Raw genomic sequence first — 72,089 nt, forward strand, 5'->3', positions numbered from 1 at the left:
TATAGCATGGTACATATCACAACTAAATTGACAATCCAACAAAATAACATTAAGAGTTAACTAGGACGAGACCTGTAAGCAAATTATGCAGAGAGAAAAAGACAGACTAGGTGTTCGACCAAACATATGATGGAGGAGAGGTACCGACTCATGTTTCCATCAATTACAACTGAAGTGAGCAACAAGATATATTTCTCCTGCAGCTGTAAATAAACTAGCTTCTTTGATTGTTACCCCAGAAAAAGGACAATACACTGGGCCTAGCTAGCAAAGACGTTAACGGCAATATATGGGGACACTACAGTGTGCTGTTGTTAGCAACTTGGGCACCCGATGTGCAGTGCTAACCATACATTATTTTGATATCCAAACAAAATCAAGAGTCAAGCATTGAGTTTAGAATGCAATATGACATGAAAATTTCAATTCAAGAGCAGTTTAAATTAGAGTCGACAGTATTTTGTCTATACTTCTTTGAGTAACTTCATAGGAAGTGGGCTTCTAACTCCATTTGCCCTGCTTAGCGACTCTTAAAACACATCAATAGCAAGTACTTATAAACCATGCATGTATTTATAAAATTTGTCAGAGACAATAAGTAATAACAAATGCTGCAATATTTATCAGAAGTGACATGCTATTACTTGGAGAAAAACTAATATAGCCATATAGGTCTAGGGTTGACAACATAATGTTGAAAGGACTAGCTCAAGACAAAGAAATTGACAAACAATGAGGCTGAAATTGAGACATTGCAGACCACATTTCCCAAAAGTCATTCCCGAGATTGGATTAATTTCCAGGTTTCTTATTATGGATACTCTAACTAAAATGCATACTCTAACTAAACTTTCCAAGTCCACGAGCGCTCGCTACTGAATAGAGTGAGTATCCAATCTCTACGATCACCCCAATATCTAGTTGTACTCAGCTATGCTATGTTGATCAAAAAGCCTTTCAAGTCCCTGCAACAACAATGAAGGTGTACTACTATGTTAGAACTTAAATTAGCAGTAATACATTACAACTTATTGCATGAAATTCAAACAAATAAAATATCCTCATTCCCAGATTCATACTTCAAAAATAAATAAATAAATTATATAAAAAAAATCCAGAATAATAACAAAATTATTGCCCACAATGGTTCATTAGAATGTGATGGTGACTTAAGTCTTCAAGTAAAGCTTAGCAACAGCCAAACATATAACAAAAGCACTTCTGCACCAAACGTTGAGCTTAGAAATGCAGCATATCTTAAACGTACATATAAGAAGTGTAAGATTAAAAAGGTGAAGTGCATTGTCTTGTTTCAACATCTTCTATGACTATTGACTTTGTGACCAGGAAAGCAGAGGGCCAAATATTTTGTAAAAACCACATATAAAATCTTGACAAACAAGGTTGGAGAATGCATCGACTGATAATACAACCAACGTTATTCAAATCTATGACAAACAATGCTCCTCTAAGAAACCAATATCCATTGTAAAGATATAATAACAAATAAGTGTCAAATGAAAATACACTAAAAAGTTAAAAGAAAAAAAATAAAACTCAACAGAAGAAAAGACATTGGTCCAACTAAGGTGTCAATCCAAACTCCTCACCTTAGAAACAAAATCAACACAAAAGAAAATAGCATAGAATGCGTCTTATTTCACATGGTAATGATCTCCCCAAGAAAATATCAACTAAGCAGAATAACTACTTGTTGCTATCATTCAATTATAATATGGAAGTTTAAAATTCATTTGGTAGACACATTTATCTGACCAAACACCACTTTGTTTACTTAAATTCAAGATAGAAAAGATCATATCAAAAGATCGCACAATTGTCAAATCCCCTTTTGCATGGTTCATTACAGAGGAATTAAGGAAGCCAGTAATATAGGATGCTGACAATCAATTGTCTTCATAATTAACAAGGTCATTATGTCCTCATACAAAGGTTATGATAGTGGAACAGGCACCAGCAACATATACCATCACTACTACAAATATGACATTTAATGACAATATTTAGATGACATTTGCTCAAAAACGTCATTAAATACCTTTTCTATGACGTTTTCTAATAGAAACGTCATGGATCAAAATTTCGTCTCAAGTTTATGACGTTTTCGAAATGTCATTGTAAGTCTTACTATTTGATAACGTTTTTAAACTGTCATCACTCTTATGACGTTTTTCAAACGTCATTAAAAAAGTTTTCATGACGTTTGGTAAGTGTCATGAATGAGAATAGACCATGACGTTCTGAAAACATCATTAAAAAAGCTTTCATGACGTTTGGTAAGTGTCATGAATGAGAATAGGCCATGACTCATTAAAAAAGGTTTTCATGACGTTTGGTAAATGTCATGAATGAGAATAGGCCATGGCATTCTGTAAACGTCATGAAAAATGTTTTCATGACGTTTGGTAAGTGTCATGAATGAGAATAGGCCATGGCGTTCTGTAAACGTCATGACAAACGTTTTCATGACGTTTGGTAAGTGTCATGAATGAGAATAGGCCATGGCGTTCTGAAAACATCATTACAAAAGTTTTCATGACGTTTGGTAAGTGTCATGAATGAGAATAGGCCATGACGTTCTGAAAACGTCATTAAAAATATTTTCATGGCGTTTGGTAAGTGTCATGAATGACAATAGATATTTAGGATCTATCCCTGATAAAGTGAAGAAATATATGTAAAATCTTATTAAAAAAATTAAAAAATAGAAAAAACTCAGTAATTCTCTAGATGTAAATCTGTGTGAATAGAGATCTCCTCAAGGGAAATCTATGTGAGGAGAAATCCCCTCAAGGAGAATCCAGGTGAGGCGAAATATCTTCAAGGTGATGCTGTGTGAGAAATAATTCTCTAAATGCAAATCTGTGTAAGGAGAGATCTCCTCAAAACGAATATAGGTGAGGGAAAATCTCCTCAAAGCGAATTTGGGTAAAGAGTATTCCCTTCGAAGGAATCCGAGTGAGGAGTGGAGTCCAAGTGAGGGCAGAAATTCCCTGAAGACGAATCTAGACAAGGAGATTCATGATGAAGCAATTTCAAAAAGTAACATATTCACTTCATCTTTCTCAGGAATAATGAAGCTAATGTGTAGTCTGTGACTCCGGATAGTGTGACTCTACATTTACCTATAAAGGTAATTTTGAACATATCACCCAAAATGAAGACCACAGAACTAGAATAGCTGGTCATGGTGCTGACCACGGAACTAGAATAGCTAGTCATGATGCTCAAGAGAAGACCCGATATGGGAAGAGAACTAGAGGTGCAACTGATGATCAAAGTACCACATCCAATGTTTATTCATTGTCTTAAGTTTTTACTCTATCAGTTTAAGCACAGAGCGCAGTGAGACCTCAAATGAATCTCATGAAAGCAACAATTAATTTGACCACGACGCTTATGAATATAATGAATATGAAGAAGTACATGATCAGTCATGCAGTTGGATATAAGTCATAAAACCGAAAGTCCAAATTTTCATTTCGCGTCTTAGCCCAAATATTTTCATTTATATGTATATCCTTTTATTATTATTATTTTTAAGAATAGAAAGAGTGAAAGACACCTACCTTAGTCAGAAAAACAAAAAAAATTCTTCTACCCGCAAGAGTTCGCTCTACTGAATCTCTCCCTCACTCTATGAAGTCGCTCTGTTCCTTCTATCCATCGTCGCCTTCATCGCTTCTCTCATTGTAGTCAGGTAAGAACCCTAATTTTCAGATTGGGAATTGAATTGTCTGTATCAATTGGGTTTTCTCTCTTGCCTCTCTAGAGAGAGAAAGTAGATCTAAAATCAATTCCTCTGCCGCTCCCCCTTCTCCGAATTCCCGATCTGATTCAGCAGAGCGAAGCCCAGGTGTTGACAGCGAAGTCTCCTTCACTATAACCTATGACGCTGTGTTGATGACATTATCCGCTTCCCTCCAGTAAGTGTACCTCCACTTAGTTGTCTTGGGCATTCTCATATTTCACAATTCTCACTAAAGCTCAACCTTTTCTAGGTTTATGGAGTAATACAAGCGAGTGGTACAATGAGACTACAACTTTGAACAATGGGAATTCGGTTGAGTTCGATGGGTACATGAGGGTAGAAGTGGATACTGATGTTCTTTACAGGGCAAAGACGAGAGTGGAAACGTTCTATAATTTGACAAAGGATTGCAAGGATGGAGTCTTTACATGCTGACCAGGTTTTTTTCCATTGTTTGATTCACTTCTGAAATGATGCTATTCAGCTTGTTTGATTCACTTCTGAAATGATGCTGACCAGGTTTTTTTTCCATTGTCAGGCTTCTTGTTGTTTTCGCTTATTTCATCATTATATTGATGGTTGGCTATTCCAGTTGGTCACGGTAAGCCTATATGTTGTACTATATATAGATTCAACTCATTTTGAGTCACCTACACATCAATATTATTTCTTACAACTTCTTAGCTGTTTGTGCAATGCTCACATCTATTTCACATGTGAGCAAGATAAGCAGAAAATATTTGAAAGTGAGGTTGAGGTCCTTGAGCATATACATTTACATTTACCTGGAACCCACAGAAATTAGTTGTGCGAATGACACTTTTGAAAATTTTGCACAAGAGATGCCTAACATAGCGTTATAATGCTCTGTTTCTCTTCAACACATGTTGTATCACTTGAGTCATTATTGGCTACCAGTCCTAGTTTTGCAAAAGGCTTGAAGGGGTCATCATACATATACATACATATATATATATATATATATATATATATATATATATATGTACTCTACTTATACTCTAGTTTGCAGAATGCTTAAGGGGCATTTTACCAGTCTGTTGATGGCTTTATAATGATGCCACTGTCGTTGGAGAGGAATATACTCTAGTGATAGAATCATTATATTGTTTTGAGCCTCTGGGTAAATTTAACTATAGAAACTTTGTTCATCTATTACTCTAATGCATAAGGGCTTGGGTCTATATACCTATTGGCAATTGATTTGATAATAGGAAGATAGCCTTGGAAATCCTTTAGGAGATCTGGAAACAATCTTCCTTTATATTTATTTATTTATTTTTAGTTTTTTGTTTTAAAGCATATAGAAATGACATCTTCAGACAATTAGTTCATCTCCATTTTCAATTTTTCATGGCTATTTTATTTATATTTTTAATAGCAATGCGTTCATGTTCGTTTTCATGTCTAGTACTACTTTCTTATATTTCTTCTGCTTTGTGTGTAAGACGAAGCATATTCTATTATGTGGTTTCGATTTGAAGCAGCTGATTCTTATTCTTATTATTAATATATTTTTTACTTTATTGCATAGGTCTGGAGTTAAGATCAAGTCTTCAAACACGGTAACTTCACTAACCATGATTTTTATTTTCAGTTTTTTACTTTCGGTTTAGTAATTATACTGTCAGAAGTTGATTAGGATACATGAGTAGAAGAGGTGGTCAATGTGTACTCATTTTGCCTGTTGGTTCTTTGGCAGGTATTGGAAACACGGAGAGGGTTGGCCTTTTGCACAGTTTTTCCAACTTTTCATTTTAGTTTTGATACTCTTTGGATGTAGTTGATATGAATAATAACATTTACTGAATATATTGAGGTTGTAGTGAAAATATTGATTCTCAATTAGCTTGTTATTCGATCTTACATATCAATATTGTTTTTATGGTGATATGTATCTGTAACAAGAAAAAGAAAATTCTAATTTTAATTCAGATTTTTTTTTTTGAAACAATTAAAAAATTTAATGGCATTTGATAAATGTCATAAAAAAAGTTGCATGACGTTTAGTAAACGTCATTGAATATCTTTCCATGACGTTTAGTAAACGTCATTGAAATATGTTCTATGACGTTTTCTAACTATCATGAAAAACTTTCTATGACGTTTTCTAACTGTCATTGAAATACTTTCTATGACGTTTTCTAACTGTCATGAACATACTTTCTATGACGTTTTCGAATTGTCATCGATTCATGCCACATAAGACGGCACCAGTAGAGACGACGTTCTGCATGACGTTTGAAAAACGTCATAAAATGTTTTTTATGACGTTTGAAAAATGTCATTGAATGTTTTTGTGTAGTAGTGCATTAAGAAAGTTATTAAAGGTAAGTTCTTCATTTAATAAGGTGTGTTAACTTACCTCCTGAAACATCTAAAGTAACTGCTACAGCTCACTCATCTCATACATCCTTGAGCCTGTGCGCCGATACCCCATACGCAAACTGAACATTTTAACCCTTTTACTAATGAAACAGTTGACAACACATGTGCAAGCAAAAGTGGAGGTTAAAACTATTGCAGCAATAGCTAAGACATCTTTCTTATGTGAGCGGGAGGGATGTGAGGCAGGAGAAAGCGGCACAGCTATAGCTGTATCTCCTAGAGGGATGTAGCAGTTATCCCCAGTCAAAGCCACTCGCTCAGGATAATACCAGTTTATAGTTTGCACAAGATCTTTCCTAAACGTGATATCTGCTTTCACATGTCTGAGCATGTCTCTCCCCACAATATCATCATTGTACCTGACATTCATATAAAACACGGGTTTGGATTATCACAAGTTGATGAATATTACCAGATTGATGAATACAATAACCACCAAAGTGAGATACCAAACAAAGAAAATAAATACCCGAGATTTATGTTCTAATTGTTGAATATATTTGTAAAATTTTGATTACTTCTTCTTTGTATTTGAACAAAATATAATCGAAACCACAACTTGTTGATTTGATTAATTTGCAGTAGCAAATGAAGCATGAACATATCAACTTAACCCAACAAACTTGTGTACTTGAGTTTCACTTCCCTTATACAGGGTACAAGATTAACCTACAAAATATCTAAGATGAAAACATATTAAACTAGATTAAAAGTACTTTAGATACAAAATATCTAGCTTAATTTGAGTGGAGCAAACAATAATACAAGTTGCTGTAAAATATCTTTCACTGCAGCTAAGACTTTCACAGCAGCATGTTTTGAGACAACGAACATACTCAACCTTTGCGAACAGACTTAGTTATTCTGCGAACTATTATTTGCGAACACTACTTCTCAGCGAACTCGCTTCTTACTTTTCCCCGCAGTGACGTGATCCTCGCGAACGCACTTTTAGCAAACATTCGATATGAACTTACTTCGCGAACTTTTCGCTGAGGTGACTTTATCTCGCGAACGCACTGATCTCGCGAACGCACTTTAGTGAACATTCGCGGATGAAGTAGAAAAACATTAATTCTATCACTAATCCATGCACGCCAATGACACCATTGACAACTGGATGTTTAATCATCAAGTTCCAATTTTTGAGATCTGCAGACCCATGATTCGTAACTGATATCTGATGATATATGAGCTGTTGTTAGGATTAAAAAAAAAAAAAAAAACAGAACAACAATTCTGAATGGCTAGGTATCATATGGAACACTCTAAAACATAAAGGCAAAAGCCTTCCAAATCTCCAGTTATGTATCATCACCTAAACCTGCCATTCGAACATTGAATTTTTCAGCACATTCCACGTAATCAATAGTTCACAAGAATTTTGACAAATAATCCCTGCTATATATTTTAGAACTCTTAGGTCCTCTACTGCAACAGGGAAGAGAACATCAACATGTTAGTTGAGGAGTACAAAGGAATCCACCAAAGGAAACATAAAAAATTGGTACAAAGGAATCCACCTTTCGCACTTGGGAAGTACTTGTCCTTTGCTGCTGAAAGCTGCTATGACAATACCACATCGTGGCAGTTTTGGAAGGACTTCAGGTACATAAACACACACAATATTCCATGACCCTAAAAGACCAAACATTTACTTTAGATTTATTTATTTTAAATAGCTCGTAAATAGGAATTTATAAAACTTTGTTTCTTTCAAAAAAAAAAAAAAAAAAACTTTGTGAGAACCCGTCCCAAAAAGTATAATTGAAAATACTAACATCATTGGCACAAATTTCTTTTTGAAATAAAATTAAACAATTAGAAATCTTGCTGTCCCAAGAAAAGAAAACAAAGGTACTACGAACTTACAACAACTAGTACACAATAGAAACCAACATTTGGTACAGAAATTATATTGGTTCTTACAAAAGAACAACGAAAGTAAAGAAAGGAAATACTCTATCGCTAAGCACACAGTCCCAACCCTTTTAACCCAAAACTTTCTTAAGAGCAAGTCCACCGGTTTGTTTTTGACCGGTCACCAGCTAGATTTGGTGAGGTGGTGACCAGCCAAACACCAAAACTTGCTTCCACCGGGCCTTCCTTGACCAGTCAATATCTGGCCTTTCTTGACTGAGTCGAAGAAAAAGGGCAAAGCCCTGACTAAAATTATGACAAGTCGAAGGAGACGCCAGCTCAGCCCAAAGCCGGACGTGGCCGACGTCAGCGATAAACAAGCAGAGAGAGACGCGGTTGACTCGTTTGTCGCCTAGCGACAAGAATTGGGCGGAAGAGAGGAGGCGTTTGTCACTGGAGGACGATTTGCTTCTCCTGGAGTTGCTTCGATCTCGGCCTGGGGGCAGCGTCTGGGAGGGATGACGCCACGGAGCGGCCGGACGAGGTGAGGCGACCTCGGGGGAGCTGGGTCCATGGACGGAGGACACTGGAGGAGGGCCAGGTAGGGGGGGGGGGGGCGAGAGAGAAAGAGAGCCTGAGGGAGGAAATGAAAAAAAGAAAAATTTTCGTCCTTTGAAACAAAACAGAATTTTTGTTGTTGTTGCTATTTATAGAAAATTTTCATATTTTAAAAATTCATAATAAATTCATACGAACTCCGAATATTACGTTCCATATATGCACGAGATCGTATCGACGAGCTTTACAACTTTCATGAAGGAAGTTTTTTCAAATTCAGAACGTATAAAAAGTCAATTTTCACGACCCCATAAATAACGTTTGTTTCGAAAATAAAAATCAATTAGAAGCCGAATTTCTCATACAACAACTGAATAACGTTGTATTGTACTTATTCTTAGTTTTTCATTTATGTAAGAAAAATTGATGAACAGTGAAAAATGAACAGTCTTGACCGGTCAAGAAAAAAGCTGGTGCTAACCCATGTCCAGTGGCAGTGAACAGTAACTTGACTGGTCGACGCCTTGACTTTTCGACCTTGACATTTCTTGACTACAGTGGCAGTGAACATTTCTTGAGTTCACCTGTAGTCAATAAATGTCAAGGTCGAAAAGTCAAGGCGTCGACCAGTCAAGTTACTGTTCACTGCCACTGGACATGGGTTAGCACCCTTTTTTTTTCTTGACCGGTCAAGACTATTCATTATTTTATTTTTCATTGTTCATTATTTTTTTACAGTTTTATTTCATTATTTATTGTGTAACTATGAAATATAATTTTTGGGTGAGATGTAAAATAAATGGAGGGTGTTTATAGAGAAATATTTAGAATTTTTAACAATATTTTCTCTTACCGTTTTGTTACAGTTACAACCCTATATATACATATAATTGCACCACCGTTGGATCTGAACATTAATTGAAAACAACGGCCCAGATTAAGGCCATGACGTCTCACTCTCTCTTTAATTGGCCGCTGACGTCACCCATGTGGCCTGATGGGCTGAGCTGGCTTGCTTCTTCGCCTGGGCAAGCAGTATGTCAAGGCCATGACATTTTTCTTGGCCTGGGTCAAAAAAGACCATCTTTTGTCCAGTCAAAAAGGGACTGGTGGAAGGTGCTTTTTCAATATACCCGGTCAACACATCATCAAAATGACTTTTTTGCCCAGTTAAGCATACTGCTGCACTTGCTTTAATGGTTTGTATTTTCATAGGGCAATGTGATTGTCAACAGCCATAACTGCTTCTCACATTCCACACGGGAGTTATTAGACACAAAACCACACAATTTATATCAATCATGTCAAATGCACCCTGCACCTAATGATTTCCTCAAAAGCACCATTGTGGCAGTCATTCCCTCACAACAATGCACATGAAAATCATTAAGTTTGAGTCTCTTATAATTAGGTTATTGCGAAGCATCACTTCAGCATAAGTACTACACAAAGTCACAAACAATGCTAAACAATATTTATATGCAAACAAAACCAAAATCTGGAAAATTATACATTATGAATCTATTAACATAAAAGCAGTATAAAGTAATTCAATAGACTAACAAATTCTAAGCGATATAGAACTTAGAACAAGATTCTGATTCATGCCGAAACCATAAACCCTATGTGAATTCTCACGTTCAAAATGTGATAATTAGTTTAGCTCGTAGAATTATTAAAAAAATTATAAGATCTTTCGAGGTAAGGATGGAGATCTGGGCCCCCTTTACTTTTGTTCTCTAGGGTTATGGTTTTATTGGATAGATATTTTGATCCAGTAGGTAAATTTCGCTTTCCATTTTTTGTAGCTGAAAAAAATTTAAAACTTCAAAATTCTTGTAATTAGCCAAGTGGTGAGGGTGCTTCAAATTTGGGTTGAAATTAGAATAGACTAGCGAAATGGCCCGCACGATGCTGCAGGTTTTTTCGCTTCCTAAATTTTATACGTACTAAATTGATCAAGAAGAAAGACATGTCAGTCTTCGAACAATTTTTAAAGGGTCAAAATTGATTTTTATTTTAGCACCCTAGATATGCAGCTTTGCTGAAGAGAGTAGAGTATGAATTATCAAGAATACTAACAGTAAATAAGGCACTTTTAAAGTTTTGAGAATCTCGATTTTTAAACTTGGAAGGTATCTTGAACATGGAGTAGAGCTTTATAAAACATGTCTTTGCTTGTGAGGAGCAATCCTTGAGTGGCAAGTCATCCCTCATAGCAAACAAGAATCGAAGCACCTCTTGGTTGTCCACTGGAATTTCCTAAAAGACATTCAACAGATTCCCGATATAGCTTAATCTCTGCAAGTTTTGTCAAAAGTATCATAGTACCTGCCAAGTATAGTCCCATTGTTAGATCATAATTCATATATATATATATATATATATATATATATATATATATAGATTTTATCCAGAGCGGAACTCCACTTTGAAATTAACATGTGAAGTTCGAGTTTTGGGTCACTTTTCGGTCGCATATCCACATCTCGACCGTTCAGTTTTTAGGTACTATTGTATAGATCATCTCTACAAATTTTCAGTCAAATTGATGATCGTTAAGGTATCTAACTCGCTTAAACCAATGGATGGACTGAATCTGTCAACCTGAATCGTACTAGCTTTAAGGCAATTATCAATGCCTTAATGATAATCATTTTGGCTGAAAATTTGCAGAGACGATCCATACACTAGTACCTAAAAATTGAACGGTCGAGATATGTATATGCGACCGAAAAGTGACCCAAAACTCGAACTTCACACATTAATTTTCAAAGCGGAGCTCCGCTCTGGATAGAATCTGTATATATATATATATATATATATATATATATATATTTGTGCCATAAATCATGGAAATTACTTGTTTTAAAAATCCAATTTAGTGTTGACTAATCTAATTCCATGTTTTGTAGAAAATCTTAACAATCGGAGAAAAAGTGAAATTCCGACGAATTTTCCATGCACCACCACTTTTGGAGGCACAAGTACTTTGTGAAGCAATCACAGAAAATTAGGAGTTTAAATGGAGCAATGAAGTCATGGACCATGAAGTACTGATGCAAAGGACTAAGTTTGCTCACTTCTTTGGCCGGAAATTACAAGGGAAGTTCATGGAAATTGTTATGCAAAATAGTTGCTCCTTCTCGCATTCTCCCAACTTCATATTTACTTTAAGAATAGCACAGGCAAAATGCGTTCACGATTAGCTTTTTTTATACCCCACCCCTCCCCGCTCTTGGTGGGGTTTGAACACATGACCTCTTAAATGGGAAGTCATTGTCTTACCACCTCACTAAACACATGCACCCATGATTTCACGATCAGTATTCGTACCATAAACTAGAATTAAACAATAGTTTGCATTTGTGTTTTACATGAGAATTATATTCACTTCTAGCTCATTTGAAGGAATATACACGTTATCTTTTTAAGAAATAGGTCGGCTCAATCAAACCCTACTCGAAAATGCTTGAGTCAATCAGCCGTAAAGCGTCTAGCTGCTGAAAAAAAAAAAAAAAAAAAAAAAAAATTCACCTCTCTCGAGCCATTTTAGTAAAATCGGGGGGGGGGGGGGGGGGGGTTTTGCTCATCCTACACATCCTCTTCAAGACTTCAAAAACCCCTTCGCTTGTTACTCCTCTCTCTCTCCCGTTCACAAAATCACAACCCATCTTTCTTAGCCAACAATGAAACCTTCCAACCTCCTAAACCCTCAGACCCTTAAACCCCAAAATCTCAGACCCATTTTCCTCACAAGTCACAACCCAATCCCCATCTCTCTCTTTACTCACCCAACCCAACACAATCCCCATCGGCGTTGTTTTGGACTTGCTGGTGAGTGCTTGCCGTGAATTGAAGAGGGCTGGTGACGCTTTTGTGAGTGCGTTAAATTGATGACGAGTGACAATGTTATGCCTAGGACTAAGACTTGTAATGAATTGTTGAGTTTGTTTTTGAAATTGAATCGAACCGAGAGGGCTTGGGTTTTGTATGCTGTCCAGTGTTTGTATTTTTAACATCATGATTGATTAATGTGTTGTGTAAAGAAGGCAAGCTGAACAAGGCAAAGTAGTTTCTTGGGTTTATGGAGATTTTGGGGATTAAGCCTACTGTTGTTACCTATAATACTATCATTCATGGGCTTTGTCTGAGAGGCAGAGTTGGAGGGGCTCAGATGATTTTTGGTGCTATGAGAGGTAGGGGAGTTCAGCCGGATTCTTACACATATGGATTGCTTATTGGTGGGATGTGTAAGGAAAGAAGACTTGATGAAGCGTCTGGTTTTTTTGATAAAATGCTGGAAATTGGGCTGCTTCCATGTGCTGTTACTTGTTTCACATTGATTGATGGTTATTGCAATAAGGGTGATCTGGACAGGGCTTTCGGTTATAGAGATGAGATGGTGAACAAGGGAAACTTATACATCGCTTATTTATGTTTTTGAGTAAAAGGAAGAGAATGAATGACGCAGATGACTTGTTTGAAAAGTTACCGTGTAAGGGTGTTCTGCCGGATCTTGTGATGTTCAATACCTTGATTGATGGTCATTTGTAATTCACTTTTCAAAATTTGGATGCAGTGGTTATTTATACGCGTTTATAATTCGCTTTTCTTTGCTTCTGTTTCTAATAGTTGGATCTAAAGAGAAATGAGATGAGGTGCATATATGGGAAAACAGTATGCTTTGAGAGGCAATCAAACTTCTAAGTTGGTGAGCAATTTAATTTTTTCAGATTTTAGTATTAATGTTGTTCTATGTTTCCTTCTGTTTCCAGCTTCAATTTTAGATCTGCTGTTGCTACTCCTTCCATTTTGAATTCTTGCTCATTTTGAACCTCTTCGATTTTCAATTAATTCACTGAGGTATCTACAGCAAGATTGTTGTTTTGCTTATGGATGTTTGTTTTAGTATTTCATTTCTGTTAAATTCAAGGTTAGAAGATCGTTGGAATATTGACAATTGTCAACTCCTTAATCTTTATTGTTTTGTGAATCTGTATGCCTTACTATATCAATGCTGCTTTTTATTTCAAAATCACCATCTGCCATAGAGACAATCCTTTAGATCTGTATGAATTCAATAGGAATTCGTCTTTGAAAAGAACATTCCCAAGATTAATGTTCTGCATTTTGAGAATGTCATTCATGTTGCTTATTTCTTCAATACGTCCTATTTCATATTGTTTGACCTCTGATATCAAAACTAACGCTTTTATCTGAACATAACAGTTTAACCATAACAGAAGTTTCACCATAACAGTCTGAACATAACAGAGTCAACTATATAAATAACTATGTTATGTTATAATGCTCTTTTGTCTGAATTGGATGTTAGTTTTGGTATCAGAGGTCAAAATTAACATCTAACTTTCAGGGTGACATCAAAATTGCATCAAACTAGAATTCTGATGTTCACATTGTGTGAACACCAAATGAATCAAATATTTATGTATGTCTGACCTCTGATATCAAAACTAAATCTCCTTTATCTGTCTAAAAATCAATTCACCTAAAATTAATTTTCCATAATTTGCAGTCGTTGTAAAACCTCAGGCACTGCAATAGAAAAGAGAAGAAGGCGAATCAGTTTCATCTCCAATTTCACAGGTGAAACTTCAATCTTTTACTCTCTGCCTTTTCTCATCTAAGTATATTGCTTGCTTTCTAAAATCATCAAGTAATTGGTCCTGTGCTCATTGGATTGATAGGCCACAAATGTGACCATTTTTGCAATGCTTTGTATATATAAATACTATAGTTGTGATGGTCATTTACTCCACAGGATTATGGTACGAATCTTCTGATATTGACATTGATAATTGTGGGAGATGTGTGGGTTCTTTACTAGATGAATGTTTTGAAATTAATGCGTTGCCATTTGTTTTTTTTTTTTTTTTCCTTTTTCTGCAGAACAATCCTCATTGAACAAAATCAGGAGTAGGTTTCCTTCATCTGCATATACATGATTACCTCCTATGTTTAACATACAGAGTTTCTTGAACTAAGTGGGCACTAATTACAGATTTACAGTTATCATGATTTGACTGTAAAAACTCAAGAGGAAGCTAATGAAGTCAGGATCAGTAAAATGCCAAATGGTCTTCATAATTGTTGTATTCATAATTGAAAAAAAAAAATATATATATATATATATTTTTGGGTATTCTTAGGTTGTTTACTGTAGTATCATCATATTTGTTTGCTGCAGTTTATTTTCAACAATCCTATGAGTACTTTACGGGCCTGAAAAATCTTTGCTGAAATCGTATTTTTGTTTCATGTCATTATCTAATTCAATGGTTGAAGGAAATGAATTCCAATCTCGCATCTTTAATTACTGATAAAACTAGATTGCCTAAAATTTTTGCTTCTATATTCATAGGATCCCTACAATCTTTCTGAACATTTCATCTTTTCCGCAAATTTTCCTATATGAATGATATAAATTGCTTTGCTTTTCTTTTGTCTTTGGAGCAAACACACCTTTATAGCTTATGACTTCATAATTAATTAAATGACATTTTCAGGTTATTAATAGCCTTATTCCAGGTCTTCAGAATGCTTTCTTGATTGTACTGGTAAGAGCTCTTGGCTGCCTATTGTATCTATATAAGCACCTATTCTAATAGCATGTGTGTGTTTGTGCCTGTAGTATATGTTGTGCTTTCCTTTACTTGACAGAGATTTCCTATCCTTCAATCAAGATTTTGAGTTGCTAACTATTTTTGTATCAATATCCTAGCTTCTGGAGAGAGCACTTGAAGAATGTGGTGATGATTTGGATTCAGCTATCAGAAGTTTGAATGAGCTACGCTTAAGTTCTGCTGCAAATAAATCTGGTGCAGCATCAGAAGCAAGTCGGCAACCCCATGCACAAGGTATGAATAGTTTCTTTTCTTGACATCTTGAACTTCAGCCTCACTGATGGAAATAACCATATTGCTTCTATGTGTCTTTGGTTGTAGTACAATGTTTCCTGTAAGTGCAACTTTCATAAAGAGAGTTAATTTGTTGTCTCGGTTATGTAACATTTGTTACATCTTGCACAAAGAACCAGTGCGATTTTCTTTTGATAGTGGGTCTACAAGATTGTGCTCATCTTGATATATGTTACCGGGATCACTAATGTATACACTTTGAATTTCATTCAGCTTTTTTGTTTTATAGTAAAAAAAAAAAAAAACTTTTTTTTTCTTCTTCTTCTTACTCGCTTACCTTGCTTTGCGTTAGCTGATTGTTCATGTATATGGGGCCTATTAGTTCTAAATTCAACATGGTCTTATTAAGTTTTTAAGGGACAATCTGTTTCCTCAAACTAGCATGACAGATTAAAATGTAAAATCTACATCCTTAATTTTGAAACTTGCGACTATCAGTATCTACATCTTCTTTCAATTGACATCTATAGTTATTTGATATGGAACTTCTTATGCTGTACTGAGATTCGGTGTATCAGCGAGACATTCTGTCTTTGTGAAGGGCAGTGATATTGGCGTACATGTAGTTATTGTTTTATTGTACTAAGCAGTTGCATAGGTTTTTTTTTTTGTCCAGGACCAGTTTTTTTTACCCTCTTCTATTTTGTTGGTATATAGTATAAGTTTGCTGTTGCTCCTTTACGTTTGTGTCTGGGAAGTGTTGTGAATTGCTTTGTGGTATAGAAATGATATGATAACTCATGAAAGCTGTATGATTCCAAAGCAACTTTTCAACTGTCTAAAAATATGAAGTTGGTTTTAAATTTGGGAAAACTACAAACTTAATTTCTTCTGCCATGAAATCATAGTAGAGATTGGAAGTTATTATGAAATGGAATTTTTATTTTTCCGCTGTGTTTACTTTGCAATTGAAGGGATTGCTGACATTTTATATTATGCAGGGCAAGCACTACCCTGGAACTCTGTTGATTGCTCTTGCTGGAAGGGTTGTCTTTTTGAAGCATCTTTCTTCTGGCTTGCTTTTGGTCACTGTTTAGTTGAGTTTTTCTTAACTGAGAGAGAGATTGTTTTTACTTTTCGTTACCAAGTAGTGCCTTTTGATCAATGTACATGTAGTTTGTTATGTTTAGTGTGTTTGTGCTGCAGATTTTAGAATATGTAAAACGATGTGTAATGTATTTAATATTTGTAAATGCAGTATTTCTAAGCTAAACCATATTGACAAGCAGCATCGCGCGGGCCTTATTACCTAGTTATACTTGAGTTTTGATATGATTGGAATTGATGAAAATAAGGCCATCTCCATAAAGACAGTAATGTTGCCAAGTTACTTACAGCTGGAGAATCTGTCATTTTCTGTAGTAAATGTGTTTTTGCTATCTAGTTGTAGTTCAATAACTTTTATAGATCTTGGTACATGCTTTAGAGCAGGCATATTCAGTCACTTGTTTCCTTTCAGTTCTAACTCTAACAACACATAACTACTTCAAAACGAATATGGACTGGATTAATCACTTGTTTCCTTATTACTGTAACGAATGGAATACAATGCACCCACACAACATCCCCATACATGTAACCCTCATCAAACAGTATTTCATTGATGTAAACCAAATAACCGACCTTAAAAGTACACGATTGAATACAGAGAGCCAACCCTTTGTTTTCCCAATTGGAGTTTTGAGGAATTTCAATGCAAAACTCATGCCTTATATTATTCACATCCCAACTCTGACGGCAGGTGAACCAGTTTGGAACTGGAGCTCTTGCTGGAAATTCTACTTGGAATTCTTCAGATTACGCACAAGAGCCGTCAATTTCTCTGCCTCTCCCATCAATTTTTTGGTTCCCGCTTACTGTGTCTCTTCTTGGGCACATGAAATAGTCGCTTGTCAACTTCAACCTCTGATACTACTCCACGAGCCAGATTGTCGCAGAGTCTCCAGCAGGCAACCAAAGAGATTCAGAGTTTCCAAAGATTTCATGTTGATCCTCTTTTGAAACATCTGCAGCTTTTCACAACCGAGGAGTTTCAAAATGACGAGCTTATCGATCAACTTCACCTAGATCATTACAATCAGACAACTCCAAATACTCTAAGCTTGTTAATCCAGACAAGTCGGGAATTCTTGTTAGACCATTACAGAACCACAATTTGATAGATTTCAAATATCGCAGATTCTGTTTGGGAGAAAGAGAATATGTTAAAATGATCGATGAGTTAAAATATGTGTAAAAAGTGATCGAATTCTTTCAAATACTTTCAATCCCTCGTTCACTAGTGCAGTGCAGGGCCCACCCATATGCAATATACCAATTAAGTTTCCTCGGATTAAGGCAACTCTCCATCCAGTCAAGGACCCTCAACTGGTTGGGAAGATAATCCACGTCCTCTCCACAAAGCTTCTCGATCATAATCGACTTTAAAAATTTGAAGATTTTTCAAATTTGTGAAGCTTCCGCCGTTCAACCATATCTCGAATGATAATCTCTTACCACAATGCCTTTAATTCTAGGAGCTATAACCATTTATCAAATTTTAGCCTAAAAATTGCCCATTTACTCCACTAAGAGCAACTCCAACAGCTTCCCTATAATTTTTGTATTATAGGGAAGCAAAATTCAAAGCTTTAGCTATTTTTTCTTCTCCAACTCCAACAGATTCCCTATTTTGCAGCAATCTCTAAAATCTCCATAATTCTTCCTTAAATTTTAGAGATTGCTGTAAATTTAGGGAATTTCGTTTTCTCTCTCTTCATTATCTCTAAAATAGGGATGATTATAGGAAATCTGTTGGAGCAAAAGAGGCTCATTATTCCCTAAAATATAGTAAAATCAAAATATGGGGAAGCTGTTGGAGTTGCTCTAAGAGTTTTTTATTCTCATTTACCCAATCTAACATCTATTGACAGTATTGCCCTCATTAACTCCCCTCATACTCTCTCTCTCTCTCTCTCTCTCTCTCTCTCTCTCTCTCTCTCTCTCTCTCTCTCCATCGTCGCTGAAATCCGACTCCAGACCAGAACTCGACACCGCCAGGTTACCGGACTACAACCCAGACTGCCGGAAAACCAGTTTCTGCTCCACTCCGGCACGATCCTACAGATGCTCGACCTAGACCGCGACGAGCCAGACCTGCATCTCGTCGCTGATCTGTACAGACCACAGGCCACTGGTCGAGCCAAACACCGGTGTCTTCATCCCCAGAGCAATCGCCGGTGTCTTCCTCCCCAGAACAATCGCCGGTGTCTTATTCCCCGGTCGATCCGAGAGCAATCGTTGGTGTCTTCGTCCCCGGTCGATCCGATTTGGTGCCCAGAGCACTTTTTTTTTTTTGGTATACTGGGAGCTCCAAGAATGGGGAAGGAAAAATAAAAAGTGAACGTGTACAATTGAACATATAAAGTGATCAATTGTGTCTGTAGTGTATTCATTTTGGTTTTGGGAGTTTATGCAATTAACTTGAGGGCAATAATATGATTATTGGAGGGCAATAATATGATTATTGGGTATTATTAGGGGCAATAAATTCAGACGCCGGAATCGGGTCGCAGGAGTCCGTCACCGGAGTTCGCGGCCGGCCATTGGTCACTGGAATCCGGCAAGGTCTCTGATGACTTCTCTCTCTAAGTGATAAATAAGGAGAGGGCAAAATTGTCCAAAAAAAAAAATGAATAAAAAAAAAACTGAATTAGGTATTAGGGAAATGATCTCTTAGAGTGTTTGGGTAAGTGGACAATCTCTTAGAGTGTTTGGGTAAGTGGGGTTAATAATTAACCCTAAAATTGGGTAAATGATCATTTTCCCTTAATTCTATCTGTTCCCTAGTATGAATAGCAATCCCCTCAAATTGATCAATTTCTTCTCATAATAAATATTTGCATTAAATTCTAAAATTTTTCAAGAAATTTTTTTTTTTTTTAAATGGGGCTGGTGCGGCTGCCCTCAAACCTTGATTAATGAAATTGCAGAATACAAGGGGGGGGGGACGTAGAACCTGAACCCCATATTATAATAAGCATAAAGAGAACATCATGAAATAATACCAGAACTCTCCACAAAATTTATGTATTATAACAAGCACCAATTAGCAAAGAGTGCACGAATGACTACTCCATTTGCTTTGACATAGCAGTGACATACAGGAAAGATAACTCTATAATGAATAAGCTATTGTAAAACATAAAGTGAGAGAGTTTGAGAGAAGAGAGAGATGACGTAGAGAATGGGATGTGTGTGTTATTCTTTTCACCATGAGGAGCCTTATATAGTACTACATAGTGTACACAAAAAGATAATGCTAAATTACATTTCAATCATTCCTATAATTACAACCTGTCAATCACTAATCAGTAGTGATTGGCAAAGATTACTCAACAACTATTTCCATGGTTATCCACAAATATTTACAACACTCCCCCTTGGATATTCCATGTCAATAGTGTTGCCTAGGATGTGCGCTTCTAAGTTGCCTCGTCAAAAACCTTGTCAAGTAATAAAAACCTTTTGGGCAAAAAAAACAACCTTGGTGGAAGGAGAAAAAGAGCACAACGCACGTGAGTGTGGAGTAGTCGTATTAGAACTTCGGAGATGGATGAAGTCTTCTCATCAGGATCATAAATAGGTAGTATGTTTACGAGAGGGATGCATTAGAGTTGTTGCACCAAAACCTTACCAGTAAACCCAGTGGGAGAAACCCGTGGTCGAAGGGAAAAGGTGAGCAAATGCGTATATGTTGAATCAAAACATCTTCAGGGTGCAATAAGTGGGGTGACCATGCCAAAGATGTGCCTCGTTAAAACCTTGCCAGATAACAAAACCCAGTGGAACAAAATAACTCTGGACAAAGGACAAAAAAAGTACACGATGGTCAAATGGGTATGCTTTAGGATACTCCGCCTGAAAATTACATGTTAAGTAATTCAGATAGTTTATGGAGACCAACACCTTGGATATGCTTTTGGAATGTAGACTTTGGCAGTGACTTGGTGAAGAGCTATGCATGATTGTCTTCAGATCAAATATGTTTAACTTTAATCTTCTGATGCTCTTGTTGTTACTGATTGAAGGGGAACTTTAGTGTAATCTGTTTGGTGTTGTATCTTTTGATGAAACACATGTTTATCTGCTCGATGTAAGCAATATTATCCTTATAGATAATGGTCGGTTCATCATTGGTGGAATGCAGTCCACATGTGCTTCGAACATGCTTTTGTGGTGGCTCTCAACCATATACATTCACGTACTACTTCGTGAAGGGCTAGAATCTCAGCATGATTCGAAGAGGTAGCAACAAAGGTCTGTTTCGTAGTCCTCCAAGAAATTGTAGTATTCCCAATGGTAAAGACATAACCAGTTTGGGCGCCTTGTGCGGGTCTGATAGATAGTCTGTATCAGCATATCTAATAAGGCGATCATCATTATGAGGATCAAGGGGGTTTGATCCATTCTTTGATGCATAGGGATAGAAGAAGCCCATGTTCGCCGTACCTCTAAGGTAGCGAAAAATCTCTTTTATGCCATTCCAATGGCGGCGTGTTGGCGCAGAGTTATATCTAGCTAACAAGTTCATATCAAATGAGATGTCCTGTCTAGGGCATTGAGCCAAGTACAATAATGCATCTATTGCACTTAGATATGGGACTTCTGGCACCAATATCTTTGTTATCATCTGCAGGACGATACGGTTCTCTCTAGACTTCAGACGACCCTGGGTGTGCTTGCTTTTATCCTCATTAAAGCGTCTTAACATCTTCTGGATGTAATTTAGTTGATGGACCAAAATTTCATCTGCACTGTGCTTGGGCTCCAGGTCGAGACAATAATTTGTTCTCCCAAGGCCTTTCATCTCAAATTCCAACTTCAGGTGCTTTGCGGTTTCCTTGATCTCTTCAGAAGTATCAATCAAATTCATGTCATTGACATAGACCGCCACGATCCTAAACTGGGAACTTGTTTCCTTAATAAACAAGCATGGACATAGTTTATTATTCACATATCCCATCCCGATCAAATATTCACTTAGACGGTTATACCACCTCAGTATAGATTGTTTCAATCCATAAAGTGAACGCCTAAACACTAATGGAGAGCGTGTTCCATGGTCTAGAACAATTTGCATTAGGTATCATATGGTCTAGAACTATTTGCATTAGGTATCATAAGTCCTTCAAGAACTTTCCTTTCATGTATATCTCTGTATTATCCCCATAGAGATAAGCTGCGACCACATTCATAAGCTGCATATTCAGTTTTTCAGAAACTACCAAACTGAAAAGGCAGCGGAGTGTTATGACGTCCATTACGGGAGAGTACGTCTCCTCGTAATCAACCACAGGGCGTTGAGAAAATTCTTGCGCCACTAGACGAGTCTTGTGTATCACAATCTCGTTTTTCTCATTACGCTTCCTTACAAATACCCATTTAAATTCTACGGGTTTAACATGGGGAGGTGTAAGAACAACAGGTCCAAACACCATTCCCTTTGTTAAGGAATCTAAGTTGACCTGGATTGTTTATTTCCTTTTTGGCCAGTCGTCTCTTTATTGATATTGATCAACAAAGCAAGGTTTGAGGTCATCGTTTATTATAGTTTTGGTGGCCACGGCAAATACTAATATATCATCGATGATAATCTCATTCCTATTCCAAATCGCACTAAATTTACCGGGGTTTCTCTATTCTTGAGAGTAGGTTCAAATGTTGGAGCGTCCCCCAACATCGTCTCTTCTAGGACATACCCATAATCCGGATTTATCTCATGAGATGAATCAGTTTGTGATTGCGATGTCGAAATGATTCGTTTGTGTCAAGTTTACCCTTTTCTGGGGATAAAATTTTTTCGAACTTAATGGTCTACCTCTCTTCTGGGTAGGCACATATGACTGGTTAGCAACCATGGTCGTACCTCGTCCATCTTAACGAGGCCCACGTGGCAACCATGCACCTCTACCAGGTACACGAGGCTCAAGCCCTCAACCTACCTCACCAGGTAAAGGAGGCTCAAGCCCTCCCTACCCTACAGGGTAAAGGAGGCTCAAACCCTTATTCTTCCCCACCGGGAACACGAAACTCAAGCCCTCATTCTGCCCCACCGAGTAAAGGAGGCTTAAGCCCTCAAGAGGCTCAAGCCCTCATTCTACCCCACCGGGTAAATAAGGCTCAAGCCCTCATTCTACCCAATTGGGTACATAATACTATAGCCTAGCTACCTACAGTGATGGCTAATTTAAACACCCAATCCAAATATTTCTTCATCGGAAACTTGGAGGACTCTATAGGGGCACAGTAGCCTATGAAACCTATGTGCCAGTCAACTTATTCATGTCCCCACCCAAGAAACATCTTGAATGGGAACTTGGGGATTAGTACATATATACTAGCAAATACCTCTCGACTGTCACTCAGTTTCATACTACCGCTAAACCCTCCAGGATCACCCCAAGTGCCAGATCATGCGCCATGACCGGTGCCCAGTAAGGCGGTGATCGCAATGGGTGGCAGCTTAGGTGGTACAGATCTTAGCCCAGCTTAGCAGGGCTAACCAAAGTTCATACCAGAACCCGACATCAATCTGGGAACTATGGATTCACGTCCCACATCGAAGAAATAGGAGAATCCTTCCCCTTGCTCAACACATATAAACCAAGCTCAACCACCTTGAAGAGGGTAACAACTTCTGATCCTTTATTGTTACTCTGTCAAATTACATACATAGCCTTACTCAAGCATCGGAGATGCATAAACCAACTAGCTCGGTTTATACCTCTAACGTTGTGTATTTCCTTTGACAGGTTCCCGAAATCAGCTTCATATCCACCAGCGGGTACTGCATTCTGCCTGGCTACCTCAGAGAAGCCAACAGAAACAACTAGCACATTATCCTTTGTTGGAAGACTGACTCTAACATTTTTTTTTTCTCTAACCATATTCAAATCTCTATTCCAACGTTGACCCATCTCCAGTCTCAACTCTTGGGAACAAAGTATGTGATGCAAGGATCTCATATATGCCGTATTCCTAGATCATATACTGCTCAATCCAAAAAACCCACATTATGTAATCACTGTAAGAACTTTCACAAATTAAATTTTTGATTCTAGTTTCCTAATCTGATCATTCCATGAGTCTCAATGGCACTAGCACACAATATTACTTCTAAAATAAAACTGATGACAGTACACACCTCATTCAAGATTTCATGCTTGTATGACATCTGAAGCCATTTCTATCAACCATTATGCAGCTTTTAGTATTTCCGTATTCAGTTAAAATGAAACATTCCATATATAGAATCCCAAACCTCCTCCCTCAGGTAGACATAATATAATGAAGAAAGAACAAATTGAAATGTAAATCAACCATGTGTAATAATATCTATGACTACACAAAGCATCCACTCGATTGAAACATTGTGCAATCTAAAGTAGGGCTGGGATCGGTCCTATTTTGGCAATTTTTCATTGGAACCGAGACCGAACTGATTAGTATATTTTCGGTTCGGGTTTGCATTTTTTCATCTTAGGAACCGAGATGGGACCGAACCGAGCACATATGGTTCGGTTCTATGTTTTTTCAGTTCCTGTTTCAAAACTGACCTGATTAACAAAAGTTACAGAAATTCTACTTCCGGGTTGTTTCTTGCAATAACGATTTCATTGCAAGCAAAGGATGGCTCATATTGTTTAGAATTAGAAGCAGCAGGCTGGTTGAACCCAGATTGTCTGGCACCAGATGTTTGGGGCATGATGGAAAAGAATGAGCCTGCATAGAATACTCAATATAGAATTTGCATGTCAAAATCCACGATTGAATTGTATGAGTCTGCTCTCTTTCATCCTACATTAAATTTGAGAATCATCAACGGTTACAATACCTTGAGAACAATCATCAACGGTTATAATACTCAGAAGCCGCCGCAAAGCATCAATTTGGAGGCAGGAAACACCAAACTGGCAAAGCAAACAAGGCATTCAGACTCCTAGACCACCACAAATGAAGTTTATAATAAAGAATCAAAGATCACAAACCTGCAAAGCTAATAGGGTAGATGGTGATCAATTTCTACGAGCACCAAGTGATCGACTCAACACCTGATCTCTTCTACCTCTTCCCACTCTGCGGCTCCTTGGACAGCTCAAAGCTCGCTCCTTTCATCCTTGTACCGAGTTTGGGAATGTTTGGGTATTCAAATTGAAATCGAAATCAAAATGGCGATCTCAACGAGAATGGGAATTTGGGAATGAAAAAGAAATGTTTGGGTATTCAAATCAAACTCAAAATCAAAATGGGCAAATGGTGATCTCAACGAGAGTGGGAATGGTTTGAATCGATTAATTAAATTTTGGGGAAGAGGTGAAGAAGTGAACAAGTCGTGAGAGGAGGCGTGTTTGGGTTTTGACCTGTTTAGGCGTTTAGTACTTTAGGCCCTTAGAGTTTTAGTTGATTTAGACAACGTGTCGATTAATGGATATTCGGTTCTAAGGGATGACAGACACCAAACACCGGGACCGAACCGATACCATCTTCCTCGGGTTGGTTTCTATATGGAACCGAAAGTCTCTGATCAAGAACAGATTGGAACCGCATCGAACCGATCATTTCGGGTTGGTTCCTCGGGTTTTCGGTTCAAAAATCCCAGCCCTAATCTAATATGCAAAGAATAGTCAAATAACTAAATAACTGAAACAGAAGCATCCACTCGATTGAAACATTCAATATGTACCCTTAATATTGAACAAGCACTGCTTAGAGCCTCCTCAATAAACCTTTCCCCCAATAGACATTTCGGTTGTTGGAATGAGAACTAATCTCCCTAAAATTAGATAAATAAAATTTTAATTAAGGAAAAAAAACGAAGAGATTACAGCAATTCAAAGCATTTATTGCCCCCTAATAATTTTTTTTTCTTTCATTCGGGCCCCCATTTTACGCAAAAAAAAAAGAAAATTGATTTGGGCACTCACGTCTTCTATTTCAGCTGTTGGAGATCCGGGACCGGAGATTCACATCTGAATCAGCACTTGCATCAAAATCTCATCCGAATACCGCCTTAGGAGATAGAAAATCTTGATGAAACAGACTTGGAATCACCAGGAATTATAGAAGTTCGGCTATGAGAACTCCCAGAAGCAAGGTGGGTGATTGATCACACACCACCGTGATCAATCCTACCTTTTGCAATCAAGATTATTTAATTAATGTATAATAGCACTGTGTTAGTTGATTCAGAAAGAACCCAATTAATTGGCTTCACCCTTGGTCTCGGCACCAGGCTTGAAACATTAAAATTTTCATGAGGAACCCTAGAAATTCAATCATGAACAGATATGCAAAAAAATTGCGAGGTGAGGAGGAGACCTGGTATTGAATTGGGAGAGGAGAGTAGTGGAAGAGTCAACGAGGATGAGAGCGGAGATCGTGAAGATGGACAGAGCGAGGTTGTGGGGGAGGAGAGAGAGTGGGAGAAAGAAGAGGACACGGCCAACGAACAGCGCCACGACGGCAGAAACTAAGCCATGGCCAGTAGCGGCGGAAATTGAATCGGAGATGACATCGTAAAGGTGGTGGTGGTTTTTTGCGAGAATTGGAATCGTCTGGTTTAACTGAAGCTAGCGCCGGTGACTACCAGAGAGAGAGAGTGAGTTTAGAGAGAGGGAGAGAAAGTCTAAAGTGGCAGATTAAGTAATTTCATAATTAAGTTGAGTTCAAAACTGTCTTTTTGCTTTTAAATGGGTAAGTGGGAATAAAAATATGTTGGTGGTGTAAGTGGAAATACCTTACCTCAATTTTGTGCATTAGGTCAAGACCCCTTTTTAAAATAGGGAAAATGATCATTTACTCGACTCAGAAATCCTGGGCCGTATTCAAGCTTATGGGCTTTCTGGACTTCAAATATATAGTTTGGGCTTCTGTCCATTACTTTAATTATAGATTGTAGACTCCAAATAATGCACAGTGCACTGACCTCAATCAAATCATGCCAAGCTTTAGTAAAATGGCTAGCAGTGTTCATGACCATAGGTTAGGTTAGATAATGAGATTAGGGTTAATAGCTTCTCTCTCTATGTGACAAAGGGGGAGAGGGCAAAATAGTCAAAAAAAACTTAATTTGGTATTAGGGAACAAAATCAAATATCTTATGGGTAATGGAGAAATCCATAAGTTTGATGGGGGAAGGGGACTAATTTCCCTAAAATTAGAGTATTTGGGCATTTCCCCTTAATTTAAAGAATTGAGATTAAAAAAAATAAAAACCTAGAGAACGCGCTCCAAACCTAGAGGACGCCATCTCCTGCTGTTGTCCCTGTCCGGCTGCGCCCTGGCGCTGGTGATGCCGGCACACATCGTGTGCGGCCGGACGGGTGTTCTGTTTGATGGGTAGGTCTCGATCTCGAGAGCAAGGTTCAGGAGAAGGGGGCTCTTTCCTTCATTTTTGGTCGACGGGCGTGGCTGTTTCGTGGCGGTGGGCAGGGATCGGAGCGGGATCGGACGTGGAATGGGTCGGAGCGGCTTTTGGTGGCTGTCGGTGGTCGGCAAGATGGGCGAGATGGGTAGCTGGAGGAGATCGAAGGCTGGTTCAGATCGGCGATTTGGTGGATTTTTTGACGGCGACTCTTGAGGCCGGATGCAGCGCTTTCATTTTCTGTTTGATACCAGGCGGGGATCGTGGTGATGTGGACCTCCGGTGGTCGGATGACAGAGGTGAGGCGACTGTGGCCCGACGCTAGTGGAGGGGATGCAGGACTGGTGGTGCGGTGCGGCAGCAGATGCTTTGGGCCGGGAGGGTTGGAATCGGCCCATTTGCTGGCTTGGTATCTTGGGCTGGGAATCTACCTTTGGGGCCTTGCTGGTGGGCTGCTATTTTTAGTTTTTTAATTTATAGTTGTTTGTTAGTTTGTTTATCAGTTATAATAAGATCATACTATAGTTTGGTAGGAAAGAATGGGCTTAGTGCCGGTTTATGCACCTTGTGTGCCTTGTCTGCTCTAGGTAGGTGGCGAGTTCCTTGCCTTGGCAAATGGTCGCAACCTTCTAGTGGCAGTAATGTGTCTGCTCTAGGTAGGCGGCAAGTTCCTTGCTTGGTCAAATGGTCGCTGCCTCCTAGTGGCAGGGTGAAACTCAGTGTCACCGGATGTATTATCTAGTGGCAACATGATGGGAAAGCTGTGCGTATGGAAATTATGCTATGTTGTAATCGAGTTGCAGATCGAGTTATCTTTCCGTTGTGTCAAAGCAAATAGAGTCGTTAGTAGAGCGCTCTTTGCTAGTTGGTGACTAGTTGAATACAGTTGTTTAGTAGAGACTCATGATAGTATTTCAGGATGTTCTCTGGATGTGTATTGTAATAAGGGGTTTTGGCTCAATATCCCCCCTTGTATTCGACAGTTTTATTAATTAAGGCTTGAGGGCAGCCGCACCGTCCTTTCTTCCAAAAAAAAAAAAAAAGAATTGAGATTAAAACACTTAAACAGGGTTTATTGAAACTGATGAGCGCATTTTATAGCTGCTCCTTTTCCTACGTACAAACAATTATGCAATATTCACAAAAAAATAATAATAATAATAATTATGCAACACATGCTTCTAAAGAAAATCATGAGACATGAACAAATTTGACGTGGAACATATTCTTCTCGAGGGTGCCGGTATATCAGCTGCCTTGAATCCGTGCCACACATTTTATATAGTAGAAATCATCTTTTCTTTTCTTTTTTGGTTACAAACGGGGCATAAAAGACCCAAACAGAAAAGCTTGGTTTTGGTTTTGGTTTTGGTTTTGGTTTTGGTTTTGATCTTGATAGTATCGAGGAGAACCCAGACGTGCCCCTTGGTTTTGGTTAATGCCGTTGAGGAGGACCCAGACGTGCCTCTTGGTTTGGGTTAATGCCGTTGTCATGCTTTTCTACAGTGATCATAATGAACTAGTCTTAGACTTGAAGTTTGATCAAAAAATTCTGCGTTCCATTGATCAACAAAAACAAATGTTTGCTTGCAAAAGCAATGTTGGAGCTAAAAGTAGTCTTTCTGGTGCATGGTAATTTCTACCAAATATAAATCAGCGTTACAGTTTCTCTTTCCTTTACAATGAGAACAAGAAAAGCTTTACAATTCGTCATAATTAATCTGAAATTAATAACAGAAGATCAAATACTGAATTGTTATCTCCCGGAAGAAGATGATTCCCGAACTGCACAGGCAACCAATTGCGCCCACTGCTTTAACCTCATCTTCACCACCTCCGCATCATCCCCTCCTGAAAACAAACACAAATAAATCAATGAATCAAAGACCCTTGAGAGTTCGGATCCAGGAAACAAAAAAATAAATCAATCTTGTTAACCAACCTGTTGATACGCTTTTACCAAACCGCTGCTTGTTTAAAGCATGGTAAGACTCCAATGCAGGTAAGGTGCGGCAGAGTTTGGGGTCGATTTCTGGCGAATCAAACCCGAACCCCAGCTCAATGCAGGCTTTCAGTTCCTCCAAGTCATCGTCTGAAATGCTTTTGCTGCGGTTGAGACTCCGCGTACCCCAATTGCTCTTCTGACGCTGCCATGTCTCCTCAAGGAGTATGTCCGGCGACCAGGAGTTCTGCTTGTAGAGAGGTCGAGGCGGTGGTGCGTGAGGGTCTGCCATGAACTCGCCACTATTGTACGCAGCTTCGTCGATTTCCTAGTAATATTAGGGGGAGTGGATTTGGGGGGAAACGTTGTTATAGATAATAGGTTAGTTGGTTGCCACCTCAGAGCAGAATTATTTTATTCTAGTAAACTATCTGTAAAACAAAAACTAGTAGGATTCTGGTTCTCTTTTCCTTTTCTCATGATGTCAAAGTGAAGCAATGTGACTGGAAACAAGCTGGCAATTGCGAATGAGTCACAATTGAGGTGGAAGCCAAATCATCAACAGCTAATGCTGCTTGTTGCTGGCTTCCCTTCACATCTAAGCATCAATTGGTTGCAGTTGGAGCCTCTTGTACATTTTCTTTTTTGGTCCAAACCTCTGTATATTTGACCATGCCACAACTGTTCTATTTGATTCTCATTTTCACCAATAATCCCCACAAGAGCAAGTTCCATCCTTGAAATGGTGGAAACGGTTTGAATCCCTCACAATGATCTCCCTCTCCGTAATTACTGATATGAGTTTTGTCACATTGTGGCAATCACCGCAAACCCTCAGGTTCTTGAAGATCCGAATGGGAGTTTTAGGAGGCGTGCTAATGATTCCAAAAGCAATCGCCAATCTCTCACTATGACTCATGAGGATATGCTCTTTCTCGTCATCCTCGACGTCCTGCAACACAAAGCTGAAGTCCGGAACATAACCAAGGCTCTTCATTTTCTCAGTTAGTTCCCTCAACTTCTGGTATATCTGTTCGCATAATGGATGCGTTTGGTTTCCAGTATAAAAGACATCAACTTTATTGTTAATTTGTATTGAGCTCCACCCGGGAGTCTTCCTCAGTCTGCGGTTTCTAGCCATAGATCTCACTTTATCCACACCTTCCCATTTCCCAGTTGTTGCGTATATATTTGACAACAAAACATAGTAGCCCACATTCTCCGAATCAACTTCAAACAAGCGTTCTGAAGCAATTTTCCCCAATTCAGCATTCCCATGTATTCTACAAGCACCAAGTAGTGCCCCCCAAACAGAAGCATCAGGCTGTACAGGCATAGTCTTAATAAAACTATATGCCTTGTCTAAATGCCCAGCTCTGCCAAGTAAATCTACCATGCAGCCGTAGTGCTTTAAACCAGGCTTGATTCCATACTCTTTCTGCATCATATGAAAGTACAATTCACCCTCATTGACCAAACCTGAATGACTACAAGCTGCCATTAGAGATACAAAGGTTACATGATCTGGCTTGACCCCCTCATCTATCATATCTTTGAATAGCTTCACAGCTTTCCCACCATGCCCATGAACTCCAAGACAGGAAATCATGGCATTCCAAGTGACTGAACTCATTCTGGGCACTTGGTAGAATAATGAAAATGCATCATCTAGTCTCCCACATTTTCCATACATGTCAATCAAGCAGGTACCCACAAATACATCCAAGTAGAGACAGTTCTTGATCACCCGCCCATGAATTCTCATCCCTTGTTGCAAGGCCCCTAAATGGGTATATGCTGGTAGAATGCTAACCCAACTTCCTTGGTTTGGAATTATTCCTTTGCACTCCTGCATCATACAGTACACTTCATTCGCCTCACTTGCAAGACCATTTTGAGTGTAACCTGTGATCAAAGTATTCCATGAAACCACATCCTTGACAGGAAGTCCTTCAAAAACAGTACGTGCGGAATCTATAGCACCCAACTTTGCATACATGTCCACAACTGCATTTCCAATAACAACATCTTCCTTGAACCAATCTCTCCTCAAAATGAATCCATGAACAGACCTACTCATTTCAGCATCATTTAATTGAGCTATAATGGAAGCCAAACTCACTAGTGTTAACCAATCAGGCTTAACTCTGGATAGTTGCATCCTGTTGAAGAATCCAAGTGCAGTCATCGGCTCATCATTCTGCTCATTTGCAGTAATTATTGAGTTCCATGACACCAAATCTCTTACCTGCATTTCATAAAAAACCCTGTGTGCATGTCCCAAGCAACCAAATTTAGCATACATGTTAATCAAGGCATTGCATACGAACAGATCAAACTCTAGTCCATGCTTTATGACATACAAATGAATCAGCATCCCACTTAAGGAATCATCTGATTGTGCACAAGCAGTCAGTAGACTTGCAACAGTTACAGGATCCATCTTTACACCCTCCGATCTCATTTCAATCAAGACATCTAATGCATCTGCTGCATTCCCATTCTGACAAAACCCAGAAATCATTGCATTCCAACAACCCATATCCCGGAATGGCATCTCATCAAACAATTTATGAGCAACGCTAATAAATCCAAACCGTGAATACATATGGATCAAGGAAGCAGCCACAAAGACATCCCATTCCAAACCCAGCTTTATAAGCCAACAGTGTATCTTCTTCCCAACATTTAGATTCCCACACGCTTTCAAGACAGGAGGAAAAGTGTAGAAATCAGGTCGCAGACCAGGGGTCAACAAAAAATCAGAGAAACAGTCTACAGCTTCTCGGAAACGTCCGCTGCGAACATATGCAGACACCATTGAATTCCAGGTATAGACATCCTTTCTAGGCATTGAATCAAAAGTGCGGCGTGAGAATGAAACATCACCAAGGTAGGCATACCGATTGACTAGCCTGGAGGAAAAAATAATATCTTGAGCTTTTCCTGACACCACAAGAAAAGCATGGAGACACTTCGAATGGTGAAGTTTTGTGCAGGATTGAAATAGAAGACCGAAATGAGTTCTTTTTTTCTCAGTTCCAAAGCCATCCGATACAGAAGGCAATGAATTAGTAGCTGATGAGAAGAATTGGTAACAGACTCGCAGTGAGGGGAAACTTTTGCAAGCATGCCTACCTTTGCAGGTGGGCACCAAACTGGAAAGAAACACTACAAACCATCAGCCAGGCAGTGAATAATCTCAGAAGAAAAAAAACTAGACCAATAACATATTCATTATCTCAAGACACATGTGCATATGATTAGAAACCAATAAGAGTATGTCAGCAAACCTTCTGATAAAATTCAATCAACATCATTTGAATTTACAAGTTAAGCATAAATCCAAAACAAGCTATTCTCCATGGGAAATTGATGTTTCACGTAGACAGATCAAATGTGCAAAGGATATTGATCTGTTGGAACTTCAACAGTTGTTTTAAATACAAAATCTCATCTTTATATAAATAGGCATACCCTGATTGTGATTATTATGCTCGAAAACAATCATTTCAAACATTTGAATCATACAATCTGAACATCGCAAACTCTGCATATAATACCTCCAATTACCAGAAGAAAAAGTTCCATGCTTTATGTGTTTTTCAAATTAGGAAAATGTACACCAAAAAATATGAAATTTCTTGAATTCCTAGATCAACGTCATCCATTTTCAAGAAACTCTCAGTAACCAATTAAACAAACTGTAAAGGTTAAGAAGAACAGAGATAACGTAAACTTGTACCTGAACATACATGAAGGTCTTAGAGAAATCTCAATGGTCAAGGCCAGTGTTCATCTGAGGATTCCAAAATGGGCAGGGCTGTTAGAAAGATATGAATGAACTAAATTACAGAATTCGAAACAAAAATCAATGAGAGTAACAACTTGGCATCATGCAATTAGCAATACAGACCGATATGAACCAGCTAAATACTCAAACTTGTTGTTAGAAAAACTGATATAATCCATAAATAATGTAACTTGAGCACACAAAAAGCAAAGACAAGAAAATAAACCAGCAATTGATTATGTTATGAAAGCAAAACGAGAAGGAATAATAGAAAAGAAAGCAATCAAAGGCCCATTCTGAATTTCTAGTCAGTGTCAGCAAGAAGCTATTCCATTGATTCAATACTACTTGATAAAGAGATCAGAGATAAAGTTACTAGCCCCCCCCAATTCAAACAAACAAAAAAAGGGGGGCAATTTTCAGGATTGGAATTGGTGTGAATAAGAAGTGTTAGTTTGCGATTTCAGAATCAGTGAGAGCAGGGATGGACTAATACCCGGGTATTGGAAATGCCGGAGAGCTAGCATCGGTCGTAGTTGGAGGGGGCTTGAGGCTGGTAGAAAGAGTAAGATATGTAGGGCTGGGTCCACAGGTTCAGGACACTATCTGGTTATGGGGTTTTTATGGTTTTAGATTTGGGAAACTGGAGCCCATACCAGTTAAATTTTTTTTTTTTAATATAAATTGATATTATTAGAATCAATAACAAAAACCAGCAACAATTAATGATTAGAGTCTATCTGCACTTACAACAAGATAGTCGGCAAGAAAATCCGAAAACCCTATTATAAGCAAAGCAAACTCATTACAAGTCGATGATAAGCTTGCTACAATTAGCGAACTTATAAACAAAGAAACTCCATGTCTTCAGGACAAAATCATTCACTAACCTCTTATTAGCCAATCACGCAATTGTAGTATCAACAGAAAGTCACTTCCTAACCAACAAATATGAGCAACTCATTATCCATAAGTCGCTTGAAAGCCAATCTTATTTCAAATAATTACCAACTCCCGCAGAAGTTATGATCTGAAACGATTGGACCTGGATTATGAGTCGACCCAAATGCCCAAAAAGGTCCACCTCTTAGGGCAAGCCTACCCTCACCATTAAGTGATAAATGAGGGTGACAAGCCACCCTCACTACATGCCCATAAAACAAAGCCAAACAGCCAGGGCCCAAACCCAAGCAAAGGGAGCAGAAACCCTAACTACTTCTGCCAAGTCATGGTAGCCGTGGCGGCTTCTGGCAGACGATTTCTCCAGAAGGTCGTGAAGGCTGCAATTCCCACCTCCCCCCTTTTCCCTTGCTAGTTGGCTTCTACAACCAAGACCGTCGATTACCAACACCGGAGGAGTAGGAAAGACCTGCTGCGTTGCTGCCGTTGATTGTCCACACCACCCAACTGACATGTCGGTCTTCACAGACCAGCCTGACCTCCAACCAATCACATATGATTAGACTGGTCCTCCTCTGATCAGTAGCACAGCATAGACCACCCAACAAGCAGCCGCTCTATCTTGCCGCCGCAAAAATCCAAAGCACCAGCACCCACAGCAAAAGATCTCGCCTCTGCTAGAGTTGACAGATGGAGACAGCTGCTCTTTTTCTCTACTCCACCTCTAGGGTTGCTTGGGTTTAAGAAAAAAAAAATATTGTTATTTAATAAGAAGAAATTTGACAAGCCCCATACCAATTAAGTTGATAACTGACTTAACAAATTACTTATTGTTTAAGGACAAGAGAAATTGGGAGAATACTTGGATACTTTCATTGACAATAGGGCCCTCTATATACAGAGGATTACATGTACAATATCTTAGAGTTCAAGTAATCCTAATTAAACATTAGTTAGGAGATCTAGAATATTCTACCATATTACAACTTGGACTAGTAATCTTGTTTGGGCCAGGCACACATAATTTGAGTTTCCTTCTAAGCTCCCCCTTGTGCCGTCCAAACACTGATACTTTTCACGTTGCCTCGTTAAAAGCCTTGCCGAGTAACAAAAACCTACTAGGACAAAAATAACATTGGTCGAAAAGGAAAAAGAGTACAACACACCCTTCACATTTTGAGATCAAAACATGTAGACATCTCCCCCTGATGACTACGATCATGGGAGTTCGGATAATTTCTGTATACCAATACTTACATATTTCTCGAAAGTGGATTTAGACAATGAATTAGTGAATAAGTCTGCCACATTGTTCTCAAATCGAATTTGATTCACCTTGTCTTGAGGAGAGTTTGTTATTGCTGATTATAGAAGAACTTGAGTGATATATGCTTAGTGTTGTCGCCTTTGACGTAGCCTTGCTTCATTTGTTCAATACAAGCAGCATTATCCCCATAAATGCTCGTAGGTTCATTTGTGGTAGACTTCAAACCACATATACTTTGAATATGCATAATTATGGATCTCAACCATATACATTCACGAACTGCTTTGTGAAGATTTTTAATCTCTGCATGATTCGAGGAAGTAGCGACTAGTGACAAGGGTCTGTTTTGTAGACTCAAAGATATCGCGGTGTTTTCCATGGTGAATACATAACCAATTCGGGAACAACCTCTATACGGGTCAAAGAGATACCCGACATCAACAAAACCTTCCAAAACATTATTTCATTTTTAGTGAGATGTAAGGGGATGCCGGTCAGTGGCAACGTCGCTCTCGACGCATGGTGGGTCCGGATCCATCATGTCATCCTTCGTTTTCTCTTTGTAGGGATAAAACAAGCACATATCTTTCGTATCCTTTAAGTATTGAAAGATATTCTTTATACCAGTCCAATAGCGTCACGTTGGTGTAGAGCACTGGCGGACCTAAGTAGTGCCCAATGGGGGCTGCCGTCGTTAGTCACCAAATGTTTGCATACATAATTACATATATAGAATCAGTCTGCCCCCATAATTACATACATAATTACTTGCCATGCTATGAAAAAGTTTAATAAAATATCAAGGTCAGTCCCTACTTTGATACATTAATTGGTCATAATTAACCACAATCTTGTTCTATATGAATTATAGATTATAGCTATGATCACATCTGTTATGAACATAGAACTCTCATTTTTCTATATGTATTCATACACATAATTTAGCTTGGTATTTTCACATCCTTCATTAGCCCAAAAAAAAAAAAGCCTCGCCCCCAAAAGATTAAAATCCTGGGTCCGCCACTGGCGTAGAGCCATATCTAGCTAACAATTTCACAACAAATGAGATGTCCAGTCTTGTGCATTGTGTTAAGTACAATAATGCGCCTATTGCACTAAGATAGGGCATTTCGACCTCCAACACGTCTTCATCATCATCATTGGGACGAAACAGATTCTTTTAGGGTCAAGATTACGGATGACCATGGGAGTGCTAACAAGCTTAGCTTTATCTTTATTAAAGCTTCTAAGCATCTTTTAAGTATAAGCCAATTGGTGAATCAGAATTCCATCAACACGATGCTCAAGTTCTAAACCAAGACAAAACTGTGTTCTCTCAAGATCTTTCATCTCAAACTCGGATTTCAAATGTCCAGCGGTTTCCCTTAACTCATCAAGGGTTCCAATTATGTTCACGTCATAGACATAAACCACGACAATTGTAAATCCGAAACTTGTCTTCTTAATGAAAACGCATGGGCATGGTTCATTATTGACATATCTCTTCCCAATCAAGTATTCACTTAGACAGTTATACCATATCCGTCCAGATTGTTTCAATCCATATAATGAGCGTTTCAACCTTATTACAAACGCGCTCTGTGGTCTAGAGCCACTTTACTTGGGTAACTGAAGTGCATCAGAAACAATCATATATGTTTTCATGTCAACATCCACATAAAGATACGCTGTGACCACATCCATAAGCTGTATGTTCAGTTTTTTAGAACCTACCAAACTAACAAGGTAGCAAAATGTAAGAAGAACCCTCCTCGTAGTCGATTCCACAGTGTTGTGAGAAACTTTGGCCACAAGGCGTGCTTTATACCTTACAATCTCATTTTTCTCATTACTCTTTCTAATGAAGACCTATTTATGTCCAACAGGTTTTATGTTAGGTGGTATTGGCACAATGGGCCAAATACCTGCTTCCTCTTCGCTAGTGAATCCAATTCAACCTAGATTATGTATTTCTATTTAAGCTAATCTGCTCTATGTTGGCATTCATCAACGGAACAAGGTTCGATGTCATAGGGCTGAATAATCTCACGCACAACAAAATACGTGAATACATCATCAATGATGATGGAGTTTCTATCTCATGTACATTATTATTGTAGTTTATAGAGATCTCTATATTCTTAAGAATATGTTCTGACGTTGAGGCATCCCCCAACGATGTCTCCTGGATATAACCATAATCCAGAATATTCTCATGAGATGGAATTTTAAGTATCGATGATCAAAGGATCAGTTTGTGTTAAAATCGTTCTCTTTCTAGGGCAAGTATCCTTTGAACCTTGCAACCTCCCTCACTTCCTCGCGGGGGCTGCGGCCTATGACGCCACTTCACCACCACTAGGGGTAGTGACACAATCGCTTAATGCTTAAGGGACGGTGCGACGTCCTGTATTAAGGAAGTCTATCCTTGTAGGCACGTTTACAGCAGGTATATATGATATCATCACTTAAGCAATGTTAGAAAACCCATCAAGTAAAACACATGCTACGTTCTGAAGCTCGATAATCCTTCGCACTTCAAGTTAAGACTGTGCTGTAAGGGGATCGAGATGAGACAAAGTGAGAACATACCACGACAATTCATGTCATTCATGTTGAACATTGACGTTCTTATCTCTCCCTAATGACGGGATGATTGTCTCATCAAAGTAATGTTAGAAAATTTGGTCGATGGATGCTACTTGCATCACCAGATTTCACCTCCTACAAGATCTCAAAAATACAATATATTAATAACAAATAATAATCATAATATTATTGTAATAATAGATTAAATAACAAGGATTATAGTACTTATCTCTTGGATTTATAGGCTTCCGAAGGACACATTGCTCGAAAAGAGTTTAAGGTTGGCGTGTAAACACTGACCTTAATAGTAGATTTAGCCCCTCGTAGACAATGTCTCGGTGTAGCAGGTTAGTGGCGCCCTACCCGACCTCCAGGGTATAACAACCGTCAATCCTTGTAAGCGTACACTCGCAATACTTGGATCCTAGAACAACTTGATAATTTCCTTTGGCATAGGAAAGAAGGAATATTGAGGGCATAAAATTGACTAGAATATGAGAAAAGAACTCTTGAGGAGAATGTATGGTGATCATACACATACATGCATAATAGGAAGGAAATGAGGGTGTATATATATGACCCAGAAAAGAAGACTAGTAATTAAGGTACGATAATGATCATCAATATTCATAATGTTGGCATTTGTAACTCATATGGAAAAACTTACTGGTCAACAATGGATAAAGAAGCAATTAACATGACTCACAATTGTAACGGATGTAGTGAAAATAAAGGATATACCAACTTATGCAATGAAGGTTTTATTGGAAAACAAAGCACCAAATAATTGGCTATGATTATACTCAATAAATAATATTGTATTTTGAAATATTATATCTAAAATTCCAACAAGTAACAAAGAGATCGTCTGTCAAGGGTTCTAAATAGCGAAGGATTGTTGGAGCTTCAAATCCAACATATATGCTCATTTGTCTTTGAGGACCCATCTTGGTACGCTGTGGTGAGGTAATTAATTGGCACATAAACCGCGCATCCAAATATGTGTAAGTGTGAGATGTCAGTCTTGTACCTAGTCACTAGCTGTAACGCAGAAAAATGTTGAGTGGCGGTGGGTCGTAGCTGAATAAGCATATCTGCATACAATATTTCATAATCCCAAGCGGAAATAGGGAGATTGGTGCGCATTACCAAAGTCCAGGCCTCCATTTCTAGTCATTTAATTGCGGCTTCTGTTAGACCATTTTGGGTGTGCACATGGGGAACAAGATGCTCAACATTAATCCCCAAGGACATGCAATAATCATAATCATTGAAAGTTTTTTATGTAAATTCTCTAGCATTGTCAAGTTGAATTGACTTATGGATGATCCAAGTAGTAAGCTCATAGACAAATGATATGTGTTAGGAGTTTAGCATAAGCAACATTACGAATGGACAATAGCGGGACATGTGACCAGCATGTAGACTTATCAACGAACACTATAAAGTATCTAAAAGGTCCGCAAGTTGGTTAAATTGGTCCACAGATATCCCCTTGAATTCTATATAACAACGGAATATGAATTTTTATATCCTTTGCATAGAACAGTCTCGGTAAGAAACAACCTCTGTAGAACGAGCGAGGGGCCTTATGCGCAACCAATGAGGATTTTGGTTGGGCCGGAGCCTAGGATTGTTGTTGGCCGGAAGAAAAATAGTAGACGATGGAGCCACCACGGGTGTCATCATTGTGGACGGCATCGGTCTCTTACCGGTGGTGGATGGAGGCGACAGCGGTCCCACGTGTAACGTCCCAAGCCGCACCTCACCAGCTTGGGCATGTCACAGTGCCGCGGGGCTCTAAAATATAAACCGAAAGCTCGATTCACATTCTAGAGGACCGCTAGACATTTTGTTAGAAAACTTTTTGCAAAACACAGCGGAAGCTACCAATATTTTTGAGGTGAAAATCCTTGAATCGTTAGGTTCAATTTGTTCATCTAGACTTGAACTGAATGCTCACTCAAGAGGTACATAATTTAAGGAATAAGCTAGATTTGACCCCAGAATAGTTTCACACAAGTTCCGGGACACAAAGTTTGAGAAATGGAAATCAGAATAAAGCCCAGAAGGTGGTTTACCAAACTTGTTCTGCACACCCAGCTCCGTCCGCCATTGTCCAGTCACCAGTGCACAGTACCTGCATCCATACTGTTGTAGGGGGTGAGCTTTCGTCATCGCTACTCAACAAGAACTCTACCTCAACTAGACTCAAAACCAATAAACAAATATTTGGGCTGCCCAGTATGAAAACATATTTAAACCAAATATTTAAAAGAACGACAAACTTTAATGTTTTTCAACTTGAAAACCGATGCATGATGCTTAAATAAATACGGCGCCAAAACCAAGTATTACCTAATGGCCGGTCCCATAGACCCACTACACGACCATACCTCAAATTAATTTATCACCAGGTAAGCGTAGCGAGAGTGTCCACTACCTAACTACACACACGTACCGGGCCCGTTATTACGATCGGAATACCCGGACGACCGGCGTAACTAACCCTCCGGAGGTTAAGGGGATCGAACCCAAGGAAGTCAGAGCCACCCTTCGCTCTCAAGCCATCACACATTTTCTCACGGATTGGTTAGTATGCATTGCATTTTACATAACCAACCCATACCACTTATCATGCATCACATTAATAAAATATAAAAGAAAATCACCAACCGAGGAGAGTCCTGAATCCCTACCTAGATTCCGGTGCTTTCTCTCACGTGCTCCGAGAGTCACGAACCTTCCGTTCCTCGGGTAATTGGAGTCCTAAATTCTGACATTTTGATAGTTAATATCTTTTGAACAATTATATTAAATCTCGACAAATTTTCCTGGTTTGACCAGGAGTTGTCCTGTTTGACCATTGTTTGACCAACCGTAATAGGTTCGATAATTAGCCCAAATTACCGAACATTTTACTTGAAATTACGATATCGAGCAATTACGACTATGTCGAAGTGAATCAAGCACCAACTTAATTTCAAACATATTAGGTGTACCCGAAATTTACTAAGACCACCCAATATGTTATTCTTCTTTCTTTACTTATTACTATTTCACACAAGGTGTGCCCAAATTACTAAGGGCACCCAACATAATTCCAATTCTCTTTCTAATTTCCACAACCAGTTTCCTTGACAGGGATATCAATTCTCAACTGCAATTACAGCAACACAAATACACAATAACCAACTCACCGACTGCATAACTCGATCAAACTACGCCTAACACCATAATTCAAACCAAATTTCCCAATTCAAGATCACCATATCAGATTAGCAACTCACAACAACTTAATAAACTTAAACACACAACCAAGGTAATCCGATTTCAATCACATCTCCACAATTCATCCAATCTGTCAAAAGCACCCAAAGGGTAGAACTTCGATTTTTACCTTCAGTAGTACTATCTACAGGTGGAAAATCCAACCCTCTAACTCAGCTCGGCAATAGCCTTCTAAGACTCGAGGAAGAACCCCGATGATGAACTGGTATCCAAGCTTCGACGCCCAAAATCCAAAAATCTTCATAGCTTAACTCCCACTCGTGGTCAGGCCCCGTCTACAGAAGCAATCGAACCAGAAGCCAAGCCTAGACAAGTCGGAAAAGTCACCGGTGTTGGTGGCAGCGTCGAGACCCAGAGCAACCCAGAATTCAAATCATCAGAACTTAATCAAATTCGAAAACTAATTAAACTATGACGTAGAGGACGACGAAATGAGTAAGTCCCATACCACATGCAGCCCAATCGGTCACCGGAGTTTGCAAAAACTCGCCGGAAAACATGAGGCTTCATGGTGTCGATTCACGTTCCAGAGCTGTCGGTTGAGAGACCTGACCCTAGAGATACGTCGGCGATGAGGAGAGGAAGCCATTGGTGCCCGCGCGCCGTCGTGGGGTGGCCGGAAGGTGGCGCGACAGCCGGGTCCTCCTTGCGGGTTTTGGGTCGCGTCGGGTCAGAGAACTCTAGTTCTCTCTCTCTCTCTCTCTCTCTCTCTCTCTCGAGTTTTCTGGATCACTTCTCTGATCCCACTATTCAAGATTCATATATCTAGATTGATTCAACTAGCAGTGGATGGCCATGATCAAGCGGTGGCTAATGGACGGCCTTGATTGCACCACTGATTTTCTTTTCTCTAAAAAAAAATTCTCTAATTTCCCATAAATTTGGAAAAATCACGATAAATAGCTCGGGTATCCGAAAAATTCCCCGAAAAGTCCCACGAACTCGTCGTGTCGTGCACTTTATTATCCAATCCTTAAATCGAGATTTCACTGTACAAAAATTTCTGAAAATATTCTCGAGCACTCCGACAATTACCGAGATTGTAAATAAATAACTTGTTGAACGATCTCAATTTAAGCTCGATAAATTTTCCGGGGCTCACACCACGTGATCCGAGTATCAATTTTTTATTCTTACTTTGAGTCGCTCGAAACAAAACGATGTTCATATCACAACCAGGATGACCTAACCTGTCGTGCAAAAGTCAATATGTGTCTGAATCCAAGAGATCTTCTCTTATAACATTATTGGATTCAATGACTAGCTTGAATAGTGGTGACATAAAGTCCACTAGAGAGACACATAAATTTCTCTAAGATGCGTTTTCTTCTGCAATCATTAGAGGTGATGCAAAGGAACTCATTTCCATCCACACTATGCGTTTCAGCATGAAATTCCTTGGCTCGAATATCTTTAAAGCTCAATAGGGTTTGATTTTCCCCAGGAACGTAGAGAAGTTCTGCGGCATTGATCAAGATGCCATTAGGCAAGCAGAATTGAGTCATTCCATGTCCATGAACTAAACTCAATGGTCCTACCATCGTATTTACAAAGGAATGTAGGCAGCATCTCCAAAAATAGTTGCCTATGGCAGATAATTGTGTGCGTAGTCACACGATCCACGAGACAATGAAGTTCTCTAGAATCCATTCCTAAAATAAAAAAACTCAGAATTAAAATAGAGTCGATATGAAAGAACTCAAAATTTGATTCATAATTAAAGCTAATGATTACATCAAAGTTTCTAATCATGAAAGTCTAATCCAAACTACCAAATGCAAACAATGGTCGTCACTTAACTTCTTTACGTAGCTCCAAATTAGACATGACCAAGGAAAAAAAGAAGAGATTTCGGTGGAGCGAGGTTCTCTTAAACACCACTAATCTCAACTATTTCCTAGACTTCACGCCTACTTTGGGTGAGCCTATTCAAATAAAAGCTAAGAACCAAAGGCATCTACTAAAATTTATGGCAAGTGCCTTATTTCATCAATCTTGAAAAATAAAAGACTTAAACAAAATCGATGGTTTCTTCTTCCTTAATTGCCAGATTCAAGTCTTAGCTCAAGATCTTCATCTTCATCTTCTTGTTCCATGAAGTGAGCTTCCCTTGCTTCGTGATACATCTTGTACACATTAGCTATATTCTGGGATGCTTTACATATCATTGCCCAATATCTAGATGCTCCACATCAAAAACACACATCTTTGTGTTCAGACTCCCATGGTTGAAGCGCATTTGTTGCGCGATTTGGACGGCCATTGCTAGTGGTGCCGTCCTCTCTCTTCCCACAGTTACTCCTCAGCTTCATGTTCACTTATTTTGATTGTTATCTTCCTGAGTAGAGCAATTATATGGAGTAGAACATCCGGTTTGATCCCTAGACTTAGGGTTTAGCTCGCGACATCATTTCTTAGAGGCGCCATTATAATTGGACTCCGGAATAGTCTTAGTTCCCACGGGTCTCGAATTATAATTCTTCACAAGGATGTTGTCGTGCTTCTTAGCAACTGACATAGCTCCAATGAGCTCATCAAACCTCATGATCTGTCTTGTATTAACATCAATACTATATTTCTTAACAACCATCACTACAAAGATGGGGCATGGAGAGAGTCCTCTCAATCAACATAGCATTTGTGATGTCTTCACCACAGAATTCTATCAAATTTTGATGGGTAGGGATTCTGAATTGTAGTCAAGTACGGATTTGAAATCATAGAAGCGGAGATTATGTCATCCTACTTCTAAATCCGGGAGCAGGGAGTCACGAACATTCCCAGAGCGCTCTTCAAGTAAGACCTACAGCCTTCTGGGATCTTCTTCATTCAAATACTCAAACTTAAAAGACTTGTCCATGTGACGTGTCATCAGAATAACAGCTTTTGCATAATTTGCTTCCAAAGCATCAGTAGCAGATTGGGTGAGCACATTAGTGGTGCATTCTTGGATTGTAGATAGGATCCCTTGGGCCTTGAGGTGTTGTCTAACATCACGAACCTTCTTATGATATCTGGTGCCCGTTGTTCCCAATGGAGCAAAATTCAATTTGTTCAGGTTGTTTGAATGTGACATCCTGAAATAGAACAAGAAAAATGGTTAGTTTCGGAGCTTAAAAGCTAACCACGAGAACAATATAAATTTCAGAGCGTAATTTGCTCCCAAGAAATTTGGTTCCAAGAGATATTGGATTAAATTGAAATAGTGATGTATAATGGTCGATCGTTGACCAAAATCTCAACAAACCGAGGTTTGGAGATAGAACGAACCCCTATAGTTCGGCTAAATCCCACTTTACAAGAAAGGTGGGAGTAGGCCTGGCAACGTGCGGGTATAGTGCGGGTTATTAACGGGCCGACCCGGTAAAAACCAGTTAGCTTAACGGGTTTTACGGCCTAAACCCGGCGGGTTTGCTGGTTACCGGTTAAGACCCGTGAACAGAGTTTTTTTTTTTTCCTTTTCAAACCCATTGAAACCCATAAACCCATAAGCAGTTTTTTTTTTTTTTTTTCCAGTTGCATCTTCTTCTCTTTCCTCCGTAGATATAAATTGGGGCTCATCATTTACACTCATCTACAAAAAAGAATAAATATACAGAGGTTAATTAACTAAGCTCACACCATGAAAATTAACACCAAAACACAATGCAGTAGCTATTGTATGTGGCTAGCAGTAGCTCAGAGCCTATTAAGGAAAGTGAGCAACCTCGGCTAAATATGCTATCATTCTGCTGGTGGGCTAAAAGAGTAACTCAAGTGCCGAGTGGTAACATAACTAAGCGACAGAGAGCATCCCACATCAATATTACAGTAGTTAGAATTCCACATCATTCTGAACATACTGAACCCAAACCCGAAACCCTTAATGCTCTTTAGCTAACCATGCTAAAACAACCAGAACAAGAGAAACAAAAACTTTATACAACTCAAAACACTGTGTAGCAACACATACCCATCAAGCAAGGCACACTCAGAAACACAAATTAATACCCAATGTGATCAAAGCAATTAATCAAAGTCCCATAACACCAAAACCATTCCAACCAAAGCAATTTAAGCAAAAACATGACATACCCACGATTGAAAACCCAACATGGTATGCAGAATGTCAATTAGCTAATCACCTCTGTAATCTTCAATCAATAAACAGACCCAAATTGAATACAATGCAAATGAGATTGCAGAAAAAAAAAATCAACTCTCAAGACTGAAACTTGATAAACATAAGAAACCCACAACACTTGAAAAAAACAATAAACAAAATAAAACAGTGAGGAGCTAGAGAGAGAGACTAGTAATGAAGGAAGAGCAACAACTACAAGTTGGGAAAGAAAAACCCAAATCACGAATGAAGCCAGAAGCGGATTAATCAAAGCAACCTTAATAAATAAAACCCAGAAGTGGATTAATCAAAGGCCTTAATAAATAAAACCCAGAAGCGAATTAATCAAATTATCAAAGTAATAAAGACAAAATATCTCAGCTCAGATTTCTTTCGCAGAAGATGAACATGAACTGATGAAGGTAGCTTGTTTCAGAACTTGTTTCCAAATTCCAATCCCAGCTCAGATTTCTCTTGCTCTAAAATTGTGGATGAAGAAGCGCGAGACGGAGGGCGGAGGCTAGTCGGCTACGAGAAAGCCATTGTTGGATAACTTGGATTGCTGAAAGACAGAAAGAGAGTGGAGTAGAAAGAGTTTTAATTTTGAGAAATGATTTAACGAGCACCAACGGGTCTAGCCGGTTTAGCACAACCTAGCTCGTTAATTTGCGGGTTTTTGGCGTGTGGGCTTTTTTCAGCACGGATTAATAATTGGGCAGGTTCATGCGGGCTTTTAGCATGCGGGTTTCATGCGGGTTTGCGGGTAACAGGTTCAAATGTCAGGCTTAGGTGGGAGGTAGAAAAATGGATATTAGAATCCCCAAGTGCAAGAAAGTATGAAATTTAAGTCGAAGTAGCAACTTTAATAATAAAACTTACCTTGAAAAATTGCTTGTGAGGCTAACAGCATGGCTGCTTGTGAGGCTAACCGACAACGGCGGAACATAGTTGGGGCCAGTGTGGGCCATGCCCCCCTCCTACTCCCAATTTTTTTAAAAAATTTCAATAATGCTAACTTGAGAATACGTATTTGCTTGGCTAATCTTTCCTTATTAATCACACAAATAATAAATGTCGGCCCCCCAATTAGTATCTCTTTCCATGACAGTTTTGACAGACATGCAGATTTCCGAACTTATAAATTATAATAACTTCTGATAGGTAGTATATACATTGATTATTTTATTTTGTTAACTTTAATACATTGTTAATAGTAAATAAGTTAACTTTAATTTAAAATTCTATCTTTCTTCAATAGAAAACCTAATAAAGAGCAAAGAAGAGTGCGGCAGAGACCCTTGCCAGACCGACGGATCTAGTGCGGCAAGGTTCATGTCGTCGCGGGTATCATGGTAGCGACAATTGGATCAGAGTCACTCTCCAACTAGTGGAGAGAGATTGACATATCAAGAAGTGGAATAGGTACAGGTGAGTCCTTTTCGTGGCATTGTTTGTTTTCTTGAGTCGGACCTGGTGCAAAAGCGGTAGCAGGTTTGGCGGCGGGGCAAGGCTTAACTCCTTGGTCTGGCCAGCTGTGAATCGGGTTTTGTTTGAAGCGTCGACGACGGTGTTCTCTGGGTGCTTTGTTTAAGTTTGAGGTTCTAGTATACAGGGCTTTGTTGGTCAGAGTGCAAAGAGGCGAGGGTCGGCAGCCAGAAAGTTAGTTGATGGCGACAATGGCATGGCATGAGATGTTTAGGGCTTCTGCCTACTTTTCTTGGGTTTGGGCTTGGGACTTTTGGCCTGGGCTCCAACTTGGGCTGATGGGCTCTATTTCGTGGCTCTTCAAGGAGGTTGCCTTGCCACCCTCATGTATCACTTAATGATGAGGGAGGGCATAGCTGAAGATGTGGACCTTCTTGGGTAATTGGGTCGGTATATGGTCCAGGATCTAGCCTAAAATGTGCCTTGCCACAGAAAATAACTATGTTATTATTTTAGCAACAAATGTCTCATTTTGTTGTTACATGAAGAACAATTGAGTTCAGATATTAAGGAAGCTATATTTTTCTTAATGAATAAATTTTTTTAAAGAGACACTACTACCAATTTTGCTCTTAGAATACATGGGAGAAACCTAGGGTTGAAAAAGCACAAAAGAGTTTGCTACCCTTCTGGAGGTGCTCCTGCGTCAACCGGGACTCCCAGCCTCATCGACAAGTGGAGGGTGTTGCCAAACTGGTTCGTGGGGTCTCGGGCCTCCAGGTTTGGTCTTTTCTTCTTTGGTCTGGGTAGTGTATGAAGTCTCTCTTGTCTTAGGCAGCGGCGCATGTGTGTAGGATGGGTGATTGGCGCAAACATGGAGCAGGTGCCCAGACACCAGATTATGCCAGCAGTATGCCATGGATCATATGGCACTGGCTATCTCTCTGAGATGGGTTGACAGGCAGAGCTTGCAATGGTAGATTTGGGCTGTCATGCTGATGGACATAGCTAGGTAGCAGGGCGTCGTGTGGTCTTTAGTGGTTCTCAGTGTGGGTTCATGGGGATTTGGTTTTAGGCTTGGTTCCGGCCGACAATAGTCAGGTTTGGTGTGGCTTGCTGCATGGATTGTGTTTCCTCAGCGTTGTGAGTTCGACCAAAAAGCCTTCTGGTAGTGGTCTACCGGGGGGGGGGGGGGGGGGGGGGACACCTGGAGACAGGGAAGAGGTTTGTGGAGGTTGTTATGTTTTTTTGTTTCAAGCAGTGTTTTTTATTAGGGTTTTGGTTAGGTTTTTTTATGTCTTTAATATGTCCCTACTCTTTTGAGCTAGAGTTTGGTCAATGTTAGGAATCATGGATGTGGTGTCATTCCTAGGGGTAAATTGGTATATTCTCAATTTTATCTTATGGTCATGGACTCAAGGTGCTGACGAGCGATCTTTGCACGTGGTGTGGTATGTTTGAGACACGGTGTGAAAGAGAGCGTTGGTTTTTCTAGCGGTTGTCTATGAGGTGGCATCAAAATTCTCTGTAGCCCAAGAGGTGGGGCATTATAGATGGTTAGGGGTTAGGCCTCTTTAGCTCATGGAGGTCATTTCTGATGGTAGACCCATAACTGGTTTAAATTTTAGGGAGGAGAGTGAGGTTTCTTATTCTCAAAAAAGAAAAAAAAAGACACTATTATCGATCTAACTTCAAGTCTTTAAAAAAAAAAAAAAACCAAGATAACATTTTCAAATAGCATAAGATTTGAATTCTTCATCTTCAAAAATGTAACACCCCAATTTGCACCACACCAAATTGAAAGCGTTACAGTGCCACGAATCTTTAAGAACACAAGCTAAAAGAGCTTAACTCATGTCCTAAAGAAACGCAAGACAATTTAGTTTAAAAATGGGAATGGTAAGATTTGGTGGAAAGCGTAAAGAAGTTCAAAGTGTGGTGATATTGACCATGTTAGGTCAGTTAAAATGGCAACTAAAGGAATACTAAAAATAATGGGTTTTGGTTCTAGGCATAACACCTTTTGTGAAACAACATAATAGTGAAATTATCAATTTTTAACAATGAAATTAGGACTCATGAAACTCAAGTTGGTCTCGAACACTTAGTAAACCAAAATCAAGGGAAGGAACTAAGCAAATATTGAGGTCATTACAATCAAACTTTCACCTCAAAGAAACAATGAAAATTAAAACAGAAGTGATTGAATATGTGAATGCAATTATACCAAAAGGTTTAAGGTGAATAGACAAACATCCAACTCAGTCTCGAAGTCCTCCACAATCCTGGTGCACAATTCCTGCAAGACCAACTATAGTAGGGGTGAGCTTTCGTTCTCGTTGCTCAAACATCAACCCTAGCTAGGTTTAAAACCAAATAGTAATTGGCGCCAATTGAGTAAAACGAAATAAAAGTGATAGAAGCTTTTCCAATGTAAAATCAAATGAAAAATCCAAGAGTACCCGGGTAAAAACCAAACCTGATGACCGATCTAATACTAGCCAACTACATCCTCACCGAAGATTTAAATCTTCAACCATTGGTGCATTGTAGCGAGAGTGTCCATTACAATCAAACTTCAACCTTAAAGGATGTCAGACACTATCCCGTCCGTACAACCCCACCGGAGGTTTAGGGCATCGAAACCCAAGGAATTCGCTATGCCCCGCTCACTCTCAAGTCATCCTCATTAAATCAAGCAAGAAAAATTTAACTAGCAATTGCAAATAATAAAACAATTCATAAAAGCCGCTAAGTAGGGTGAGCCTCCCTACCTCGATTGTTAATTCACGAGGTGACATATCGATGCACATGAACTTCCGTTATTGGTCCTCTATCGATTTCAGTCCAAAGCTTGCCCAAAGTCTTAGTATAACAGAAATTGCAGATTTTTAATCTCATGATCCATTTTCTGTGCAACCTTTTTGATGTCTAAACTCTCAATTCACTCACAACTCATAAGGGCAGTCGTGACATATCAAGAAGTAGGATAAAGATAAGGTTTGAAATGAATATCTTACAACTCTGTACATTTAGGAATTTAGTTGAAGGATTTGGAACCAAGTGAACAAGAACAAAGATTGGAATGAAAGGAACTGCTCAGGTTTAGAAAATCATTACACTTTAAATTTCAAACCAATGACCATGAAACTTTCCAGATTTTGAAGGTAATAGGTTAAGGTAGAACATACTAAATTTCATGCCATTTGGAGTTCGGAAAGTAAAGAAAAAAAATTGGTAATCAAATCTTAGCCTCTTAGGCACATAGTTCGCTTTACATTTCAGTGGCAACATAGTGGGAAAGATGTGATATTGGTAATGATACCACAATTGTAAAACAAATGGAGTAGCTAGTAGAGCATTCTTCGCTAATTGATGCTGGTTAAAATACATTGTTTTAATTAATACTCTTGTTATTATCTCAGAATGTTCTCTTGATACTTATTGTAATCCGGGGTTTAGGCACCGTATCACCCCCATGTATTCTACGGTTTCATTAATCAAGTCTTGAGGGCAGTTGCACCAGCCCATATTCCCAAAAAAATTATAAGGGTAAAATAGTAATTCAATTTTTACAAAAAGTGAAGGAGGTCTAAAGACTAAATGAGGAGGTTGAATATAAGCACTCATTGTAAAATGAGAGTGTGAATTTCATTTAAGAGCAAGCCACCTTATTTGATTACTAAATCTTGGACTCCTCAGTAGTGGCAGAGCTGGATCTTGAGAACTAGTAAAAAAAAATTATAAATACTTTTCAGTTGCTTAATGTTTTGAATTGCGCAATTGCCAACTTGGTGTACTGGCCAAGCATATTTATACTTTATAGTATGTCCTAGGTATATAACACCTTTTTCTTTGTTTTTCACGGGTTTAATTTGCAGTTATAACACTGCTTCTTAACATTAAGTCATTAAGTGTTTCTTTTGAGACCTACAAATCTGCTCACTTGACCTCACTCTATTATGAATTATTAAATGACATATACAACCTACTATAAAATGACTATTAAGGACAATAATTATACCCAAAAAAAATTTATTTTCTCTAGACTTTCCAATTCAATAATATTATATTGTATTATTTATTATTTTCCTTATCTATTTTCATTTCTTAATTTCACTATATACTCATTAAAGCATCCCTCAGTGGCTTCATGTGTGGGAGGTTTGGCTTGCAGGTTTGCCGGAATGGGTGGAGGTGGAATTCATATGCCTTTTTCTGATTTGAGATCGAACTGGACAGCTACGGCCGGTTTGTCATGGGCTTCTAGGACCTGCGGCGGTGTCTTCGTCATGGGATTTCCAGAACTAGAGGCGGCGGTGGCTATGGAGGAGTCAGAGTAGATCGTGTCGTGGAGGCGTGGCTTTGGTGATTTGGATGGATTTTTGTGGTGGCGTGGCTATGGAGGGTCTGGCCGGATCGTGATGGCCGATGTGGCTTGGTGGTTCTGGGAGGTTTCGTCGGGTGGTAGCGACGGCGAGGTTCTGGATGATGGTGGTCGGCAGCGCTGCACCGAACTATCCACAGATTTTGGTTGGGTGATGGTATTTGGGCTGGGCTTGGAGCACCCTTCCCTGCTGGGCCTCCTCTCTCTTGGAGCTACCCTCTTGGGCTGGGGGTGTTTTTCCCTAGGCCCATTTCTATGTTTTTAGTTGATCTATTTACAATAATTTCCTTTTTAGGAACCTATGCATTTTTGTGCACCGTATGTACATCCAGCGCCTCTGGAGTAGTACCGACATAGGGTATCCGCTACCTCTACGTATTTACATGTATAATGAGTAGGACTATATGTATGTACCACTTGTGGGTACTACCACTAGCTTCTTGTCTATCTATAAATGGCAGCAGAAGGGTATGTAACGGTCTATTCTGGCTTGTGAGGAATATATTATTTCGCCCTTGTGGCATTACTCAAAAAAATTAAAGCATTCATATATATATATATATATATATATATATATATAAATTAAAATTATGATTAAGATCATGTGACATAAAAGTATATGATATACATGTAATAAAGATTCATAGAGTAATTAAATCATTGAAAAGACTAAGTTTTTTATTTTAACGGTAATAGTTTGTTTGCAAATTATATGAGTGAGATTATTTAAGGAACTTTAGTGAGCTTTAATGAGTAAATTTAGTATTTAAAAATTTAATAGGAGGTGTAAAAAGTATAAGAGGTCAAGTGAGTAAATTTGGAGATTCTAATAGAAAAACTCTAAGTCATTAACACCAACTTTGTTTTTCACGTGTTATAGTACTTCTTTTTAACATTAAGTCATTAACACTAACATTGTTTTTCATGAGATTAAAGTACTTTCTAATTATCTATGCTAACACTAGAGACGTAGGAGAATTTGAAATTTACAATGTGGAGCTACTCTCAAACATGAACAGTAACATTGATCAATGTGAAACTGCCTCAAAACTTTTCTTTAATTTTGCCTTCGAATTAGAAAAAGAACAGGGAGATTTTGGGGAACAAGAAAAAAAAAAGTTGTTTAGAACAAGTGTTTATTTTAATAATATAAATTAGTGTTTGCCTCTAATTAGGGTGAGCCTCCCTACCTCGATTCTTAATTCATGGGGTGACATATCTATGCACATGAACTTCCTTTACAGGTCCTCCATCGATTTCAGTCCAAAGCTTGCCCAAAGTCCTAGTATAACAGAAATCGCAGATTTTTAATCTCATGATCCATTTTCTATGCAACCTTTTCGATGTCTAAACTCTCAATTCACTCACAACTCATAAGGACAGTAGTGACATATGAAGAAGTAGGATAAAGATAAGGTTTGAAATGAATATCTTACAACTCTTTACATTTAGGAACTCAGTGGAAGGATTTGGAACCAAGTGAACAAGAACAAAGGTTGGAATGAAAGGAACTACTCAGGTTTAGAAAATCATTAAAATTTCAATTTCAAACCAATGACCATGAAACTTTCCAGATTTTGAAAGTAATAAGTTAAGGTAGAACATATTAAATTTCATGCCATTTGGAGTTCAGAAAGTAAGGCAAAAAATTTGGTAATCAAATCTTACACACATAGTTCGCTTTACATTCCAATGGCAACATAGTGGGAAAGCTGTGATATATATTGGTAATAATACCACAATTGTAAAGCGAATGGAGTAGCCAGTAGAGCACTCTTCGCTAATTGATGCTGGTTAAAATACATTATTTTAATTGAGACTCATGTTATTATCTCAGGAAGTTCTCTTGATGATTATTGTAATATCCAGGGTTTAGGCACCACATCACCCCCATGTATTCTGCGCTTTCATTAATCAAGTCTTGAGGGCAGTCACACTGGCCCGTATTCAAAAAAAAATTATAAGGGTAAAATAGTGATTCAATTTTTACAAAAATTGAAGGAAGTCCAAAGCCTAAATGAGGAGGTATGAATATAAGCACTCTCTGTAATTTTGTAGTGTGAATTGTAAAATATGTGATATTAAGTATTAAAAAAAAAGTGTGGATTGTAAAATGTGAGTGTGAATTTCATTTAAGAGCAAGCCGCCTTATTTGATTACTAAATCTTGGACTCCTCAGTAGTGGCAAAGCTGGATCCTAAGAACTAGTAAAAAAAATTATAAATACTTTTCAGTTGCTTAATGTTTTGAATTGCGGCAATTGCCAACTTGGTGTAGTGGCCAAGCATATTTATACTCTATAGTATGTCCTAGGTCTATAACACCTTTTTCTTTGTTTTTCATGTGTTTAATTTGCAGTTATAACACTACTTAATATCGAGGTCATGGGTTCGAGTCACTATAGGGGTAGGAGTGAAATCTTTTGACCCTCTTTTTTAATAAGAAAAAAAAAAATTAAGATTAAGTCATTAACACCAACTTTGTTTTTCATGTGTTATAGTACTTCTTTTTAACATTAAGTCATTAAAACTAACATTGTTTTTCATGAGATTAAAGGACTTTCTAATAATCTAAGCTAACACTAGAGACGTAGGAAAATTTGAAATTTACAATGCGGAGCTACTCTCAAACATGAACAGTAACATTGATAAATGTGAAACTGCCTCAAAACTTTTCTTTAATTTTGCCTCCGAATTAGAAAAGGAACAAGGGGGAGATTTTGGGGAACAAAAAAAAAGTTGTTTAGAACAAGTGTTTATTTTAATAATATAAATTAGTGTTATTGCCGGTGATTATTTCTTTGACGCTATCATTGTCTGTTGAAGGGAATTTCTAGTGGGAAACTACCCAGTGCAATGGGCGGCTGCATGCGTTCCACTAATTGTAATAATGGGCGGCTGCTCTCGGGCTTTTAAGTTGTAATTGTTAGGATCATCTACTGCAAAATGATCAAAACATCAATTATGGGGCTATCAATGAGCTCGTCTAATTGTGCCAATATTTCAAAACAACTACTTCTCTTCATGTTTCATTTCTTGGTTATGGCCAACTCTTTACACTCTCTGCAGCAGCCATCATCTTCCTGCCATGATGAGGAGAGCTTCGCCTTGCTCCAGTTTAAGAAAAGCTTTGTCATCGACGAATTTGCTTCGGTTGATGAGGGTGCTTATCCAAAGGTTTTGTCATGGAAACCAGCTGCTGCTAAAGGATGCTGCTCATGGGACGGGGTGAAGTGTGATCAGAGGACGGATCATGTGATTGGGCTTGATCTTAGTAGCAGTTTTCTCTCCGGCTCCATCAATTCCAACAGCACCCTCTTCCACCTTGTTTATCTTCAGAGCCTAAACCTTGCCGACAATGACTTCAATCAATCTCAAATTCCTACTACCATCAGGAATTTTCCAATGCTCCGTTATCTTAACCTCTCCAGCAGTTTCTTTTCTGGTCAAATCCCATCTGAAATTTCTCACTTGCCCAAATTGTTGTCCCTGGATCTATCCTCCAATAGTTACAGGAGTAACGGTGAAAGATCACTGAAGCTAAACCAGTCTGATCTAAGAAGGCTAGTTCAAAACTTAACTAGTCTAAAAAAGCTGCATCTCAGCTCCGTCATCATTTCTGCACCAATACCCGATTCCTTGGTAAATTTATCATTTTTGACATCTCTCCTCCTAGAGTATTGTGAGCTGCAAGGCGAATTCCCGGTAATTCTTTTCAAATTACAGAGTTTAAAATTTCTTAATATAGAATCAAATCCAGATCTCACAGGTTTTTTGCCGGCATTTGAACAAACAAGTCCTCTCATGTCATTGAGAGTTTCTAGAACAAGGTTTTCAGGATACTTCCCTTTTTCAATTGAAAAGCTTGATTCACTAAATGAGTTTGTTGCTAGTCGATGCAATTTTTCAGGTTTGCTTCCATCTTCACTCGGTAATCTTAGGCGGCTAGTTTATTTAGACCTTTCAAATAACACACTTACTGGCTCAATCCCTGCTTCTTTGGCAACCCTTACCCAACTGTCATATCTGTCACTTGATAATAATAATTTCAGTGGTTACATCCCGTCTTCTCTTGGAAATCTAACCCAGCTCACAACAATTTTGCTTGCATCAAATCAATTAACTGGTCCAATCCCATCTTCTCTAGGAAACCTCACCCAGCTCACTGAGTTAGACCTTTCTGGTAATGATTTCGGTGGTTACATCCCGTCTTCCATCGGAGATCTCAACCAGCTCATAACACTTTCACTTTCTTTGAATCAATTAACTGGGCCAATCCCATCTTCTCTAGGCAATCTTAGCAAACTAACTTCTCTAGATATTTCTTCAAATAATTTGCACAGTTCCATTCCCGAGTCCTTATCCAATCTCACGAATCTCATGTTTCTTTATCTAGATAATAATAGTTTGAGTGGCAAAGTGAATTTCCAAATGTTTCAAAAGTTCCAAAATCTCGTCGTACTGTATTTATCTGGAAATAAATTGGAATTATTGTTCGAAGGGACAAGGTTTCTGAATGCAACAGCAACTTTTCCAAACCTAATGACTCTAGGATTGGGTTCTTGCAACATAACAGAGTTCCCAAGTTTCCTAAGATATCAAGAAAATTTGAGGTGGCTGGATCTTGCTGAGAATGGAATGCATGGTCAAGTACCGAGATGGATGTGGAACGTAAGCACAGAAAGTTTGACAGTCATGAACATTTCTCATAACTTTCTTTCTGGCTTTGACCAACCTCCAGTTGTTCTTTCGTGGAGCGGCCTACAACTCTTGGATCTCTCGTCCAACATGATTCAGGGATCACCACTGATACCTTCACCATCCATTGAGTACTATCTGATTTCAAACAATAAGCTAAGTGGAAAACTTTCGCCTTTGATTTGCAATCTGACATCTCTGAATTACCTTGATTTGTCAGATAACAAGTTGAGTGGCATGCTTCCGCCGTGTCTCGGGAACTTCAGTGATAATCTGCGAGTTTTAGACCTTGGAAACAACTCTTTTGAAGGCCATCTCCCTCAAACATACACGAGAAATCTGACGATGTTTGATGCTAGTGATAACAAATTGCAGGGGAGATTACCAAGGTCATTGGCGAATTGCGTAATGCTCGAGTTTCTTGTTTTGTCAAACAATGAATTCAATGATGTTTTCCCCTTTTGGTTGGGGACTCTCCCGGAGTTGAAACTTTTGGCACTGCGCCATAATGCGTTCCACGGTGTGATAAGGAAACCTGAAAAGAATCTAGACCATTTCCTTCAATTGCGCATTCTTGATCTATCTTTCAATAATTTCTCAGGCAACTTCCCATTTGAATACATATTCTCTGGAAATGCAATCAAAGGTACCACTTCGAATCAATTCTCATACATGAAGACAACATCAGATGTTCTTTTTAATCCTTCATATGGCGGTAAGTATTTCTCCTTCACAATCACAAGTAAAGATGTGAACTTATTCTATTCCAAGATTCCAGAGGACTTTGCAGCCATTGACATCTCAAGCAACAGATTCGAAGGGAAGGTTCCTGAATTCATTGGGGCCCTGACGGGGCTTCGTTTGCTCAATATGTCCAACAACATTCTCACTGGTTTGATCCCCTCATCCTTGGGAAAATTAAAGTTGCTTGAATCGTTGGACCTTTCACAGAACAAACTCTCAGGGGAGATCCCTCGACAACTGACACAGATTTCATTCCTTGCAAAATTCGATGTCTCTCACAACAATCTCAGTGGTCCTATTCCTCGTGGAACCCAGTTTGCTACATTTGAGAGTACTTCATATGAAGGAAACCTGGGGTTGTGTGGAGATCCTTTGCCAAAGAAATGTGGCAATGAAGCTCCTCATCAATTGCCACCTTCAACAAAAGAAGAAAATAGTTCTGATTTTGGAAATGAATTGGATTGGATATTTGTTCTGGCAGGATCTGTGAGTGGGTTGCTAGTTGGAGTGGTTCTTGCAGACGTCCTCTTCACAAGGAAGCACGAGTATTTCCTTAAGATTGTGGGGATACTAATCAGACTAATGAAAAGGAAAAGTGAGAAGAGGACTCGGAGAAATTGAGCTTATTTGTTTGCCTAATGCATCTACCCTTTCTTTCTGTTTTTCCCCATGTGTGTTTGTGTTTCTTTCTTTCTCCTCCCTACACTTGCTCACGCGGTGTCTTCTCCTCTGTAATAAGCTTATTTAGAGTGTGTACGTTGAGTTCAAGTACGTAAAGTTCAGTTGCTTGTTCATCTCATTCAGGCGAATGCCTTGTCTAACATCAAGCTATGAATGTATATTAATTGTTTCCGTTCCTAGACAAAATTCAGAAAATTCAACTACTGAGAAACAGAATGAATAGACCATCATTGTACAGTAAAAAAATCAATTCATTTTAATGGTTAAAGTAGACAAAAACATGCTTAATTATCAACTGAATTTGATTGGAGTGGAGAAAAATTCAAAGCGTATGCCTTTTGCTTCTTTTTGTTATTTAGATAGATGGGGGCCAAAAAGCCCAAGAAACTATAGTTACAAAGACTTTACTAAAACCAGGACTTTCACTTAAATCATCTAACATAGCCCGAGTTATATAAAAAGGGGGCTATGCCATAGAATGCACGCCCAGATCACCATCTAAGCAACAATTGGGTAGTATATCAGCAACATTATTCATATCTATGCAGACATGAACCAAACTATACTCCACGAAAGAAGCTTGAAGGTGCAAACAAGAGTTGATGATGGACTTCAAAGGATGAAAATCATCTACATGCTGCTGCATCGGATAAACAAGTATCTCAGAATCATACTCAATGGCCAATCTTTCAATTCGCAATCTAACAGCCATTTTGAAACCAAGTAAAAGACCCCATGCTTCAGCTACAATCACTTCCTCATTGCCAATGAAAGCAGCAAATCCCTCAATTCACACACCGGAAGTCTCAGATGACGCCACCAGCTCCAATCTTGCCACTCTGTAAGCTCTTCGCTCCATCGACATTAAGTTTATACCATCCAAGACAAGGTTTGGACCACTTGACAGTTGAAGCAACTTGTTTTCTCAACATTACCTATACCGTGAGCATTATACTATACCAAACTTTGGTAATGTCAATTATACCAAGCTTGTTTTCTATTTTAGTTTTTTGCCCAAGGGATTCTCTCTCAAAAACTTTTTAATAAAAGGGGTTCACAGTTCTTGTTTGGACAATAATTTCACAGTTTAGAAGTAAAAATGAACAAAAGAAAGTGAAACAACATCATGTTGCTCCATCAAAATTGGCAACAAATAATGAAATATGAGACGGTGAGAGGACAAACCCAAAAACAAAGCTAAGAGTTCTAGCTAAGGAAATGGAAAAGATAATGGGCCAACCTCTTCCCCATGAAATTCAATAGACATTGTGCAACGTTTCTCCATCACATTCCAAGAACAAGATGCTTCTCAAGCAAGGCATCAAACAGTGATCTATCAAAAGAAAGAAAGAAAAAAAGAAAAACCACAAAATACTAATACGCTTCATCTCGTGATTCTCATCAACCAACCTAAAGCTAAGCCCATATCTTTCGATACATGTCCAGCACGTTTATGAAACCTTGAAAGGCACATACCTTCCAAACTTTCACACACGCAGGTAGAAGTCGTTTGCGACACTTACTTTTTTTTCAATCATTTCATCGAAAACCTTCCCTGAACAACCCATCTCCCCAAAATTTGATTATGTTAACAACAATGACGGTTAAAACAAACAAATGCATGTAAGCAGTAGACTAAGCGCTGCCCACACGCCAAATAAATATCATGTCCTTCCCAAACGCCGCATCTAAACCATACGACTTGGGCGAAAGCTGTTAATGTGAGTATGTCGGAATTCATGCAAGGTGGATGCTCCTACTTCATTGTACTACAAACAGGGCGAAAAACTGATCTGCCTGATACCCGATAAGGATTCAACTTCCAAATCTAATTGATGACAATGTTGTAGTTATAAGAAGAGGGAAACCTACAACTAACTGATCCAGCAAAGTGAAGTGTTCCAGAGACGCGCCTAAAGTGCGCCAGGGCGAAATTTGGTACAAAAACAAAATCTCAGCTCCTAAACTGGAATTCATATACAAGACTCTTACCAAACAACAGCACTGAACCCGGAAAATGTGTCACGCATAACTAGTCAATAACATTCTGTCAAAGATGAAACGCAATTACCCTAAGCATGAAGGAAGCATGTGAATGCGAGAGAGAGAGAGAGAGAGAGAGAGAGAGAGAGAGAGAGAGATGGTACTGACTCGGAGAAGGCGAGGATTTCCCTGACGACGTCGGGGTCGAATTGAGAGACGGGGGAGGAAGAAGTATTGGTGGATAGGTGAAGTCCTTCTTGGAGAGCATGCTCCATTAACTTGAGCCCTTTCTTCTTCTGTTCTTCAAGTAGGCTTCCACGAATTTCTGAAGCTTCTCCTCGTCCATTTCAAACTAGCAACCTCTCCGATTTGCAGACGCCGTCTATCTTCCTTTTATGTAAATCTTCGACTCAGAAATCCTGGGCCGTGTTCATTCTTATGGGCTTTCTGGGCTTCAAACAGTATGAGCTTCTTTCCATTACTTCAATTTTAGATTCTAGACTCCAAATAATGCACAGTGCACTAACCTCAATCAAATCATGTCAAGCTTCAGTAAAAGGCAAATGTCCCAAAATAAGATGGCTAGCAGTGTGCGTTGGGACTCAAAAAACCGAAGACCCGACCCGAACTGAGCAAAAAGCCCGATTCAGTTCGGTTTTGATTTAGAAAATCTCGGTTCAGTCTAGGGCCCGACCCTAATACATTTTCTCGGTTCGGTCTCGAGCTTCAAATATGGAGAGACCGAAAGCCCGAACCGACCAGTATTTTGCTTCAGTTACCACTTGTCTGTCTATGATTGGGTGATATATTAATATGTTAAATATTACAAAAAAAATACCCTAAAACTCGAGACTAACCCTAAGGCAGTAAGGCACTATGGCCTAAAGTCCTAAACTCTTAAAGTAAACCCGATCTCAGCCTCCACCAGTCCCTCTCTCTCGAAGCCAACTCAAAGCCTCAGACCCTCCATCACCCAGCTCCTCCGCCACTCTCCGTCTGTGAAATCCGCCACTCTCCCTCAAATCCCCGTCTAGAAGTTCGCCGTCGTCGACGATCTCAGAGAGTTCCGATTCGGATGTCAGTGGTTTCGATCCAATAATCGCCACTCTCCCTCAAATCCCCGTCCAGAAGTTCGTCATCGCCAACGATCTCAGAGAGTTCCGATTCGGATGTCAGTGGTTTGGATCCAATAATCGATTATCCTTGATCCAAGTCTCTCTCAGAGTGGGGGTTTCGAAGCTCAGTTCGGTCCTCGCAGCTCAGTTCGGTAAGTAATCTAGGCTTTTCTGGATTTGATCCCAACATTCCTTCAAATCTTCAATAACTAATAAATTTGTTCAAACTTCAAAGTTTGGTTTTTTTTGCAGGTAACTAATGAATTTTGTTCAAACTTCTTATTCTCCTACTGAATTTCTTAGTTGTGTTCTTATTTTTGCAGGCAAGTCCTATTATTGCTTGTTCGGTCGATTTGGATTTGTATAATAGTATATCACTTTGATGGCTTCTCCTCAAAATTCATCCCAAAGTTCCGATTCCAAACCATCCCAAAGTTCTAATTCCAATTCAAATTCATAAGCCATTGCTCTTCTAACACCAACTAATGCTTCAAGGGTTCAGACGATTCCCAAAACATTCAGAAGCTCAAACAAGAAGGCTGCTGAGAAGAGAAAACGTGCTGGACCGAGCAATGCTGGAGATGATGCAAATGAAGAAGAAAAAGAAGAAAAACCTGCTGGAAGATCTTGGGTGTGGTTGCACTTCAAGAAGATCGAGAACCCTCAGTTCAAGATTAAGGATGGTAAGAAAGTTCAAACTTATGTTAAAGAGAGAGCTAAGTGCAATTACTGTGGAACTGACCTTGCATGTGATAGTTATGGAAATGGAACTAGTTCACTTCGGAGACATATACAAGATGTGTGCAAAAAATATCTGGGTAGGTTTGAGAAAGCGGGCAGCAGGTATTAAGTACTGGTGGTACTAAGGAGTTGGTGATGGTGAAATGGAGTCAGGAAGCTTGCAGGGAAGCAGCCTGCAAGATGATTATAATGGATGAACTGCCTTTCAGTTTCATCGAAAGGCCGGGGTTTAGATACTTTGTTTTGTGGCTGTGCCTAGGTGGGATGTGCCTTCTAGGAGGGTTATAGTGAAATAGTTTCTGTCCATGTATAAAGCAGCCAGATTAGAGCTGAAGAAAGAGTTAAGGAAACATTGCCTTTGCTTAACCACTGATACATGGACATCGGTGCAAAATATCAACTACATGGTGGTGACTGCCCATTTTATTGATGCTAGTTGGACATTACACAAAAGAATACTGAATTTTAGGGTGATTCCTAATCATCAAGGCAATAACATAGGGAAGTTGTTGTAGGCATGTTTGCTTGATTGGGAAGTTGAGAGAGTGTTGACAATTTCTGTTGACAATGCAAGTGCAAATAAGGTTGCAATTGACTACATTAGGAAGAAGATCCTAGGCTGGGAGAAAGCACTTGTTCTTCGAGGAAAGTACCTGCTTGTTAGGTGCCTTGCACATATTCTGAACCTCATTGTCAGAGCAGGCCTAAAAATGATGGAGAAATCAGTTGCTTCAATTAGGAATGCGATACGCTATGTTTGGAGTAGTGGACAAAGGCTCTATGTTTTTAAAATGTGTGCAAAGCAGGAGAAGGTTGAGTCGAAGAAAGTTTGCATCCTTGATGTGCCAACAAGGTGGAACTCTACCTTTCTAATGCTAGACACTGCATTAACGCTGCGAAAAGCCTTCGATAGAATGGCAGATGTGGAGGACAACAAGTACACGCACTATTTTGATGAGGATGAAGACATCGATGATGAAGATGATGAGCTGCAAGTTGGAGGGTCTGATTCAAGGAAGAAACAAAAGAGAAAAAGGATGGGGCCACCGGTTAAAGAGGATTGGGAAAAGGCTGCAGTTTTTATGAGGTTTAAAAGGTCTTCTATGGTGTGACAATGAGGATTAGTGCCTCAAATCACCCAACATCGTGGAAAGCTTTTCATGATATAGTGGCCATTAAATCGGAGATCGATGAATTGTTCACTAAACCGTATATGTCCACGGGTTCAGAGACTGAAATAATCTTGTTTGATATGGCTTCGAAGATGAGAGTGTAGCTTGATAAGTATTTTGGAAGCTTGGAAGACTGCAATTAGCTTTTATTCATTGCCTTGGTGTTAAACCCAAGATTCAAGATCAGAAACTTTGAAAGTATCTGCAATAAGTGGCTGAAAATAGAGTGGGATGACATTAAGAAGAAGTATGCCGAGATTAAAGAGCTTCTAGTAGCCCTTTATGATCTGTAAAACTCCTCAATGATGTCTTCAAGGGTTGGAAATGGAAAAATCTAGAAGTGGAGAGAGCTCAGTTAGCCAAGGCAGCAAATCCAGCTCCAAAAGGACAGTTGAGGTTACTGGAAAAATAGCTGACATGGAACAAGATTGGGAGAAAGAATTGGAAGACTCCGACAAAGCTGTTGTTGGACATGAAGTGGATAGATACATATTGGACCCGATTGAGAAGCCTCCAAATCCCCAAAAGTGGGATATATTGGAGTGGTGGAAGATGAATGGTGCCAAGTATCCTAACCTTGCTGCACTTGCCAAGGACGTTTTGGCAATACAAGTGAGCACAGTGGCAAGTGAGTCTTGCTTTAGCACAAGCAGAAGGGTCATTGATCCCTTTAGGAGTTCTCTAACTCCCAAAACAGTGGAAGCATTGATATGCTACCAAAACTGGATCAGATTTGAGAGAATCAACAACATTCAATATGTTCCTACTATCGAGGACATTGAATTTTATGAAAGTGTGAAGGACGGTATGATTGTAGACTACTTTGTTACGTTACTTCAAGTTTATTCCACTTTTCTATCAGTTGTGTGACTTGTGCTATCAAATGTTAATTTTTTTAACTTTCTTTGCACTTTTGAGTTTTGCAGAACATGCAAGGGAAGAAGGTTCCACATTGGAGCAGAGTCAGCCTGAGAAGCCATCTACCAGCAAATCATCAAAAGCATTAAAGACAAAGAATAAACCAAAATAAGGTAACTGCAGTACCTGTTTTTGTAAATGTGCAGTCAGCCCTTGTGTTTTTGTAAATATGCGATCTATTTTTCAGTTTTTGTGTATGTGCAATGTGTTTATGTTTTTGTAAACGTGCAATCAGTCCTCTGTTTTTGTAACTCAGCCCTTGTGTAATGATGAAGAATGTAACTGCAGTACCTATTTTTGTAAATGTGCAATCAGCCCTTGTGTTTATGTAAATATGTGATCTTTTTTTCAGTTTTTGTGTATGTGCAATGTGTTTATGTTTTTGTAAATGTGCAATCGGTGCTTCTGTTTTTGTAACTCAGCCCCTGTGTTACGATGAAGAATGATCTTCTGTGTTTTATTTATTTATGTGCATCAGTGTTTTTTATAAGTATTATGATGTTGTACTAGTAATGTTGTGAAAGTTGAAATGTTGAAAGTGCATAAATTTTGTTGTGGAAGATGAAATGTAAAATACTCAAGTGTGCATGAATTTTGTGATTTGTGAATGCAGATTGTAGACTGCAAAAGTAGAAATCTGGATGTGGAGCTGTGGAATGTTGAGTTATGGACTTGTTGATCAAGCCGAGCAGCTAGTGGCCTGGAGAGTGGAGGCTGGGTCTTTGATTTACTGTGGAATGCTACTTTGGTTTGATGTAGACATTTTTGTTGCAACAATGCACATTTCACTATGTCAGTGTGGACTTGTATTTCTATTGATTTGTAACTTCTGGTCTTCTGCAGCGATGTTGATGTGTTGCATTTGCATTTGTATTTCTTTTGATTTAGATTGATATGTTGCAGAATGTAGACTATAGTTGATAGGGAGATCAGTTTCATACCTTGATTAGTTGGTTTCATACTTTGATAGTTTGATTACTTGATAGGGAGATCAGTTTCATACTTTGATAGTTTGATTAGATTTTGGATTAATGGATTGCAGAAGACCAGGTTTATTTGTTATTAGAAAGCATTGCAGATTTGCAGGTACCTAAATAGCTACATGCCTTTGAAAAACAAAAACAGGCAGAACATGCCTTTCAAAAACCAAGTTTGTGTGTTGGGCCCAAAAACCCGATCAGGCCCGTTTCAGTTTGATTGTATGTCGGTTTCGGGTTTTGAAAAAGCCCGAACAGGCCTGGACTGAACACTTCTGGCTCGGTCTCGGTTTTACTCAATTTTTAGACCGGCCCGAACCGAGCCCAGGCCTATTCATGACCATAGGTTAGGTTAGATAATGAGATTGGCATTAATAGCTTATATATTATCTCGTCTTCCATCGTGATTTCAGTGGTTACATCCCGTCTTCCATCATAATGATTTCGGTTCGATGATTTTCTCCCTTGAAAATTGAAAGTGAGACGTTCCACTAGCAGGGTGTCGCTTAGCAGAGACTTTCTCCAGTGGGCAGTTCAAATCTTTGATGGTTCGAGTGGATAAGCGTTACCTTTGACATCACCCGACGCGTGTCTGCCATTTAATGGGCTGGCGTGTGCGTGCATGTCCCTTTAGCACACCCGTCTCTTTGCAATAAATGCGAGTAAATGCCAATTTTGTAACCGAGGCGACGACTCGGTTAACCCGAGTAGTGGGTGTGGTAGTAGGGCACGTGTAGGCATCTTGTGCAGTGTCGCATTTTGATGGATGGCTCAGATTTATCCGATGTTGACATAAAAGAAGTGGAAACCAGATGGATTAACACTTTACTTCGCACTTCAAACTTTGGTCTTCATCTTTAACCTTGCTTGCTTGTGGGAGACTGTAGCAGAGAGGTTTCGGAGCAGAAGCATCGAGTTAGGAGATGTAGATACCTCTACTAGCAAGCTAGTTTGCTATCTCACCAAGCATAAGTAACACCCTCTTAGGGGGGCCCACAAGCCATGGTGGGGCCAACCGCGACATGCATACAGTAGCCCGACATACAACCTACGCCGTGGTAGTCGGAAGCAGCCAAGACCTCGCCAGGAAGCAACTTTTCCGGCCTTGCCAATATGCCTCTACAATATGTATTTCTAGACTAGAATGGGACTTCTTGTCCCACATTGAACAAAATGTAAAGGAAGGACCCTCCCTTCCCTATAAAAGTGAAGGAGTTGTGTCCTAAACAATCATTTTGATGTAATTATTATTGTAATGATTATTAATCAAAAGGGCAAGTTTATTGTTCATTGCTTATATTTGATATTTGATTGAACAAGGTCCAAGGAATATGAGTTAAAGAGAAAGTAATCTAAAGAGTTAGATGTGTGAGACCTTTACTCTTTTACACTCTTATCCTAAAAGGTTCCTAGTCATAAGATTATCATTTGGACATTGATAATCCAGAAAGACTAGCACATACTATGTATGCTCAATATGGAGGATGATATGTCTCTTGTCATTCATGTGGAGACACTAATACAAGTATGTGGGTGCTCTTATCTTAAAGAGTACACTAAACGCGATCACTAGAGTTCTTATATGAAGTTTTACTTACATGTCAAACTTGAACTCTAAATTGCAATAATACAAATTAGTCCTTTGACCTGAGACACCATGGTTGTCTTATGAGTGAGTGGATTAACTCTTGATGATGCAATAATATTATGTCCCTTAATAGATATGATTGATGCATTCGTTGGTGTAATCAATTCGGTCATAGAGACATGTGAGTGTACAATAAGGAATATCTAACCTTAAGTAAATAAGGTGTATGTTCAAAGATGTGATTTAAAAGTCTTTGACCAAAGCAATGAATGAGATTAAAAAGGAGTTTCTAATCACATTCTAAGAATCACATAAGAATGGAAATCACATTAGGGGTTTGACATATCAATTCCATACCCCAATGATGTGATTTAGAACATCATGTTAGAGAATGACCGTATTGTATTGTAATTCCAATTGAATAGGTTATTCTATATTAACTAGGGTAGTCATGATATGTTGCAAGACGTCATTCATGACTTGTGAAGTCCCCAAGGATTGATAATCAATTATGATCCTAAGAACAAGGGAGAATCAAAAAGGAGTTTTGATTCGTAAACGAAATAGAATGGTTCTATAAACTTCACTGCCTTGTTAATTAGAACCTAAGAGATTGCACACCATATAAGTGGATCCTTGAGATTGTATATGAAGAAGATTAAACAAGAGTTGGTTATGACCAAATAATTAATTAGATTTATTATTCGGACATAATTAGGTTTTTCGGGTAAAACCGAACCTATTAGGCCTAAACGATTGTCGGGTTTTGGTGTAGACTTGGGGTTCACTAAGTGAGACTTGAATAAAAGCCCAAGACACATTTTTAGTGCCCAATAGCATGTATAGACCAGCCAACATATTGGCTTTGTGAAAGTCAATATTTCACTTTTAGTAGTTGGAGTTATTTCCTATTATAAAAGGTGAAAGCATGGACAAAGAGTGTAAGGAAGTAAGTGGAGAAGAGTGTGTCTTCACACTATCATCTTTTAGTTGAAAAGAGAGAGTTCTCCCTTTGTCTAATTGCATAAGTTGGTGTTATCACAAGGAAGGAAGAACACTTGCATTCTTCTACCTTTCCTTTCATCTTCCTTCATCTCTTGATTCACTTGGTGAAGATCCTTAGAGGCCACATCATTTTGTGGCTCTACTTGTAATCATAAGGAGGAGTCTACAAGCACAAGAAGGAGTTCTCAATCTAAGGTGCTTCAAGGTGGAAGGAACACACACAAGGAGAGATAAAGGAGAGGAACTTTGGTGGTTCACTTGGATCGGATTGAGATCACGCTCCAAGAGTGAGTAGAACATAAACTCCCTCTTTGTTCTTCCTTACTAAGCATGCTATGTTTACATACATATCATAATAAGCCAAGATCATGGGTTAAAGGAATGAGTTTTATATTTAGTTAGTAGTTTAATGGTTAAACTAATTCCGCACTAATTAAAAAGTTTTGAAATCCATCTATTCCTTCAAAAAGGAGACTCCTTCCTACTTACTTCATCACTCCATTACACACTTTGTAATCAACTTGGGTCGCAAGGCCCAATCCCATATAGTGCAACACTTCAAGTGGACGTAGTTTCTCGCTAAGGCTGGAGACGAACCACTATACTTCTCATGTCTCATTTACTCTTTCTCTCTCTCTTTCTTTAACATTAATTAGACCCCTCGGTCACCAACATTAATAATATTGGCGCCGTCTGTGGGAAGCCAACATAAAGGCTTCGTCACGTACCATGAACTTTGACCCGTAAGCATCGAGTCAACATTAAATCAGGGTTGGTTAACGCCCATTAGGGCATGTCAACGACGAACAAGCCTGGTCAACGCTGATTAGGAGTGGTCAATGCTGCACAAAAAAAAAAATTTAGCTTCACTGCTAGAAAGGCTAGCGGTACCGGCCAACAGCCCAGCCCAGCCTAGCAGTAAACTCACTTGGCGGGAACACAAAAAAAGAAGGAAAAAAAAAGAGTATTTGGGTGCAAAATTACTATGGACACCCAGCCCCCTCCAACGGTGGTAGCAGGAACTATCAAGCCCAACGGTCATAGCAGCTAGCAAACCCAACACCGACAGCAAGAGAGAGCCTAGCGGCCAACCCCAGGGCCTAGCGGCAGCAAAGCTAGCACCAGCACGCCTAAGCGGCACCAAGCCCAGCGGCTAGCACCCACCAGCAAGCTAGTAAGGCCAACCCAGGCCTCCGCTAAAGAGTCCCGCTAGGCAACTTTCGCTAGCAAACCTCTACCAAGCATCGGCCCTTAATTTTGGTTTCCGACTTCAAAATTCTGTGGCGGACGAAACCTCCGCCAAGCAAAGTACCATTCTTGGATCATTACTCCGCTAAAACCAACTAGGGCACCGCCAAGAGCCTGCACCGCTACGCCTTGCACAACCAAACAAAGCTGGCACTCTGCCTTGCACAGCCAAACAAAACTAGTGCTCCGCCAATGAAGCTTGCTTTCTGTCTCACCAAACCGCCAAAGGGTTCGATGCACACCGCCAAGAACTACACCAAAATGCCTTCATCATCATCATGGCATCAGCGACATCACTTCAAGCGGTCAGACCACCACAAACCACACCAAACCTCGTTTGCCTGCTCTTGACCCTGTTGCTTCGAGCAACACAAAACTACCGCTAGCCAAAGCTTCACCACTGGCCGCCACCACTGGCTCAAACCACCACTAGCCAAAGCTTCTCCGCTAACCATCACTACCGCTAGCCAAAGCTTTACCGCTGGCCACCAACCACTGGCCAACCACCACTGGTCATACTCTGCTAAGCCACCGCTAGCCAAAAATCTCTAGCTCATCCGCCTGTCACCATCTCCGCATGCTGCAAATCATTAAACCCAACAAACGCTTGTATGCTCTGGACACCCATGTTTGGCTGTGTTCCTCTCTGGGCACCCACAATTCTTGTTCGAGCAAGCAGCTCATGCTCCTCTCTGTGAAAGCTATACTTCAAATAGATAAGTCTTCTGCTATCTTCGGTTAAAAAAAAGCTATATATATATACTTCGGTGTCTGCTTATGCTATCTACACATGCTTACGAGTCCATAGTAGCATGTTGTCGTATTTTCAGATATGTGCATGTCTTTCTTGACCAACTGAATCATTAATATGCATCAGCCAAGCATCATGATATTTTCGAGATAGCTCAGTCTTGGCATCATGTTCACAAAGGAATGCATTAGTGAAACAGGAGTCAATGCCATGCATATTTCCCTTAACGCCAGCTCATTTTTGTTGGCTATGCTACCTTATATATTTATATGTACACAGACATCATGATAGCTTGCAATCATGCAACATACGTACTAGCATGCACAATTTTGTATTGACATATGTTCTTTGCTAGTCTCCTATGTTAATGGTCAACCCATCATGTGTATCATTTATTTCCAAGCCCCACAATCTATATATTCCTCTGCCTATACGTGTCACAAAAGCATGCTTTGGCTCATAATTGATATTGCTCTCAACGGCCACACATGTCTAACTTAGACTCTATGGCACAATTCAAAGATGTCAAGCATCTTACTAATATACAATTGAACATGATACATGATATTGGCAGAGCACAGAGCACATCTGGGACACACCAATATAGCACATTTTCTATATTTCTATATTTTACTCTTCAACCTCATATCATGACATTATTCAATAATTCAAGTATTGTTTCAACCATTATCAGTAGCTTATATACTACTAGACTCACTCATAATCTTTGGTGTGAGTCTATTGTCAGTCACAATTGACAAGAATCGGAAATTGCATTTTATTTACACAACTTGTGATCAACATGATCTATGTGCTAGCTTTCTAGCAACTGTGTATTCATTCATGCTTTAAGACAATTACACTTCATGTATATATGTTGCTTATGTCTATCTAAATTCAATATCTCATAATCACACAGTAGATTAATTTTCAATTTTTTTGCTTCACATAATTCAAATGTGATGCAAACTTGCATCCGCACATGTGCATGAAATTCTAGACTCTACACATAAATTGATATCATGCATATATGTGAAGCAACATGATTCAAGCACGTATACATGAATGGGGTGCTAATCATTCACTTTATCTTATGTTAAGGAGGCATATCACTGAGCACCTCACCAATTAATGAAATCATCATCCTTCTACTAAGATGCGTCGCCGGAGCAATGGAGTGTCATGCTTGGACAACTCCAACATGATTTGGATACCTATGCTAATTTCAACTCCAACCTACTCTAAATCGGCATAAGATAAGTAAAATGCTATATCTCAATACACACTTATACAATTAGAGCTATTGTCATGCCTTGCATGCTTTTACTACTTTTAACCATGCCTACAATATATCTCACTTGATATGCATTTACATGCTTCTATGACTTTAAGCATGCATACGCTATGTATCAATGTTACTAGTACACCTACTATGCTCAAAGCTATGCTTAAAATATCTCAATGATCCTTAGCATGTTTACAACAATACAAAATGTTATTAGAAAACTTTACTACAAGTACATGCTATAGACATACATGCTAGACACACCACAACATGGCAACAGTTACTTCGAATGACAGAAGGCATCAAGTGACAGAAAACAAGAAGCAATCAAGTCAATACAAGGCTCAGATCACCAACCTGAAAATGGGAACTCTGTGCGCTTGAATATGTGTCGACGAGTCTTTCTTCTTTTCCAAACTCAACGCCCTCACTTGACTGGCAGAACGTCTTCCTCAAACTCTCAGAGAACAAAGCTTGAAGACAACAATTTAGGTTTTGAAGTGCAGAAGGTGTCAAAACCTCCTTGGTTTCCCTCTCTTTTATGTCAACATCAACCAGATCCGGGCTGTCAGCTAAAAAATGACATCACATGAGAACCGTACACGTGCCCCACGATCGCACCCACTATCAGGATTAACCGAGGCATCGCCTCAGTTACAAAAACTATAATTACTCGCACTAATGACGAAGAGACGACCGTGCTAAGAAGGCGTACACCTGCACGCCAACCTAATGCATGACAACCATGTGTCGGGAGCTGTTAGGCGAAGCGTTTATCCAAAATAACTGTCAAAAAGCAGGCATACCAATTGGCAAGCGAGACAGTCTCTGCTAAGCGCAACACCGCTAGCGGGACTTCTCCCTCTCATCTTGCAGGCGAGACAGTCTCCGCTAAGCGCAACACCGCTAGCGGAACTTCTCCCTTTCATCTTGCAAGTCAGACAGTCTCCGCTAATCGCAACACCGCTAGCGGAAGCCAACACCTCATACAGACAATGACAGCCACGCGGTGTTGCAGTCAAGCTATGCTCCTCCGAGACAAGTAAGGGGACACTTCAACACAGTCTTCGACGACCCTGATCAGGCACGTTGACCCCCGCCACTCAGGTATCAAAGATTGGGCTGGCTACCCAACACCCTCTACTCAGCGCAGCTCCCCTCATCAAACAATATATCGCCAAACGGAGGTCTATCTTAGTCGGGGAGTGGGGGACTCCCTAGGAGGCCTAGTAGGGGCCCACCCGAAAGGGTATAAAGCGTTTTCTCTGAAGAAATCCATGGCTGACAACGCACTGACACTAATTATGCTTGTGCAAGACTAGCAGAAGTAACGCTTTAAACCGCTAGGCAACTCCCCAACCAAGATTGCCCTCCTTGACTAGGGACTTAGGGAACTTGTACTTACATGAGCATTTGCCAAGCATAATTAGCTATAATGAGCCACGCTCATACTACCGCTAGCGGTACCAACAACTATCAACGGTGTAACCTACGAAGACACAGCCAAACATGCTATCACCTGAGCCCCGGCTTACCCTAGATCACCGCTGATACTCCGCCACGCTCGCGCTAAGATTACATCGCTGAAGCATCAGAAGCTGGGAACTGAAGCATATCAGTCTCTCATCGAAAACAAGGAAGAGGTCAGCCTCTTCCCCACCTATAAAAAGGCCACTCATCTCTCCTCATTAATTACGCATTTACTACTTATCTACTATTAGTCTATCAACATAAATACATTGACTAACTTAGGCATCGGAGAAGAGAAGACCGCCAACTGCGGTCTCCCCTCTGATGCCCTTTGTATTTCATTTGACAGATAGCGGAAGCCACGAGAATATCATATGTAGCGGTTCGCCCCTCGAACCAGGGTTAACTGAGGTTTAGCTACTGTTGAATCTCAGATGTTAATGTTTAGAAACTGAAGGCTCTAATTAACGTTAAAGAAAGAAAGAAAGAGTAAATGAGACATGAGAAGTATAGTGGTTCGTCTCCCGCTAAGGCAGAAGACTACGTCCACTTGAAAGCTTTAACTAGTGTGTTTGGGCCTTGCGACCCAAAGGAGATTATAAGAGATGTAATGTGATGTTTGAGTAAGTGGGAAAGAGTCTCCTTTTATAGGGAAGGGAGGCTCCTTCCTTTACATTTTCTTCAATGTGGGACAAGAAGACCCATTCTAGTCTAGAAAACCATATTGTAAAGACAACTTGGCAAGGCCGGGAAGGTTGCTTCCCGGCATGGTCTTGGCAGCTTCCGACTACCACGAGGTAGGTTGTATGCCGGGCTACGTGGTTAGGCCCCACCATGGCTTGTGGGTCCCCTAAGAGAGTGTTACTTTATGCTTGGTGAGATAGCAAATTAGTCATGCTAGTGAGAGGTATTTACAAGTCCCCGAAGTCCCCAAGTAAGAAGAGCTTCTTGGTTGGGGAGTTATACACATGATGTCATCAAGCATAAGTAACGTCCGAGAGTCGTCTAGCCCCTACAAGTCCCTGAAATCCGTAAGCAAGAAAGGACTCTTTAACCTACGAAACAAAGATAGGAGCA

The 72,089-nt window shown here is 39.3% G+C and overlaps 3 protein-coding genes and 2 long non-coding RNA genes across 10 annotated transcripts; 3 read left to right on the forward strand and 2 right to left on the reverse strand.

Annotated features, from left to right (window-relative positions):
• Positions 1–3,564: 3,564 nt before the first annotated feature.
• Positions 3,565–5,720, forward strand: LOC112174026. Of its 2 annotated transcripts, XR_002925813.2 has the most exons (6): positions 3,565–3,721; positions 3,866–3,947; positions 4,023–4,211; positions 4,311–4,373; positions 5,325–5,355; positions 5,493–5,720. It is a non-coding gene; the product is annotated as an uncharacterized LOC112174026 (long non-coding RNA). The 2 variants fall into 2 exon arrangements; XR_002925812.2 differs by having other exon boundaries at positions 3,575–3,947.
• Positions 5,721–12,193: 6,473 nt separating this feature from the next.
• Positions 12,194–16,782, forward strand: LOC112173050. Of its 4 annotated transcripts, none has more exons than XR_005801207.1 (6): positions 12,194–13,310; positions 14,136–14,206; positions 14,510–14,536; positions 15,127–15,177; positions 15,342–15,477; positions 16,479–16,782. It is a non-coding gene; the product is annotated as an uncharacterized LOC112173050 (long non-coding RNA). The 4 variants fall into 4 exon arrangements; XR_002925452.2 differs by lacking the exon at positions 14,510–14,536 and having other exon boundaries at positions 12,194–13,094; positions 13,232–13,310; XR_002925450.2 differs by having other exon boundaries at positions 14,510–15,177.
• Positions 16,783–28,478: 11,696 nt separating this feature from the next.
• On the reverse strand, positions 28,479–33,298 carry LOC112174824 (pentatricopeptide repeat-containing protein At4g33990). 2 transcript variants are annotated; one of them, XM_024312634.2, is made up of 4 exons: positions 33,173–33,298; positions 32,629–32,682; positions 28,884–32,041; positions 28,479–28,792 (listed from the first exon to the last, which is right to left on the reverse strand). In XM_024312634.2, the coding sequence occupies exons 2-3, from the start codon at positions 32,634–32,636 to the stop codon at positions 29,587–29,589; spliced, it is 2,463 nt and encodes an 820-aa protein (XP_024168402.1). In that variant the 5' UTR covers positions 32,637–32,682; positions 33,173–33,298; the 3' UTR covers positions 28,479–28,792; positions 28,884–29,586. The 2 variants fall into 2 exon arrangements, with proteins under 2 accessions (XP_024168402.1, XP_024168404.1); XM_024312636.2 differs by having other exon boundaries at positions 32,629–32,706; positions 33,173–33,293.
• LOC112174825 lies at positions 28,698–29,175 on the reverse strand. The gene is made up of 2 exons (XM_024312638.2): positions 28,884–29,175; positions 28,698–28,792 (listed from the first exon to the last, which is right to left on the reverse strand). Exons 1-2 carry the CDS (start codon positions 29,173–29,175, stop codon positions 28,698–28,700), a joined length of 387 nt encoding a protein of 128 aa, XP_024168406.1.
• A 20,302-nt stretch (positions 33,299–53,600) lies between the features above and the next one.
• On the forward strand, positions 53,601–56,699 carry LOC112170839 (receptor-like protein 6). The gene has a single exon (XM_024308127.1). The coding sequence runs from the start codon at positions 53,601–53,603 to the stop codon at positions 56,697–56,699; it is 3,099 nt and encodes a 1,032-aa protein (XP_024163895.1).
• Positions 56,700–72,089: the final 15,390 nt, after the last annotated feature.

Source organism: Rosa chinensis, chromosome 6 (genome assembly GCF_002994745.2).
Source record: "Rosa chinensis cultivar Old Blush chromosome 6, RchiOBHm-V2, whole genome shotgun sequence".
Lineage (NCBI taxonomy): Eukaryota > Viridiplantae > Streptophyta > Magnoliopsida > Rosales > Rosaceae > Rosa > Rosa chinensis.

What these genes read in the sequence shown, in the direction of transcription:
- LOC112174825 (XM_024312638.2), bottom strand. Translation starts at nt 29,175, where the DNA reads ATGGCAGACCCTCACGCACCACCGCCTCGACCTCTCTACAAGCAGAAC. An exon ending in TGGTAAAAGCGTATCAACAG is followed by an intron (nt 28,793 to 28,883) that starts GTTGGTTAACAA and finishes GTTTGTTTTCAG; the next exon opens with GAGGGGATGATGCGGAGGTG.
- LOC112170839 (XM_024308127.1), top strand. Translation starts at nt 53,601, where the DNA reads ATGGGGCTATCAATGAGCTCGTCTAATTGTGCCAATATTTCAAAACAA.